General features: G+C 35.5%; 6 protein-coding genes across 10 annotated transcripts; 4 read left to right on the top strand and 2 right to left on the bottom strand.

Annotated features, from left to right (window-relative positions):
• The first annotated feature begins 18,367 nt into the window (after positions 1-18,367).
• On the top strand, positions 18,368-23,900 carry LOC113740196 (heparanase-like protein 2). Its single transcript, XM_027267726.2, has 10 exons — positions 18,368-18,536; positions 19,407-19,638; positions 19,763-19,799; positions 20,238-20,415; positions 20,540-20,688; positions 20,800-21,033; positions 21,649-21,838; positions 21,982-22,107; positions 22,357-22,453; positions 23,305-23,900. The coding sequence occupies exons 2-10, from the start codon at positions 19,429-19,431 to the stop codon at positions 23,689-23,691; spliced, it is 1,608 nt and encodes a 535-aa protein (XP_027123527.1). The 5' UTR covers positions 18,368-18,536; positions 19,407-19,428; the 3' UTR covers positions 23,692-23,900.
• A 3,458-nt stretch (positions 23,901-27,358) lies between these two features.
• LOC113739529 (cation/H(+) antiporter 4) lies at positions 27,359-30,567 on the top strand. Its single transcript, XM_027266750.2, has 3 exons — positions 27,359-27,675; positions 27,995-29,023; positions 29,350-30,567. Exons 1-3 carry the CDS (start codon positions 27,442-27,444, stop codon positions 30,454-30,456), a joined length of 2,370 nt encoding a protein of 789 aa, XP_027122551.1. The 5' UTR covers positions 27,359-27,441; the 3' UTR covers positions 30,457-30,567.
• A 5,702-nt stretch (positions 30,568-36,269) lies between these two features.
• Positions 36,270-41,704, bottom strand: LOC113739192 (uncharacterized). Its single transcript, XM_027266431.2, has 6 exons — positions 41,062-41,704; positions 40,777-40,938; positions 39,755-40,666; positions 39,569-39,662; positions 37,037-39,487; positions 36,270-36,948 (listed from the first exon to the last, which is right to left on the bottom strand). Exons 1-6 carry the CDS (start codon positions 41,702-41,704, stop codon positions 36,270-36,272), a joined length of 4,941 nt encoding a protein of 1,646 aa, XP_027122232.2.
• A 1,620-nt stretch (positions 41,705-43,324) lies between these two features.
• On the top strand, positions 43,325-47,629 carry LOC113738739 (pentatricopeptide repeat-containing protein At2g40240, mitochondrial-like). Of its 5 annotated transcripts, none has more exons than XM_072046244.1 (3): positions 43,325-44,067; positions 45,206-45,306; positions 46,265-47,629. In XM_072046244.1, the coding sequence occupies exon 3, from the start codon at positions 46,327-46,329 to the stop codon at positions 47,293-47,295; it is 969 nt and encodes a 322-aa protein (XP_071902345.1). In that variant the 5' UTR covers positions 43,325-44,067; positions 45,206-45,306; positions 46,265-46,326; the 3' UTR covers positions 47,296-47,629. The 5 variants fall into 5 exon arrangements, with proteins under 5 accessions (XP_071902345.1, XP_027121796.1, XP_027121790.1 ...); XM_027265995.2 differs by having other exon boundaries at positions 45,206-45,309; XM_027265989.2 differs by having other exon boundaries at positions 45,206-45,342.
• Positions 47,630-49,387: 1,758 nt separating this feature from the next.
• LOC113738662 (uncharacterized) lies at positions 49,388-53,053 on the top strand. Its single transcript, XM_027265904.2, has 2 exons — positions 49,388-49,777; positions 53,010-53,053. Coding segments are annotated over exons 1-2 (306 nt in total). The 5' UTR covers positions 49,388-49,472; the 3' UTR covers positions 53,011-53,053.
• A 1,497-nt stretch (positions 53,054-54,550) lies between these two features.
• Positions 54,551-59,710, bottom strand: LOC113738545 (SNAP25 homologous protein SNAP33). Its single transcript, XM_027265779.2, has 6 exons — positions 59,404-59,710; positions 57,796-58,378; positions 56,128-56,221; positions 55,822-55,952; positions 54,998-55,095; positions 54,551-54,884 (listed from the first exon to the last, which is right to left on the bottom strand). Exons 2-6 carry the CDS (start codon positions 58,279-58,281, stop codon positions 54,785-54,787), a joined length of 909 nt encoding a protein of 302 aa, XP_027121580.2. The 5' UTR covers positions 58,282-58,378; positions 59,404-59,710; the 3' UTR covers positions 54,551-54,784.
• Positions 59,711-71,346: the final 11,636 nt, after the last annotated feature.

Raw genomic sequence — 71,346 nt, 5'->3', positions numbered from 1 at the left:
CCACCTCTCTTCTCACTAGAATTAGTAATGACATTAAAGTCACCACAAACCACCCATACTCTTAACCGAGGGGTGTCGCGAAGCAATCCTTTCCAAAGCTTCTCTCTTTCACCAACTATGCATCAGTCATGCACAAAGAATAGCTAAACTTAGAGGGCATTTAAGGATGAAAGAACTAACCGATGCATGTTATGAACTTTTGCTAACAAGCTCACCCTGGAAGCTGTCCTTAAAAAATAGCCAAATCGACCCCATCGCATTACTCATGAAGCTACTAAAATTTAATCGGACACGGAAAGACTCCATTTTCTCCAAACACAATCGCGGCTTACAAATTGGTACAACTTGTACATTATGCAGCCTAATCAACTTCTTAAGTTTTCTAAAGTTTGGAACCTTTGAGATACCCCGTATATTCCAAAACAATCCATTAATCATTTGTATAATAGTTGAACTAAATTTTGAGAGTTAATTGACAATGATCTTTGCTGCCTGTCTGAGGGGAACTTTGCTCGGATCCCTCTTGATTTCGCACTTTTTGCAGTCTACAATCTCTCAATAATTCCCATAGCAGATGTGAAAACCTCTTTCTTTGGCCTTGCAAATCCCCGTGGTGACAAATTTCTAACACCTAAGTCTAGGACTTTCATTGCAATTCCCCCTTCGTCACTGGTATCTGTGACAACCCCACCTCCTTCTAAGATGTACCCAAGGATTTGGCGGACCGCCTATCCAACTCTCGCCAGAACTCACTATATTCATTATGTTAAATTCTCAAAATAACCATTCAAGCCTCCATATGAGCACTGAAGTTCTACAATTCAACCTTAATTACGAACCAAAAGTGAAACGTAAGATACACCATCAAATATCAATATACAACTATTTGTCAAAAATAGATGTGCAAGAGGATCATTACACACTAGTTCAAACTTATCTGCTCCAGATCTCCACTCCTATAAAGAAAACAAATCTAAGAGGATGATGTAGGAGCCTGGTGAGATTTTCAAACAAGTATTCAAGCAGTTAAATCACGGACATATTACATTTAACAACAAACATTCAAGGAAAACATTTGGTGCATTCAAGTAACAATAGCACACTCAATAAAAGGATATGTGCTCATTTGAAATCATTCATTCATTCATTCAGTCATTCAGTCATTCAGTTTCTATCCATTTCTTCCTTGTACCTCTGACATTTGAAAATGTCCATTTCTCCCTTATTCCTCCAACATTTGGAAACAAAAACTCCCACTGTGATTATTTCATTCAATCAGTCATTCATTTCAATCATTGCATAGCTTTCACTAGCCAGTACTCCACCCGATTTCGTGATCATACTCGAGTATTTCAAAATAGTGGCTTGGGGTTACCAACCTACCCGATCGAATTCGCTTCTAGCTCGAATAGGCTAATGATGAAGGGTAAGGGCCTAATTAATCCAATGGCTTACATTCATGTAAAGTAACATTCAATCATGTACTTGTTGAAAATTCATATTCACTTAGGTCAAGTGCGATCGTCCATTGAAAATTCATTTAACAATCATTGGAAAGCATTTAACATTCAAACAATCATTCACAAACATTCAACATAGTCATTTATTGCACAAACATGCAAGGAACACTCACCGATCAATTACAATCCTTTCACTTCGACCCTGGATTGTCCTCTTGGACACTTTCGAGTCTTATGGTTAGATAAAACATCAAGAGACTAGCAACACAATGCCAAAATACATAAGAAAATAGGAGTTTCAACATTTCACTTGGAAGACACTTCACTATGCAAGTTTAACCTCAATATACCTTCCAAACATATAAAAGTTTCTTATTTAAATCAAGGGGAAAAGCCATATACAAGAACACAATGTTTTAAGGATAGTATGGATCACAAGACATCGATTAAAGTCAACTTTTGAAGAAAATGAGACAAGACTTTCAAGGTACGAAGTTGGAAATTCCGATTAGACAACGATTTGATGAAAACTCATTTTCTTTCATTTAAAATTTTTGTTTTGGATCAAAACTAACACATATGCAAAGAATAAGATTGTAACAAGTGTCTCGAGTAAAATCATATACAAAAGAAAAGCAAAAATACCCTAAAGTTACACCTCAACTCTCACTCTCTCTCACTTGACCAACAAGGTGAAAAAATCCAGTAATATGTCTTCCAATTTTTCAAGTTAACCATTCAATATCCAACTCTAGTTTCATGGCAAAACCATTAACAATCACGATCATTTGTTATGGGGTTTATGGTCTCCATTTTAGGTTGAAAAAGCTATTAACTTTGGACATTTATATAGTTTCGAATAAACTACATCAAAACTAAAATTTTTGCATCTTCAAGTAGGAAATTTGCACACCAAGGTTAAAAATCATATATAAAAACTTAAAATTTCATATCAAAGCTAGAACATCTCTTATGAAAGCTGGAAATTCATCTTAAAGTTAGAAAACTTAATATCAAGGCTGAAAATTGAACATTAAAGCTGGAAATTACGAGCTACTCTAGCAAAATCATGAAATCTTCTATAAAAGTTATGCCTTTTCACCCTAAAGCAACATACATCAAGTAAACTCAAAACCTAGTAGAAACATCTAGTAGTTCATCAAGTAAATTTAGGAAATTATCATATATCAAGAAAACCTAGTAGTTTCTCAAGCACAACTAGTAGATCATCGTATAAACATCAAAAAAGTTAGGTTTTCTAGCAAAATTTACCTCTTAACCTCCAACCCCAAAGATGACAAGCAAATCAAGAGGGATGCAAGATTTTCTTCTTCCAAAACTTCACCAAAAGCTTCCCTTTAATCTTACCTCAAGATTAATCATAGTGGATTAGGGTTTATCTTCGAATTTCTCACAAATAAAGCAAGGAAATCAAGGTGAATTTTAATGTTTTTTCTCTCTTTTCTCTCCTCTATAATTTTGGCCAAAAGCAAGAAAAAATGAGAGAGTTTTAGTTCAATTGTGCAAGATAAAGACTAAGAATAGTCTTGGTCAAAGTTGCTTGGATCGTCAACAAGTGGCAAGGTAAGAATAGTCTTGGTCAAAGTTGCTTGGATCGTCGACAAGTGGCAAGGTAAGGTTCCATTCCTATCACATTGTCTCCCTTATGTTACTTATAGCCAATTCATCTTGTGTTTTTCTAATTCACTCTTAACACTTCTAATTACTTAATCCCTCTAGCACCACACCCGTTCTTGTCCACCAAATATAATGTGCACATTTTACTAATCAGTTACACTACCTTAATGTACTATGAAACATAACATGAACCATATTATAAAAAGGAAAAGATAAAAATCTTGATCAACCATTAAAATCAACATGAAATTAAGGCAAGTAAAGTAAAATAAAAGAAAATGTAACTTAACTTTTTTTTCAAAAATAAGAAAAAATATAAAAGAATTTTCAAGTCCTCACAGTATCCATCTCCTCACCATCACTTGACTGCTGAACAGCCACTTCCAGGTCCATTCTCTGCAATGTTTCATTCGGGAGAGACGACCCTCCATAATTTTGAGGCACTTCAGGAGCTATGGCCCCCTCTACTTGATTCACAATTTGCAATACATTGCCTTGTGACACCAATATGCCATAAAGATCCATATTTGGACTTGTCCCTGGCTATAGATCATTGCCCTCATGAACCTCAAGCATTGCTGCAATACTCGTAGACGCAGCACCCCTTTTGCTGTTGATCAGCCAGTTGCATTCTGCTTTCTGGAATAACCAAGGCATCTTCCCTACCCTCTAATGTCCCCTCAAGGTGTCTACATAGATCTTGTTTTTTCCTGCTGTGCTGGTTCTCTTGACTGGCCACCGCACCCTAATCCATGGGATCTTGATGGACAAACTGAAAAACTAGCCTTGCGCCCAAAATACCTCTTATTCCGCCATTCTTCTTCACCCCTTCAGACCCAGCCTGGTCTATCCCCCTCTCTTTCCCTGGACGATGGGCATCTCTATCCAAACGACACTCCTCTTGGGAATGGCTCAAGTGCTAGCAACACATGTAGTACTTTGGCAGATTTTTGGGGACAATCTGCTGTCAAAAACCCAATGATTCCCCAGTCATATCCACTCATACCCAATGAGGAAAGGCCAAAGGAGATCGATTTCCACACACACACTCGGGCCACACATGGCCTGATTAAGGATATGGTTGCCGCATCAACATACAATGGGCGAGTCATAACACTCACTATCAATTGCAAGCTATGCTTGTCAAAAAAAAATGAATAGGTAAGGGAGGCAATGAGATCCATACAGGAACAAGCGAGAATTTTCTATGAACATGGAAATCTGCAAACCAGTGAAATACCCTCATAGAGAACCTCCCAAGTTGCCATAAACCCCTTGTCCAGGAGTTCAAGAAATTTGCTTCGGTCGCAATACGCAAAAGAACATGTCGTGCATCTAGATGACCTACTGTGACAGAGTTCTTCAGGTCCAAAGTCAAGAAAAACTTGGGATTTCCTCCAATTTTGGCCTACCATGTGAAAACTTCCCCACCAGTGTAAGTTTGTACGAGTTTGCCAGTTTTTCAATGTTTTGTCTTGTGAAGAAAATCGCTAGCTCCCCCTTGTGTGCTGCCGGTTGCTTGATGTCAATTGGAGAGGGAGCACCGCTGGAGAAAAGGGATGCGATGGATTTTGTCGATGACGAGGGAGGTTGCCCCCCAGCCGGCGGCTAAAGGGCACCCATATCTTGCCCAAACCCCCAGCCACTTTACACTCCTAAACTTGCACCACTTTCTTACTTTACACTTTAAGTTTCAATTTGCATATTTTATACCTTAAACTCTCAATTTTGGACACTGTGCATCTTCTATTCTCAATTTTGTCCCATTTAAATCAAATCAATAATTACGTTCGAAAAATTAACGAGATAAAGAATGGTAAAAATTAATGACAATGCATCATTTTTTTCTATTTATGATTTCCTTTTTTTTACTACTTTCAATATATTATCATTGATTTATTTGATATAATTGCTAATAATGTTAGCAAAATTAACAAGATAAAAAATGACTCAAATTAATAACTATATATTGTTTTAATTTTGTTACAATACCTTGGCAGGTTTTTGCTATTTTCAGCGTATTGTTATTCATTGTTGGGTCATCTATGCTATTAATTTTTCTAAAATTATCATTGATTAGATTTAAATTAGACAAATTCAAGAGTTTAGAATGCAAAGTATTCAAAATTGAGAGTTTAGAACGCAAAGTGTCTAAAATTGAAATTAACATCATATAGTGACTGAACAAAGAAATTTAACATCAATTTGATATACACCAATTTTTTTAATATTTTAATTTATTATATAAAAGTAATTGTAGTTCCAAAAAAGTGAATAACTATCTAAATATCAGCATCTTTTCTTGTGCAAATTTTAAAAATAAAAATTATTTTTTGGTGCTTATCATTGAGTCAACATCTAATGTTGTTATTAAACTATTAAAGAAATTAAAAGTCAAGATCAAACTTGAGAGAAAATAGTCATGTAATTTTTCCTCTTCACATAAGCTTTCTATTTTTATTTGGTCAAAACATAAATTTTATCTCTCACATAAACCTTCTATTTTTGTTTGATCAACATAATATTGCTTCACATGCTCTTAATTCACATGCGTGCAAATTTCGATTACATGTCAAAATACATGCTCATAATTGATTTAGCTACCCAACTATAATTTTTGTTACATATTTTGATACTTTTAAAACTTTTGTCACAATTCTAGTAGCAAATGAGATTATGCTCTGGCCAAATGGAAAGACGAGATGATTGAGTATTTATGCACCCAAATAAGCAGAAACTACCCAAACCAGCCTATGCCATCTATTAGAGTATTTAGGAATGTAATGTGAAGTTTTTTTTGGCAAGGGGTCAAATCATTATTTTACAGAATCTAAAGGACGAAGCAGGAAATAGTGCAATTTTCGTAGATCAAATGAGATTATTGTTTCACCATCTATACACACTGTTCCTTATAAAATTGAAAGTACCTCATACCCTTTATATCCCTCATATTCAATCATGAGCAAGAAAAGAAAGAATCAGCACTGTGTTATTATGCACACATTAAATGCTACTTTGGCATAAGTTTCCCCAACTGATCTAATTTGGCAAACTGAATAGACGGGTTATAGCACTTGCTGGAAAACTACATTTCTTCATCCAAAAGATCACCAAACCTTCACTCCAAGAGTTTCTGGAACTATACAATTGCATGTATAAGACCTTATTGTCTATAAAAAACAATACTAAATGGCAACATCTTCTTGGCTTTCCCTCTCAACTTGCTTTGCTATTTTGTTAGTATTTATCAATGTACAAAGTTACAAATACCTGCAACTTCTCTTTCTATTGTTTCAATAATAGTAGTTCCACCTTTTAAGTTCTAACCCAACCACAACAACAGCGTAGGCACCGGCGAGTCTAGCAACTCGATATTCTCCTACAACATCATTATCACCTAAACTGGCTCCACCCTTGTGCCCTATCACACCACCACCTCAAATCTTACTAGCACAACCTCCACAAGATTTACCTATCCAAGGCCAACACTATCACCACCTTTGCCACTGCCACCAACAATATTTCAGCACTAGCATTTTCCACCTACAGTACCTCCACCACAAGTATCTCCTCCAGTCCAACCCTCACAGGCCTAACATTAGTAAGAGCACCACCAACCCCAACACTAACATTAACCTGTACCACGTCTAACACCCATGATCCCATCAACACCAGTGCAAGTCAACCTATTAAACCACTGGCCCCATCGTAATAGGACTAGTGCCTTCGCCTGCAGTAGCTCCACATAAGCACAATAGGAAGAGGCACAGGAGACATCATGCATACACACTAGAACTAGCACCACTGACACACCCAAGCCCTCTTGCTCCACCTATAGTCAAAGGTTCAGTGGAAACACTGCTGCTAGTATCATCACTCACTATTCAATTGGTAATGTGTCTGCTAACAAATGCTAGAAATGAAGGTCTATTTTGTATATTGAGTTAACATAGTACTTGAGCAATTATTAGTAATTCACAAGATAACATATTCTTATTTGTTTGATTTTCGAATTGAACATAATCGCTTCTCCAGCTTCAAAGGAATTAGTAGTCATCAACTATATTTATTCGAAATCATGTTGGAAAAGCTCCATTTTGTTGGCATACATGAGAAAAAAATATTGTAGAAGGATGCTCATGGTAAAAAATTTAAAGAAAGGGAATCTAGTATCATCATTATAGATCATACAGCCATAAAACATCCTGATTGCACAATGAAACTAGCATCAATGTTGCATTTGAATCTGTATCAATTCCCTCTTGAAAATCATACTCAACCACCAGTCCTAGATTGTCCCTTAATTTGTGATGTTGGAAACAACCTGAATACTGAAGAATAGCAATATGAGTCACGGACCAAAGAAATAAATATAAACATAAAAATAAAAGCTAAAGCAACAATTACTTCGCTTTCTCACATTAACTAATCCTGCTATAAGTGCGAGAGGGCCATATCCCAACACCAGTTAAGCCACATGCTATTGATAGATAACAAAAGACCATGACATTTGTTTTAAAGGAAATGGAGCAGGAGATAAAGATATTGAGACAAAAGATTGAAAATAATTTTTTGGTGACTTATATTAAGAAAGCAGGCCAAAATTGTTGGGATCAAAGTATGGTTCATTCTTTACTCTGAATTTTTACTCTAATTGTTCTTATACCTCTTACATATACCCTCTCCTATCAATCATTTTAGTGAAATGGCTGCAAAACTAACAAGGAATAGGCTTCAAATCGTGACTGCAAATCACTTTTCTTGAAATTTTATTCATCCACTATATTGTGCAAAAGATCAAGAACGAATATTCTCTAAGATAAGATGAAATTTGATTGTAAAACTCTATACTAAATTATTACAATCCCCCAAAGAACAAAGAAGAGAAGAGAAAAAAATTTTCTAGAGTTTGTAGGTCTTTTTTGTTTGCAGCCAAAAGACCACAAATTGATTTATATATAGAATTTCATATCTCTTAGATGGTTATTGAATAGTAGAAACTTGTTTGGAGATGCATCCCTTCAAATGGTAGTTGAATCATTTGAAACTCAAAAAGTTGCAAGCAAAATTATAGAAAGTTGCTAGGTGTGACCTTTGAAATTTTCAGTAATTTAAAATTTAAGTTGAAAATTTCTTTATGGATCATTGAAAAATTTTGATAATCTATGCATAAACAATAGTATTTTTTTTATTGAACTATCATCTTGGTGTTAATTGATTATAACTTGTTAATACTACCTGGTAGGCAAGTTTTGAACCAAGAGTATATGCAACAAGCAACATAAATTAACACACACAGATTTATTTCTCTTTAATTTGTTTATACAAGTGATACAATAGATTTTTGTATCCCTATCCTTTCATGAACGTGTTCAAAGTTAAGTTTAAAACTTTGTGGATGCCATCAATCCAACATTCATATAAGTAAGCTCTTAATGCCCCCGCTGCCCCTGCCATTTGTAGCATTTTACAAGACTTGTTGAGAATTCTAAATTCAACCTTCCAATTTCAAGCAGGAAAAATTACACTACAGCTTTTGGGATATTTTGTAGTGTTCAAACTAGAGGTGGCAATTTGGATTGAGATTTATTTATCCATCCATATAATCCATAATTAACTGAATTTGGATTATCCATTTATAATATTGGTTTTAAATGATTGACCAAAGTAGAATCATTAAATTAAATGGATTTATATGGATTATCTACAAAATTCATATATATCCATTTACTTAAAAACCATGTTTCTATCTTGTGCTATTGTGGCATGCATTTAAGGAAATGCTTTCATGATGAAATTTTCATCTAATGTTGAGAAACGAGAGGGACCACTCTTGTTGTTAGGCCAAGTGGGGTACCTGGTCTGACTGGCAAGGCACTTGGCTTCCCTTAAGCAACGTCTCGAGTTTAAGTCTTGTGAATGGAAAAACAGGTGCTGAGAGAGCTTGCACCTCTTATGGGGGGCAACCTGGCTCAACTTCGGATTAATCATGGCCCAAAGTGGCTACAGCATATCGAGGGATCTAACAAAAAAAAAAAAGTTACCAAAATATTTAAATGGATTATAAATGGATAATTGGTTTTTATTTAATCCATTTAGACCAATCCATTTAGATCCATTTATTAAATAGATCTAAATGGATTGGATAATTTTCATCCACTATCCATTAAGTCAAAACCAATTATGAACCATTTATCCATATTGTCACCTCTAGTTCAAACCACTATATCAATGTACTTTTGTTCATTGAATTTAAGACTAGTTGTTATAACTAGTGTTGAATTGAGGTTCCATTATTAGTGATTCTTGGATTGGATTTCAATCACATCCCTTTAGATGTTTTAATCATCACTTCCTTTGTTCTCTTGCATTATAAACTTTTCTCAACATGAAAAGAGTTAGCAAGATATTCAAGAGTGATCTATCCCTTTTTGTGTTAGAGATCTCTCTTGAAATCCTTCCAAGAGGGTAGTAGTTTATCAATTATGGAACTAACAATAATTGTTTCATCTATAAACTTATTATGTTGAGAAAAATGATTAAGCATATTTTCAAGTTCAGCAAATTGATTCATAACAGGTCTCTTGTCTACCATTTTACAGTTAAAGAAACTAGAGACAAGAAATTTCTTACTTGTTGTATCCTCCCTCATGTACCTTGCTTCTAACTTGTCCCAAGTTTATTGGCTGTTGTCACTGAATTATAGACATCAAAAAATCCATCACTCATTGCATTGAGAATGCGTCCCTTACAAATCTCACCATCTGTGTCCTATTTTTACTTATTGCGGATGCCATCCAATGTCTCTTCTTCATCATTTGTTGCAGGCCTTAGAGTAGTTAGAACATACACTGCTTTGAGGGCCACAAGAAGGAAATGCACTCGCTTTTTCCACTGAATAAAATTTCCACCATCAAAACGGTCTGGTTTAAAAATATCGGAAGCCAAATCTATTATGGTGCTTGCCATTTCAAGGGAGGAATGAAGCTTTAAGGTTGTTGGACAACAACAATAAGAATACTATGAAATGGCTACAAAACTAACAAGAAAAAGGATTCAAATCGTGATTGCAAATCACTTTCTTTAAGGCTTTATTCGCCCACTATATTGTGCAAAAAATTAAGGACAAATATCTTCTAAGATAAGATGAAGTTTGATTACAAAACTCTACACTAAATTATTACTACCCCAAAGAACAAAGAAAAGAAATGCAGAAATTTTTGTAGAATTTGTAAGTCTTTTTTGTCTGCAGCCAAAAGACCACAAATTGATCCATATATAAAATTTCATATTCCTTAAATAGTTATTGAATGGTAGAAACTTGTTTGGAAATGCATCCCTTCAAATGGCGGTTGAATCATTTGAAACTCGAAAAGTTGCAAGCAAAATTGCAGAAAGCTTCTAGATGAAACCTTTGAAATTGTCAATAATTGAAAATTTTTTTGACACTTGCTACTCATAGTTTTGATGTTCCACCATCCAAAGGTAAATCTTTGGGAATAATGATAGCTTTTTGTCCAATGATTCAACTAGATATGACATTTTAGAACATTAAGACCAATGTGTAGGATGCTTCGTTATCAAGTACTCCATTAGAGCATCACCTTGATAGGTATCATCACCATCATAGCTATCTTCACTACCATCTTTATCCTCAGTAGTAACATCTCAATCATCTCGATCATCTGATAATCACCACAGCAATTCCCATTGTTTGATGAATCATTACCAGAAAAGTAGTCGACCGCAACAAGTCTCTTGTGACTATTTACAACATATATAACCTCCCCTTGTGAAACTAAACATCAGTAACAGATACAAACTACTAGTAAAGATAATTTTAGGATTGTTTTCTTGACCTTATGGACTCAACCATGGGTGCTATTCCATGGATTGTAGCAATGACATAATCGTCTGGATCCAAACAAGGATCACAGGACAAGAGTACCTTATAAATCAAGTGTTTGAGGCAAACTGAAGCCTCAGCTGGACCCTCCTCAACCTGGTTATTGTCATAACCATCAAATTGAGGGATTTCTCCATCAACGGAACTCTCCTCATTCTCCTCATAAGGAGGATCAAAATGAGGGATTTCCATTATAGGAGGAAGTTGTATGGTCTTCCCAGAGAAGGGATTGATCAATGTGATGGCTAAATCTTTGAGGGATTTCCATTATAGGAGGAAGTTGTATGGTCTTCCCAGAGAAGAGATTGATCAATGTGATGGCTAAATCTTTTTTAGCAAAAGCTCACCAGCCGTAAGAGCAACCATAGCACTTTTTGCTAAATGAAATTGGTAACAGACAATGATATACCTCATTATCCTCAAAAACACTACGTAAATTACGATGTTGTTGACTTCCATATGCTGGGATCTTTTTCGTATCCTATCTGGAGAAGGATATCATCAGAAAATTTGACTTTAGGAAAGTCACTCAAATGTCTTGAAGTCATTTTGTGAATGTGTTAATGTCAAAGTCGGTTGGAAACATGATGGCGATATGCTAACTTAATCTCTTTTAAATTTTAAGCATTTTTTCTTTTCAGTGCACTCTTTTTGCTTTGTCATTTCCAATTAATATGTAGGTATGATTCAAATTGTAATTCTTGTTTATTTGTTATTTTTTGAGGAAAATTGTTATTATAATTTTTTTGCTATAGCAAATTGTTAATAACTTATATGTTGTAAGGAAATCACAAGGTGTTTAGGTGCTCATATCCCATAAAATAGAGGGGTACAACTACTAATTCCTAGTAATAATGCATATGAACAAAAGTTTGAGTTCCAAAGAAGTTTTGAGGAAACGATGATAAGTTATAGAAGAAAATAAAGTGAAAAAAAGAATTTTTTATAATATTATGTTCATGAAGATAGCAAAAAAAATGCACATCTAATGGTATTTCTTATATATATATATATATATATATATATATATATGATAATGTATTTTGATAGTTGTGAATATGCTAACCAAAAAAAGAAAAAAAAAAGCTAACAAGATAACATTGTTATAAGGTATCTTTTCTCCTCTTCCTAAATTATCCCTCCATAGTAGTTTTACTTCCCAAAATCTTCTAGAAAGACCACTAACAAATGCTAGGAAATTAAAAAAAAAAACAAAAGGGTAGAACTTATTAAAGAAATCTAAAAAATTTTAGAAAGTTTTGTTCTTGTAAGTTTTAAAATAGAAAATGATCAAAATTAGCTAAAACTACTCTTCAATAGATTATAAATTTTACTTTTTCACTATTAAATAAAGGCATGAAGGGCCATTCAACACCAAAACTCTAAGGTTTGGAACATCACTTTAGTCGAGGGGTGAGCAAACGGTGCATATTCGGTAATTCGGTTATATGAATTCGGTAAATTCGGTTATTAGACTTACAGAAATCTAAACCGCTTTCAAATTCGAATTGGAGATACTCGAATTCATTCAATTTTTTAATATTTAAATTCGGAAACGGTAATGAATTCGGGTTAACCGAATTCATTTAAAAAAAATTGTTGAATCCTTTAATTGCAGTTTCTGGCCTAATTAAAATAATAAGTATTATAGTTATACTAAATATAGTTATATATTATACCTATACTTATTAATTATTATATAATTCTAGTCATGTATAAAATAATAAGTATTATAATTATGTTATGTATTGTTGTATATTTGTTTTATTATAGTTATATAACAATTAACAAACATTAAAAATAATATATTGTACATTATTATATATTATTATTATCATAAGTACATGGCAATACCATATACTAACTATTATTAATAGTATTTATCTATATAATATAATAATATATTAGTAGTATATACTAATACTAAACCAATTCTTTATAAACGAATTCGAAATCGGTTATTACCAAATTCATAATCTCATTACGTATTTCATACCATATTAGAATTCGGTGAATTCGGTAAATACTGCTTTTGTACCAAATTACCAAATACCTTATTTTAAATTACCAAATTGAATATGAATTCGAGTATGAATTCGGTACGTACCGAATTTGCTCACCCCTACTTTAGTCATTAGATCAAGATCTCCTCGACTCTTAATAGATATAAACTTTAAAGGTCACAATTAAAATATAAACTTAACATCAAATCAGAATCAACATTTATACCAAATCAGTTATAATATGAACTCTTGTCACGTTACAATAACTAAAAAAAAAAATCTATTAGATTTCTATCGCATTATTCAATATTCAAATTAAAATTAAAAAAACCACGAACAAATTCCCATTTCAGTTGATTTTATTCAACGATTGACCAAATGAAAATAGTAATATAATAAACAACAAACTGCATGAACTTAGATCAATCTAATAATGATATTTATATGCAACGATTTGATTTGGACTAACCAATTTGTTTGTCCGTTTAGATTGGATCTAGTGGAATAATGATAAAGAAGGGAGAGGGGGAAAAGAGCTTACAAAAAACAGAATTCATAAAATGGGTTGGTTCGGATAGGTTAGGTATATGTAATTGAATGGCTTTAAATAAGTAAACTCCTGTAGATGTTTCAACAATTGATTCTTGAATTCGATTAAATCTAAGAAAGGAAAGAAGTATTAGATACCCTGTAAACTAGAGAAATTTAGAATAAAAAAATCAACATAAGCTGGACATAAAAGAGTGCAATTGTAGTTTGAACCCCAATCTTAACCCAAGCCTGGAATAAAAGATCAAGGAAAGAAGTATTAGATATCCTATAAACTAGAGAAATTTAGAATAAAAAAATCAACATATGCTAGACATCTTCAACTACAAGAGTACAATTGTAGTTTCAACCCTACTCTTAACCAAAGCCTGGAATAAAAGATGAAGAAAAGAAGTATTAGATACCCTGTAAACTAGAGAAATTTAGAATAAAAACAAAATCAACATAGTGTAGGATATTCTTCATCTTCACAGTCCTCAAAATTGAATATTGGGGATATTTTATTTGTTCTGGCCGAAACATTGAGGTTCAATTGGTTCCAATCCCCAAATTTTCAGTACTAAAAGTGCATTTTTTTCCCAAAGAGGATAAAAAATGATGGCTTTGAATATATAATACATTCCTGAGAAATCACTTAAACTAAAGGGCCCAAAATGTCTAGTTCCCTTTGGATGGTTGACTTATTGATGATGACTAGATTTTGGGAGCTTTTTTGAATTGATGATGCCTTTAGTACTAGGTATGAATTCTTTGAAAGACGATACTCTCTTCCTTTAGTAAATAATTTAATTAATCTTATTTGGTGCTAATGTTTTTACCAGCATTTGGTATTATTCCTTAAATTGATGTAGTTATGAATATAAATATATTGATATATGGAGAGGGAGTGTAAGTGAGATGTTTTTGATTCAAAACCTCCTGCTTACACCTATATATACACACACACATTTGTAACTTTGAAGATTTTGGATTCCAAATTATTAAGACAACTCTTAGTTCCCCTGATGCTATGCCATCACTGCCCAACAAAATGAACCTATTCAACAATGCCTCCTACTATACACAGGTTTCCCTTCCTACTATAGTGGATGTATACATAGGTTTTCCTTGAAAAAATGACTGATTTTGACCTTGCCACAATTGTAAACTGTAATTTCCAACGGTGACTTCCATAATTGCCAACATTTTATAGAAGTTAACATTGGCAATTACAGTTTACATGTTATGGCAATGTTGAAATGAGCCCTTGTTTCAAGGGAAACTTGTGTATGCATCTGTTATAATAGGGGAGCATTGTTGAAGAGGTTCGTTTTGCTGCGTAGTCACGGCATGGGAAAAAAATGAGAGATTCTCTCCTCCAGCTCTTCTAGATTTCTCAGTGACCAATGAGTTACATCAGGGAAATGCTATTGCTGTTTAAGGCGGTTATGGTACAATTTGGCACCTTCGCCGTTATCTGTCCATTAACAGCCTACGCTACATATCCATAACAAAGATTTCTTCTCTTTTTCCTTGTTCTATTTTTTTCTGTCCAAGGAATTCTTTTTTTGTATTTTATATTCTTCTTGATTTGCTTTACCATAGTAGGTAATCATTAGTTTTTTAGTTCTTCAAATTACTGCAACCACCTAAGTTTCTCATGAAAACCGCCTCCCCATCTTTTTCTAGGGCTACCAATTATGTTTCCGAGAGATATCGAAGGTGAAAGTGAATTTTTTTATGGTAATTTTATTATCATGTTTTTCTTTTTAAATTTGTATTTTTTTTTGTTTGTCTGATCTACCATACCCTTTTTTCGCTTTTTCTCCAGTTTGGATAGGAAATTGTTTGAGTAAGAAGCTTTTGCATTTGAATTTTACTTGACTTAAAATTTTTTTTTTCTAATTTTAAAATATTTTTTGATAGAATTGTTTTTGTTATGTCCTTGTGTGTCTCTTTATCTGGTTCAAAACCCTCAACTATGCCTTTGGTTTGACCACGACGATTGATAACATACGTGTTCGTGCTAATTTTGGCAGCCAACGAACTCGATGCTAATAGCGAATACGTTCACCTTAGTGGTTGTAGATTCCGAGTGTGCTTGTGTGAAGAAAAGAAACAAATAGAGCCAAATAGAGAATACGTTGATGAAACTTGACTCCTAGGTGATTGCTGTTCGTCAGCCTTAAGTAACCTCAAGAACTTAACATTTGTGCCAAAGTAGTTGGTAAAGAAAACATTGGAAATGAGAACTGATTTCTAGAGGAAAATTGATAAAAGTACTTCATCATAACCATAAAGATTGCTGAAAATTAAGAAGCTTGCTTGAGATGGGAAATAAGTTCATAACAACTAAACAATTTAAAGAACCTAACATGAAATTAACTAGGAACACGAAGTTGAATGATTCAAAGCAAAATAGAAATGAAAGGGGAATAGTTGCTATACAAAGAAATCCTAAAACTATCCTAAAGTTATCTATGAAAGTAAGAAGGAAGCTATTCTAAGTGGGAGCCTTTTCTTATATATATATTGAAATGGCGGGAGTAGGAATTACCCACTTCCTTACTTCTAGAAATTCATAACTCACACGTTGCTAGTTTTTAGGACCTTGATATGATGCATGTCTTCTAATACACAAGTTAGCATAATCAACTTCCTTTCTCCCTTTCATATCTGCACATATTAGCATATGTTCATGCTTACTAATAGGTGTATAAATATCGGATATCATGTCGATTATTGATCGGCCTCAAATGGATGCTGTCGATAAGTTCCTATCTGTCGATTATGGCATCAATATCAACCTATCTAAATATCGTATTACACTAAATAAGAGCACTCTTCGTCAATCTTCAATTGGTATACCAATAAATTCTTACCTACCGACAATTGATCAGTCCTTCTTGATGATAATTTCTTGGCTGTCGAATCATAAGTGGTGAATATTGCCCCAACAATATATCTGCAGCTTTGTCTACTGTCTAAGATTTGCCTTTTAGAATAAAAGCACCTTGTGAGATGCTAATGCATGAGTTCAAAAGAGGCTTAAGCCTATTAATCAAAACCTTCGAAATGATTTTATACAAAATAGTACATAAACTAATACATTTGAAATGAGTTAGATTTAGGGGAGTGTCAATTTTTGGAATGAGAATTACCAAAGTTTCATTAATGGCCTTAGACAAAAAAACTAGAATGCAAAAAACCTTGAATAATCTCCATCACATCTTTTTTAACCAAATTCCAAAATCTTTAGGAGTCAAACCATCCAAATATGGAGATTTGTTGAGATGTATGGAAAAGAGGGCTACCTTGACTTCTTGGAGAGGCTTTAATTGAAAATGAAAAATTTAGGCCCTAACCCTTTTTGCTAATTGGCTGTTATTCTACACCAATATAATACTCCTACTTAAATATCTGGGCCAATTAAGGACCTCTATTGCTGTGCCTCCACCCAAAAGCCATTGGACTTCTAATTTAACGTCCATAAAGGTGTATTTTTGGAAGTTCCCTTTCAAGCAGTAATAAATCTAGGTAAATCCAGTCAAAACGTGAGACCGTGCGAAGTGTGCAAATTCTGAGCAAATTTGAGACTTGCTCGTGATGGAGGAATCGGACAGCAAAATGCAAGCAAGCCAATTGTAAGTTTGAAGAATGAGAAGCAAGCAGATGTAATAAGTTCAAGTTCTTAAATGCTGAATATTCTATTGTTTAATTAATGTAATAATGGCTAGTGTTGATTTGTCGCACCTGTATTGTTACACTGTAACGCTAGAATCCAACCAAATTTGGTGGGGCTTGTACTGATTTATTGGTTGATAAAAGGGGTTCATGTGGTCCCTTGATTCATAAATTAAATTGGTCCTATTGGTCCCATATTTATCTAAAGGAAGACAGGGAGAATACATTACCATGTGGCTATAAATTAACAAATCATTATTGTCATTTTGTGAACAGTGAAAATACATGACTATATGTCTATAAATTAACAAATTATTATTCTCATTTTTTTAACAATAAAATAGGTGAAAATTTGGATATATTTAATCTCCACATATACTGCAGTGAGACGTATATTCAAGAGCAATTTTTTTTAGAAGAGAGTTAAATTGAGTGGTACGGATATAGGAATATAAGTGAGAGGTTCGAATTCGAGTCCTCCCACTTATACTTTAAAAAAAAAAAAAAAAGAGCAATTTTTCCAATTAAAAACATTACCTAATTTGATGGATCCACAAGTCCAATGGTCAGCCTCAACTGAAGTTATTACTAGCTCCAGCCGTCAAACCAAAGTAATAGCTATAATTGTCAAAAACATTAGAGAACATGAATTAAAAACTAAGACCAAAGACATCTGTCCTTTTCCTACTAAATCCCTTATTGTGGTCGCATTATTTTGTATATTTTCTTTAATTAGTCCAAATATATCTTGTGCAAACATAACATAACTGTCGGTCCGCTTCCCTTCCCAATTCCTTTCTTTTCATTTATTTTTTCTATTAATTTATGTTGATTTGCATTACCTTTTTTCCAAAGCATAACTTTCAACCTAAGATAGCCACGAGTTTTTTACCTCTGTCAGGCCACCACACAATATTGCTTACAGAAGAAATTTATTCTACCAAACCCCTGGAAGTAGAACTGGCCAGAAAGAAATGATAAGGATTTGAAAATGGAAATTCCAAGAAACACCTCTGAAGAAAGAAATGATAGATTTTGACCTCTGATGCTGACACCTCATAACTCATAAGAGCCAGATATAGCTGAGTTTTTCTGATTATCGAAAAATAAGTAGAGAAAATTGAATACGTTTCCGACCCATTTCAGCTGACACATTTCTCTTGTGATTAAGTGGGACAGTAGCATCCAAACCACATGAATAATGCCAGAAAAGTTCTGGTCTTCACTGGTGAAAAAGTACATTGCAACTTCTTGATTTACTCTGTCTAGGAGTTGAGCTTCAGCTTTCCTGTTGATGGTGGATTTGTGCTTCTTGAGGTGAGTTCTCATCCGGGTTCTGCTTAATTTGCTTAAATTTCAAGTGGGGCATGTTTGGGTCTTGGATCTTTTGATTTAATACAGTGAGGAAAGTCCAGAATTTTTGTTGTTTCTTGGATTTAAGTTGGCCTTATTTATTGCAAGAACTAAAGAATTGTATTGTCTTTATTGGTTTATTTCGGTTTCTTGTGATCTACTAGCTTTGCTTATAATCTTGGCTAAGGGTAAAAGTCTGAAAAACTAGCAACTGAATGGCAAACATCACAAACTTGTGTTAGATATGCAGACACAGTTAACCTCTCCTCTGTTTAAGCATATTCTGTGATACATGCTCTGTGTCTCTAAAATTTATACCTCATTTCAGCTTCTTGATTCGTGTTTATATATGGTAACTAGGCCTTAATGTTCTTCTGTAATCAACAAGTTATGTTCTTGAAGGTATAACGTTATTGGAAGGGACCTGTTCTTATCTTTCCTGAAAATGGTTATTTTGAGTCGGTTTTACATAGAAATTTTTTATCTTTTCTTGGATGCAACTTACCATGATAGAAGTGAAAACCATTTCTGTTACTTTCTTATGTTAAAGCTGTATCTTTGTTAGATCTATTTAATTGGTAACTTTTTCTATGACATGTTAATGTTCTGCAAGCTTTAATCAAATTCCCGGATTAGATACTGCAGCATTGCACACATCTTGTGCTGAACTATGTTATAGACAAAATGATAGTCTATTTATGACTAAGAACTTTGAAGGGCTACCAAGTTTCTTTTCTCATATTAATTTCTAAAAGTATTATTGAGATAACATGTTTGATAATATCATCTATTCAATTACGTGATTGTGTTTTTCTAATAATCAATTTTTCTCAGGTGAAGCTATTTTAGTGTACTAATGGGTTGGAGGACATCTGGTGTAATCTTTCTGGTATTTCTCCCCTCAATTTTGGCCCAAAATATAGGAAGTGCAGTCCTGCTCATTGATTCAACAGCAAAATTTGCTGAGACAGATACTAATTACATATGTGCCACCATTGATTGGTGGCCTAAAGAGAAATGCAACTATAACCAGTGCCCATGGGGATCTTCATCTCTTCTAAATCTGGTAACGATTTCAACTTCTACAGATTATTGATATCTTTAACCTCCGCAGCACACAAATCGGGTGTAATTACTATTTACAAAAGACAGTTTGTGTCTGTTTACTGAAAGTGTTTTTGTCTTTTCAGGACTTGTCTCATCCTTTTCTCTCCAACGCCATTCAAGGTTGTCTTTCTCTGCTATAAGCTTGGTCATCTCCATTTTTTGTTCTTGTTAGATTGATAGTAGTTTTTCAAATTTTGATCAGAAAGCAAAATAGACCACTAATCTCTTCTTTTATCAAGATTTGGACTTTAATTAGTCAGTCCCAAAATAGCCCATCAAATGAGCATGAACTTTAAGCCCTGTACATTTTGAGCATTGGTTGGCGAAGATACTGTCAAATGCCTTCCATTTGATTTCTGTTGGAAAATTAGTTTCAAAAGTTCGTAGATGTGTCAGAATTGTACCAATAGATGTCTGATATGCTATTTTATACTTCAAATTGTCAAGTGACAAACTTCACATTGAGGATAGTTTGCTAGATTGGCTGTCTTTTGATTTTTTCCATGATACTTCAAAAGCATTTGGTGATTGCTAAATTATCGATTGGTGTTTTAACAGCTTTCAAGAATTTAAGGTTGAGACTTGGAGGTTCTTTGCAAGACCAAGTTCATTATGATGTTGGAAACATTTCTTGCACACCATTTGTCAAACAGAAGGATGGATTGTTTGGATTTTCAAAGGGTTGCTTACATATGAAAAGGTGGGATGAGTTGAATAGCTTTTTCAAAAAGACAGGGTAAGATCTCATCTACAACTACATTTAGGTGTATGGCGGAAATTACTGAATTTCATTCTCATTATAAATGTATCCAACTATTTCAGAAATTCATCAAGTTCCTATTGGCATTATGTTGTTACAGAGCACTTGTGACCTTTGGCGTCAATGCACTCTATGGGAGGCACAAGAATAGAAGGGGTGTTTGGCAAGGGGAATGGGATTCTAGCAATGCCCATGATTTTATTAAATACACAATCTCTAAGGGTTACCATATAGATTCATGGGAATTTGGTATTCATTTCGATGACTACCTTTTCTTCATCTAATTGTATACTTAATTGTGTTTACTATATTCTAAACAAATAATAAACCTTATTGTTTCCTTATGTTTTGTTGTCGCAGGTAATGAGTTGAGTGGGAAGGGAGTTGGCGCCAGTGTTGATGCTGAACAGTATGGGAAAGATGTTGCTAATCTGAATTCTATCATCATTGAAGAGTACAAGAGTTTCCATCCTAGACCTTTTGTCTTAGCACCAGGGGGTTTCTTTGATAAGGACTGGTATTCTAGGCTCCTTCTAGTTTCAGGTCCTCAAGTTGTTGATGTCCTGACCCATCACATCTATAACCTGGGTGCAGGTAGGCAAGCATCATGAACATAGTGTAGAAATGATGATGATTTGACTGATATGATCTTAGTGTTAGCTTTCTCTGTTTTGTGGCACAAAAAGCTTAAGACATGTTTGCTAATTTTTTTTGTTGTAACAATTGCGATGACCATGATAACGAGCAGGGTGCTCATGGTCTGACAAGTTTGAGTTTGTTTCACTGGAATTGAGGAAAAGGAGAAAGACTAAGAAATAATATAAACATTATGATCATTATTTTCATAAGTTTGGATTTTTCCAGATTTCAAAGTGTGGAATATCCTAAAAACTTTCCAGTGAAACAAAGATTTCAATGCACTCAAGTCATTTTTTCTCTTTTGTTTAGCTTCTTAGTTTCCAATTATGGAAGAAACTTAGAAAGAAATGTTTATAGAGATTCCTTTTCAAATGATGATAAAAAAGTTGAGTGGCATAATTGAAATACATAGAGTACATTGAAGCCTTTGGCTTTCTAATTAGAAGTGTTTGTTTTCTGTGCTTTAAATACTGAAAAAAGATCAACTAACTCTCAAGTACTACTTTATGATTGCATCATTATTTAACGGTTCCATGATACTGTGGGCCTTAAACTTCTTTTCTGTTTCAGGAGTTGACCACAATCTTATTAATAAAATCCTGAACCCACACTACTTGAGTAAGATAGAGGCCACTTTTGGCAATCTTAGCAGAATCATCCAGACCGATGGTCCTTGGGCTTCTGCTTGGGTTGGTGAAGCTGGGGGAGCTTTTAACAATGGTGGTCGTCATGTTTCTGATACTTTCGTTAACAGCTTCTGGTATTCTTTCTTTTGCCACATCCTTGTTCTGTGACAGAGGCTAGTAAATTTTTTTCTTACATTTAAGATGCTTCCAGTAAATGTAGTATGATTCTGAAGCGTATGGATTTCCATCAACATTTTTGCCTACCTTTTTTATGCAGGTATTTGGATCAGCTCGGTTTGGCTGCTAAGTTTGACACTAAAGTGTATTGTAGGCAAACCTTAATTGGTGGAAACTATGCTCTCCTCGACACAACTACATATGTTCCAAATCCAGATTATTACAGGCAAGGACAATTACTTTTTCAAAAGCCAACAACTTAGTTAAGAACTGAATAACTTTAATGCAACTGATACTTTTGGTATTTGAATTGCTAACGTAAGATGGATCCATTTCGTGTTGATTGTTTTGTCCGCCTATTGCATATGTTGTGGGCTTCTATAAGGACCGGACTAATTTTTCAATTTTTTCTCGTTGCCCTTTAATTTCTTTTCTGCTAAGACTTCTTGTGCTGTATGTGGTTGGGTCTTTGCAGTGCATTGCTCTGGCATCAGCTTATGGGAAGTGGAGTTCTTTCTATTGACAGCAATGAACCATACTTGCGCTCTTATGCTCACTGTTCAAAACAAAAAGTAAGTTATGATTATTCATGAACTTGATAGGTGGGAGCATTCTTACGTCTTAAAGTGGATCTAGATCACTGATAAAGTTAAGCTGTCCATATTTCTGATTGTTGTTTTTGAGATGTAGTTGTCCTTCTGCATTCTCAAAGGTTGCTTTTCCTTATTTTTGTTAAGTAGAAATCATACCTTTTATCCGATTTTACGGAAATTTTATATCTTTGTATTGCCTTGCTTAATGAGCTTCAACCAAATATGGTGTTTGATGAGCATGCTATCAGTTATACGTGAAAAATAAGCTGCTACGATGCAATAGGTTGAAAAGTTCTTTCATATGAAGTTGCTGTATTCCTTGGAGAAACTTTTCTTCAATTAAGCTAGTGGTTTGGTTGGGAAATCTAGTTTCAGCTATAGTGTCTTGTTGGCATGCGTACATTTCTAGCTGTAGATGGAGTCAATGCTTGGCGTCCGATGTAGGCATCCACTGTTGTTATCTCCTTCCCTCTCTGCCCACAAATTATCAGAAAGATTTGCTTCAAAGTCATTTTCATTAAGTTTCTACTAGCAGAAAGAAAGTTCTTTCCTGGATTGCTATAAAATCCTTACACAAATGTGCTTGCTTGTTTTGAGCTGCTTCATTTGTGTACCTGATTCTGCAATCCCCCCTGGCTAGTACCCCGTGAACTTCAAGAGCTATGGTCAACCAATTTGTATTTCTGAATCCTAATGACACTGGTTGCCTCTACAAATTATGTACTAACAACATTGGTCGTATTCATTTGGGGGTATTACTTCTGGTGACATCATTTTGAAAATTAATTGAACTTGTTCTCCTAACTAGCAATGCTTTTCTTTTGTTGCAGAAAGGAGTAACTTTACTCCTGATCAATTTAAGCAATGAAACTGCATTCAGTGTCGATGTTGAATCTGTCACACATACAGACTTGCCTGTAGAAGAAAAAAGCAAGAAAAAGTCTTTTCTGCATAATCTTAAGAAGACTGTTTCCTGGGTTGGAAGTAAAGCAGCAGATGAAGATCTGTTCCGAGAAGAATACCACTTAACTCCCAAAGATGGAGATATTCAAAGCAAAACCATGCTGCTAAATGGAAAACCATTAAAACTTACTGATGGAGGAGGCATTCCAACTCTTGCTCCAGAATTTGTGGATCTAAATTCTCCTGTATTCATTGACCCTTTGTCCATCAAGTTCATCGTATTGCCCAATTTTGGTGCTCCAGGCTGTAGGTGAAGCTTCTTTACTCCCCAGCAACTGTTGGTGCAAGTCTTGCTGTATTTTTATGCTAGGAGAATCATTTTGGTTTATAGTGTATATGTGTTCTTGAAGCAGTTGTAGTGAATAAACCTGCAAATGTATATCAGGTGATCACTAGTGAAAGTAATGCAAATGTTTGCGAGAAAAAAGGCGACTACCTCTATGAATTTACCCTTTTCATCGAATGAATCCATGTCTGGTGCTGTGTTAATATGCTAGAGAATTGGAAATAGCCTGATGCTGGTTTCTATTCCTTGTGTTTCTCACTAATAGGTTGAGGGGACATCTTATTTGAGATTTGTTTGGTACATTCTACCAGTGATAATTTTTTGCATAAACAAGTCTAGAACAAGTTTCAAGAAACTCTAGGACAACTGAAAAGTGAATCCTCAGTTGACATTGAAAATGTCGATACAATTTAGTACCCGAACTTTCAACTTGTACGCAATGGACTCATGAGCCCCCCTTAATTGCATGGATGTATACATTGCTTGCAGAGGGTAACGCGCAACATAAACTAAAATAGTATAGAAAGCTTCCTACAAATGATTATAATAGGAATGTAAGTTAACCGAACTACTTGACCAAAGCTCACAAATGGCTTGATCTATTTGACTCAATCTCGTGAGCAGCTTGATTTACTTGATTCAAGCTCGGTGTTGATTAAATTTGAATCGAGTTTGAACTACTTAAAAATTTTTATGAGTCGAGTTCGAATATTATATTTTTAAATTCATAGTCTAGGTGAGCCTAATAGTGCGTGTGTGTATGTATATGCATATTTTAAATTTTTTATATTTATTATTGTGAAATGTCAATTGTATCCTTTCTTTAAATTATATGTAAAATATTAATTTTATTAGGTGAGCTCGATTAGACTCGAATAAGTTCAATTAAACTTGATTAAGTTTGATTTAACTCGAATTTGAGTAAGATAAATTGAAGTTGAACTCTTCTAAAAGCTCTACAAACTCAAACTCGAGTCAAGTTTGAACTTGACTGCTAAAAGGTTGACCAACTTGATCCCAGTTATTTTAACCCGAGTCAAGATCGAGTAGTACACTACTCAAACTTGGATCGATTTGAATACACCATTTGAAGCATGTTAAAGTTTTTCATAATTAACAATTAAATAAAAGGGGGTTATGAGATTATTTTACATACATTGGATTTAGCTCTAGAATTTTAAATTTAAGCTAAAACCCCTATATATAGTATCCCAAAAAAGATTTTTTTGTATTTAAGGTTATCATAAAGAAGGACAAAGAAAAAAAAAAGGGATACTTTCAGGAACCTCCCCTAAGGTTCTTGACAATTTCACTACCCTCCCCCAAAGTTTTTAAAATATCACTTACCTCATTTATCAGTCAATTGTAGGCCTATCAACGGTCCGGGTCTAGACCCAAACCCGAACCCGGACCGGATCCGTGAAATTATTGCTAGTACAGGTAGGGATTTAATTCCGTTACCTAGACTCGGATCCGAATCCGTTTTGTCAAACAAAAAAGGGGGTCGGATACGGAGTATAGTATTCCGGCCCGTATTAGACTGGAATTCGGATATAAATGGATTAATAATTTAAAATATATATATTTATCAATACAATTTGATTCGGGTGATGTATTTGAGTAAAGTCAATTTGATTTCTTTTCTTATTTATTTTTTTTTTGTATTAGTCAGAAATTAGTTTACAAATATATTTTTTCTCATTTTTATTAGAAATTATAAGTTTTGATAAATTTTTTCGGGTAGACCCGACCCGAATCCGAGACCCGTTGGATCCGAATCCGGAACATAGAGTAAAAGACCTGTCGGTAAATGGGTCGGATCCGGGTCCGATATGTTATGCCGGGTCTGGGTCCGGAATAATGAATTTCGGCCCGGACCCGGCCCATTGACAGGCCTAGTCAATTGGGGTCCTATGCTTACCTCATTGATGGTCAAATGACTTTATTACCCTTGCAACCTTGGAAATTTTACATAGTTATATGGAGAAACAATTGAGCCACTTGTATTGCCATAATTTGGAATGTAAAAAACTTGAAAATCTTGAATAAATTTCATAATGATAACCGTTAACATTTAATATTTTTTTCTAAATTTTAGTAGTTCTTGTAATTTCTTCCCCTTCAAAAAGATTAAAATTCTTATTGAGATATTATTATTTCATAAATTTTTCATAAGAATAACAAGATGAATACAAAAATACATAAAAAAGATAAATTGTTAATATATGTTTACAATTAGGTTTTATTAAGTTATGGATAAAGTGTAACTACACATAGTCTATTCTTTCCTTCTTTTTCAAAATATTTGTTTTTTTCTTTTCTTTGTATATGTGATCCCAACAAGATTGTTAAAATGATTTTCTCCACTTTGATTTACTTATTTTTCCGTTAAAGCCATTTCTTTTCTATTCATGCAAACATTGCTTGAGAGTTGTTATTTTTTTGTTATAAATATTGAAAATTTCTTAGTAATCATGTGATATATTGGACCTTGTAAGTGAAAGAAATAATTCACAAAAAATATTTTAGCATAGTTTATATATATTTTTTTAATTTATCGTGGCATTTTTTCTTGAAGAGACCATACTTTGTCTTATCCAATTCTTGTTCAAAATCTTCTAAACTCCACTAGTAAGAATTTAGGAATTCTACGTGTAAATACTGATTCAAAATTAATAAAATTTCCTCTCCAATTCTTTAATTTTGCGAGCCATTGTTACTGAATTCTACTAGGTTCATGCTAGTGTTGTAATTTGCCTCACTTGCACTTTCTAACTATAGTTTTTATTTTCTATTCTTAACTAATATTCCCTTTTGATTCTAAGTCAACCAACTAGTAATAAGTTAAGGGGCACTTTTGGTATGAAATATTCTTCTCACTCTTGAAATCATTTTTTTATTATTAATTGTTTTGAATTGAGCTAATTTGTTACAATAAAATTAGTTTTAAGGGAGTTTAGTGATATTTTTAAAACTTTAGGAGAGGGCAGTAAAACTATCAGAAACATCAGGAGAGGTTTTTGAAATTATCCCAAAAAAAAAAAATAAACGAATTGGAGTGGTGGATTTCGCAACGGATCTACTGTTCCATACCCTGTGCCACTTTATGTCTCATTTTTTATTATATTGCTATTTCTCCTTCATAAACATCATGTTTTAATTCTTTTTTGCTTCCTTAAGATCCAATAACTATTAATTAAGTAAAAAATAAATACAACAGCTTCAAAAAAGTAATATATAATAGAAAATTAAAAAATATAGCAGAAAATTCATAAAAGATCTCATTTTTTATGTTTTTTGATTTTTTGAGTTTGTTAAATTTGTGTATTATTCAATTAATAGTTATTAGATCTTAAGGAAGCAAAAAAGAGTTAAAACATGATGTTTATGAAGGAGAAATAGCAATATAATAAAAAATAGGACAGAAAATGGCACAGGGTGTGGGACAGAAGATCCGTTGCGGGTGGATTTGGTGTAGCTAAAAAGAGCACTGTCAGCATTCTCCTATTGGTCTATATGAGAGCCAACAATTTCAAATTGTTGGGACCTCCGTCCTTTGCTGCATATCCATGTTGCAGCTCCACCCTCCCTCTTCGTAGGTGGTCAGCATTCTCTACCTCTCCCCTCTCCTCCCCTTCTCTCCTCCGTAGCACCACCGTCCCCTTTCAAAGGCGGAGGTGGAGGTGGTGGTGCCAGTCGGCAGCAACACCACACAAAAATGTCGATCGTTATTCCCAAAGCTACAAATTATACCTGGCCTCTTTTTGTGTGTGTAAGGGACCCCCCAAAGGTCAATTCGAATGGCTTCTTTTACCACTACAAACGCAGCAACCCTTTCATATATTCCTTGCCCATTTTGGAGCTGCAAATTCTTCTCATATTTATGCTAACTCACCTCTTGCATTATGCCCTCAAGCGTCTTGGAATTCCCAAGATTGTCTCTGAAATTGGAGTATGTGCATTGCCTTTTACATAATTTTTTAAGATTTCCCGAATTGCATCATTTTCCAGGTCTCCTGCCAAATTATTGCTGTTTGATCATGGGATTTTCTTGTGTTCATTCTCTAAATTTCTTGGACTAATATTGCTATGAATGCATTGTTGTGGTTGAGATTTTTGTTTGGGACTTTGGGCTCATTTTGTTTAGGCAACCTTTTCTCATAGATCTTTTAGCTGACATGTTATGGAAGCAGATATGAGATGACATTAGATTCTGTTTGTGGGGAAAAACATACACTAACTGAACGTGATCTGTTATTTTTGTGGCATAGGCTGGCCTAATCCTTGGAAGTACATTTCTGGGGAGAGATGAAAGATTCCAGAAGTTTTTGTTTCCCGCCAAAAGCCAAGGAACTCTGGGTGCATTTACGTCGTTCGGTTACTTACTTTTCCAGTTTATGAGCGGAGTGAAAATGGACACTGGCATGATTAGAAAAACAGGACCAAAAGCGCTAGCAATTGGGGTTCTAAATTTAGTCGTGCCCTTAGTAGCTGGTGGAATCACTATGTTAGCGAATAGAAGCTATAATCCTAATAGTGCTTACATAGAGGATCAGATTAGAAGACAACGTAACCGCTATGGAATCTTGGTAGCTCACTCCGTGACAGCATTTCCAGTTATTGCTCTCCTTCTTAAGGATCTCAAAATTCTCAACACAGAGCTTGGCCGATTAGCAATGTCTTCTGGTCTCATCACTCACTTACTTCAAGTGGCAATTACATCAGTCAACACAATATGGTTTTCCAATCTTAAAAATAAGCAGGACTATAATCAAACTCTAGATTCATTCCTTTGCATGGCTCTTGTCATCTTGATTATCTTTATCATCCGGCCAGCCCTTCTGTGGGTAGTCCAACAGACACCTAAAGGCAGGCCTGTAAATGATTTGTACATCTTCTTGGTTATCCTTCTTTGCTTTGTCTCTGGTGTTTTCTCTTATTATCTGGATGTAGGAGTGCTGTTTGGGCCTTTCATTGTTGGATTGGCTATACCTGAGGGGCCGCCTTTAGGATCTGCTTTGGTCGACAAGCTTGATACCTTTTCTTCAGGTGTGCTTTTGCCTACATTCATCACTCTGGTAACCCTGAGAACAAGTCTATCCGCACTGGCAATAAACAAATCCAGTATCATGGTGTCCATCGTACTCATGGTCGTCCCTTTCGCATCAAAGATTATAGTATGCTCCCTGGTTGCAAGATATTGCAAAATGCCCTTGAATGATTCAATAGCACTCGGTCTAATCATGAGCATAAAAGGGGTTGTGGATTTGGCTACGTACAGTTTCATAAGGGACCAAGGGGTAAGTTGGTTCCTTTTCTTTTTTATCAAATGAACAAGCAGGGTGTAAGATATCAGAATAGGAGACTTAGAAAGGTAATGTTGGCTTCAAATCCAGCATCCAATCCTGTTTTTGATATTACCTCATAAGGGACTTGTGTTGCACACCCGTCACAACACAAACATAAGTATGACAGATGTTATAACGCCACAAATAAACTCTTGAAATTTAGAAAAACAAGTTATCAGAAGGCAGCTTGAAAGTACAAATATCAAATCTAATTCCACCTTGTGCTTGTAACGATTACAGTCACTGATGATTTTTCCTGTATAAATTATGTCATGCAGATTATCGATCAAACGACCTTTGCTTTGTTGGTTATTTCAACAGCAGCCATAGCCATGTTTGTTCCTTCTATGGTACAATTGCTTTATGATCCTAGCAGAAAATATGCAAGCTACCAGAAAAGGAACATCATGCACTCAAGACATGGAGGTAAGCTACCAATACTTGCATGCATTCACTCATCAGACAACATTGTGGCTACCATAAAGCTACTTGATGCCTCTACTCCCACGGTAGAAAACCCCATTGTGGTCCATGCCCTTCACTTAATTGAGCTACGTGGTCGAGCCTCGCCAATCTTCATATCCCACCAAGTTCACAAGAGAACAGATATTTCTTACTCTGAAAATGTCATACATGCTTTTAAGCAGTTTGAGAGAAACAACTGGGGATCCGTGGCTGTCCAAGCCTTCACGGCAATCTCTCCACGCAACCTAATGCACGAGGATATATGCACGCTTGCCCTTGATGCCCTTGCTTCCCTGATTATAGTCCCTTTCCACCGAAAATGGGGCATTGATGGATCAGTTGAATCTGAAGATCAATGTTTAAGGATGGTAAATCGCAATGTTCTCGACAGGGCTCCTTGCTCAGTAGGAATTCTCGTTGACAGAGGACATCTTGGACGTTCTGGCTCAATGACATTATCCGAGAAAGCATACTTTGTCGCTGTGATCTTTCTTGGAGGAAAGGATGATCAGGAAGCACTGACACTGGCAAAGCGTATGACCAGGAATGAGAATGTTAACCTCACAGTTATGCGATACATCTCTAAGGGTCGTGACGGTTCCGACATGGAGGATGACATGAATGATATGAAGGTGCTGTATGATTTTAAGCAAAACAGAGTTGGTCAAGGCAATGTTACTTACATTGAAAAGGTAGTAAATGATTGCCCTGAATTGGTACAGCTAGTCCGATCCATGGCTGATCAATATGATCTTATTCTAGTGGGAAGAAGGTATAATAAAGAGTCTACATTAACAAGAGGACTTGAGGAATGGAGTGAAGTTCCAGAGATGGGAGTCATTGGTGACTTGCTAGCTTCAAGTGATGTCAGACGCAGGGCTTCTGTTCTTGTTGTGCAACAGCAATTGACAACATACTAGCGCAGATGTTTCTGATTTCTTCGCTTTATGTTTCTGGGATAATTGTTTCTTGTTTTTCCTGTGAGGTGAAATAATGGGGGTTGAGAGGGGAAGGTAATAGTATCATAATACAAAGATAAATTTGTGAATGTTTCTGAAAAGTTCATTGAGCATGAATTTACTCTAATAGCGTATACACTATCCTATCCGTGTATATAAAATTTATTTATTTTAATATCATACAAAGATATATTTGTGAATGTTTCTGAAAAGTTTATTAAACATGAATTTTAATAGATTTTTGAGATTTTCTAATTCTTTTCTATGTCTCGCATAAGATTACCAAAGATATCATGTATTTGCGATTAGATTATTCATTATTGCACTCAGACAATATCCTCTGTCAGCACCAATTTGTTTGAATTCATTGAACAATTTCTCTTTTGTGTTATTTCGTTCTCAATTTCCATTTCTTTTTCTTCTTTACTATTGATGCTACTATTTTTTTTTCCAATGCAACTATATGTTTTTTGCACTTTTACTCTCCTTTGAATACGTGAATGAATTCCTTTATTTGCTTAATTTAATTTCCCTAGCATTAGTATAACATATGTATTTGATTGTTTTTCTAGGGAAATTTGATTGATTATGAGCTCTTGGTATGTTGATGCATGATATTAAAATAATTAAAATGTTCACAACTGTCAAGCACTGTGAACCAAATTTGTTTCTCTATTAAAAAAAATAAAATTGCACAACTACCGAAAAACTCTTTTTTTTTTTTTTCTAAAAGAACTACCGAGCATTGAAAACCAAAACTGCATTTCTCTCATCTTTCTAAGAAGTTACTGTTTAAACATTAGAGAAGTCAATATTTTCATTGACTATGATATGGGCGATAGCATATCATTTGACATTATTATTATTATTATTATTATTTTTTTTTGTTGACGGAGTGGGTATCCGGGTCAAGTCCGTAAAGGCGGCCCGACTAATCCCACTTTGGCTCGGCTAGGGCTGCAAACGAGCCGAGCCGAGTCGACCTTTGAGCTAATCGAGCCGAGCCTTAGCTAAATTTTATCAAGCTCGAGCTCGACGAGCTGGCAATTTTCGAGCTCAAGCTCGACTCGAATCAAGTCGAGCCGAGCTCGAGCTCGAAAAAAATAAAATTTTTTTTTATTTTTAAAAAAATTAAATAAAATAATATTTTTTCTGAATAAATAATAAAATATTAAGGATATATCCGTAATTTCACTATGAAAATAAAAAATAAAAAAAATAAATATATAATATACATAATTTTATTATTAAATAAAAATAAAATAAAAAATATATATATATATTCAAGCTCGCGAGCCGGCTCGCGAGCTAACGAGCTTAATATTCTGAGCTCGAGTTCGAGTTCGAGCTCGAGTTTGACTCGAGCTGGCTCGAGCTCGATTAATGTCGAGCTTGACTCGAGCGGCTCGCGAGCGGCTCGATTCGTTTGCAGCCTTAGGCTCGGCCCAGCGTCCCAACCAGACCTAGCATGTTAGATGCTAGGAGAAGCCGATGTTGCTGCGGAGGTTCGACCCCAGGACCTGACGGTCCCGAAGAAGAGACGCCAACCACCAGCCCATTCACGTGGGGGCTTGACATTATTATTTATAGTCTTAGTCATTCATGCCATAATAAAACTTATAAATTTCATATGATATCGACAGTTCTTAAACTATCACATATCTTTCATCATCACTTAAAGTTTTTGTCACAATTCTAGACATGGTTGGCTAAGATGCAAAGAACTCAAGAGGCAAAAAAAATAAATAAACAAACAAATAAACAAAGAGGATGTGAAATTGGTAAACCAGATAAGATAATGATGAAGATAAACAAGAAACCTACGCTATTTATAAGAAACAACATACAAGCTCAGTACATATTTGAATATCAATGCAACAACCTCTACACATAATTAAACACCCTCTGCTTCATTTCTTCATCTTCCACTCATTGAAATAGATAATTAAAACCGGCACAAAATCGAAAACGATGTCTTCCAACTCGCTTAAAATTTCTAAACTCGTTTTCTATTGCCTTGGTGAATTCAATTGGCATGCCCGTGAATTCAAACACCAGCGCATAATTAAACACCCTCTGCTTCATTTCTTCATCTTCCATTCATTGAAATAGAAAATTACTAGCACAATCTTTCATCATCACTTAGTAGTACTCAGTGTAAAGTGATCAAAAGGTAAATTTGTCAATTATATTTGATTTTGACTTTTTCGTATTGATTATTAATTTTAATGAAAAGACTAACGGTGATATTTTAACTCAAATCATGAGGGAATTATGTATAAGTTTTTAAATTATAAAAAATTGTATGATAAAGTACCAAACTACAGCAGAATAAATGGTACTTTACTTAGTATATTAATGTTTCGACTAAACATGTCGAGTACATCATGACAGAGCAACTTTCCACATTTCACTGGTTCCACAAAAATGTTATACCTAGAGTTATAGAGATCACAGACAATGAGTTTTATGTGAAAAATTATGTTAGCACTCCTTAAAAAATTTCTAACACTCCATCCTCCCTTTAAAAACATAAAGGGAGGATAGAGTGCTAGAGACTTTTTAAAGAGTGTTAATAATATCTTCCATTTTATACTAAAAAAAAACTATTCAAAGATGGCTATAATCTTTATAAATGTATCAAATAAAAAGTTCTGATTAGATTATGCTCAAAAAATTCAGTAAACGCGAGTATTAAAAATATTTTAGCCAACTTTATGGCTTCTAAAATCTCAAATAAACATCAATTCAATCAGTTATTTATATGACAAAGAAAAGGCCTTGTTGTCTAGTTTCAAACTAAGCAAAATCGGATTTTTCTACATGTTATTCTTCTGATATCTGCGCAAGTAGCCTGCAAGTTTATATCTCACAAGTTTTGAAAATCTTAGCCGTTAGGTTCATGAATTTCTAGGCTTGCAAACTTACCCGAATTCACACCAAATATGCTCTATATCATGTAAGTTCAATGGTTAGCATAAAGCCCTCAATTTTTCACCAACTTATGACGAGTACAAACAACAGTTTCCTTGCCAAATAATTTTGAGCCATGAACATGACAAGAACATCAATCAAAACCAATGAAATCACCGCAAAAAAAAAATTTTTTGTTTTGAACTACGAATAGTGCAGACATAATCCTAGGGTATTCGTATACTTTAAGCTGGGGAAAAGAGACATTGTTTCAAATATAACTTGGATCTTACTTGATTATGGACCAAGGTGCTGCAATGGTGAGTCCTTTTTTTGCCTCAAGTATATGATGTTTTCCTACTAATTTTTTATTATTTTTTTCTAACAAGAAATGAGTGAAATTTAAAATGCAAAAAAAGGGCAGGAGGATTAGAACCCAAGATCTCTTATTCCTGGACCTCAACCTAACTTACTTATTGAAATATATAGTTACAAAAAGAGGATAAGCACTTCAATAAGTATAATAGTTGCTTCAATAAGAACTTATTGAGATAGCATTACCCAGGATGACAAGAGTAATAGTTGCCTTTTTTTTTTTTATTCTTTTTGCTGCAAAAGTCTGAGTATTACAATATGCCTCCATTGCCACTATCTCATGCCTACAGATTCCTCAATCTTTCACCAAGCCTCAATTCAAATTCGGCCTAGTTTAGTCTCATCTAAATTGCACGAGATTTGTTTCCTTGATTGCAACAAAATCCTGACAAATGTCTTTGTTTCTCTTAGGCTGCTTTAATAGGCTGGCAAACTGCCTAATCTTGCCTTGCTAGTCAGATATATGAGCTACTACTTGGTAGTGTTAGTTTGCAAGGAAAAGTGTGAGAAAATGAAGAAAAGTTAGTTATTTTTTCTTTCATGCATGTTTGGTTGGCAGAAATGTTTTTTTTTTCTTTGCATTTTCTGCACTTTCTTGCAATTTGTGTCCTGAAGAATGTGTAAGATTTTGAAGAAAAAGATTGATTACTCACAAAGTTTAATAACTACTATTAATTGTCATTAACTTCCTATATTCTCTAAATATTTTCCTTAGTAACCAAATGTATATGGAACACTCATTTTCATTTTCCTTTACCTCAATTTCTTTCACTTCACTTTCCCAAACAACTTTCCTTCTATTCAATCGGGGGTAAGCTTCTTGAATATATATAAGGATGAGTACTCTTTCTTTATTCATCCAGAATCCTTGTAATTTACAGGATATATTAGTTGAAATAATTGTTTTTTTTTGTCAACTTTCTTGCAAATCTTGTGGTTTACCAGGCTAATAAATTGATGTATTTATGATTATGCATGGATATATAAGTATGTTTTAAATAAAATGAGCAGTACCTTCTTGAACCAAAAACATAAATATGATAAAGTACAGTGTGGTTTTAATTAATTTTTTGTTATGACTATTTGTTTCAAAAAATGTACATTGGTTGACTAATTAAGGGTCATGAACATTTTATTTTTTCCCTCTAAACTCTCACTTTATTATTAACTTTCATGGATATCAAACATTAAACTAAGAACAGTAATTTTTTTTTATCAAATTACACAAAATTTTATCTCGTTCGTTATAATATGAAAGAGAAATGAATATGTATGATTGGTTGATATGAATATAGTATCAGTAAGTATCCAAAAAAAAAAAGTACTAGTAATTTTAAAACTTTAGAGTGCCCGAAATGCAGGCGTGAATTAGAGGCATTGAAAAGGGATAATTTCGGAGACCTAACTTGAGATTTGTCATAATGTCACTCAACTCTTCTAAAATTTTAAAATTACATTTACTTCCTTTTCAACTTAACAAGACCAAATGCCCCTATCAAAGGTCACAAAATGACAATATTATCCTTGCTATTTTAATAGCTATTTAACCAAAAAGCCCAAACAAAAAAAGACTTTTTAAACCAAAAATTGTAGATTAAAAATAACTAAGTTGTTATCTAATATTGATCTATATTTCTTTGTATCGAGGTGGTGGTGAGATAGCAAAAGACGTGAATAAATTAAATCTAGTTAAAGTCAATTGCTTGGAAAGATTTTAGCAAGTAATTAACATCTTGAAAAATTTTGTTGAACATGTATAAAGAAGTCAAGGAATTTTTTTAGGAAATATCTTTTAATACATTATGTAATTTAAATTATATTGAAAATTCAAATAATCTCTTCATACGTGTGATTTTTTATTTTTAATTTAAATCCTACTTTATTGGAAAATTTTTTATAAATAAGTTAGAATTAGAAAATTAATCAAAAAATGATCTAATGATCCATTATATCTAGGAATATCCTATGTTTTTTCTTTTATTTTTTTTAAAAAAATCATTTGTTACCCTAGGTAATAGTTGTTGTATATTTGCAAAATTACTCATTATTGCATTTATAATGGCTTATATTTCATCTTTTTAATTTTTAATCTTATTTTATTTTTAATTGTTATTTTTTCAACTTCATAAGTAGGATAACATAAAGGTAGTATTGTAACAAAAAGTTAATCGCTCTTGCATTTCCTCCAAAGGAGCTAAAATGTTACAAAAAAATATCAATTCCGGGGAGGTAGGTAAGATTTTAAAAATTTGAGGCGTGCTAAGTGATATTATGGTAAATGTTAGAGGAGGCTTCTGAAACTCGATGTTTTAAAACTCGGATCGGATCGGCCGGTCCGATCGGTCGAATCGAGAACCAGTCAAGTGTTCGATCCAAGTTATGTTAAAAAACCGAGTAAGTAGAAATTCGGTCAAATTCAGTCAAAAACCAAGTTTGACTGGGAAAAAATCGGATTTTCCGATTCAATCAACCATTAAAAAAAAAATTCAAACATTTCGAGTTTTGCAATCTACTTTTGTGTCATCAAATGTTCCAGGAACAAGAAGAACTTTAACTTTGGCAGCGGTTTTAGCTCTGGACAGAGCAACATACAGCTGGCCATGAGAAAAAACTGGTTCCCGTAGATAGATGCCGACGTAGTCAAGAGTTTGGCCCTGCGATTTATTGATAGTTAAAGCGAAGCAAAGGCGGACAGGAAATTGTGTTCTTATGAATGGAATCCCATTCTTGTCATTGTCGGGCGTTTGAAGAGGTATCCTTGGAACGAAAACTCTTTTTCCTCGATGATGGCCAAAAACAATTTCAGCAGAAATTGTGTGCTGGCCAAGTTCCCTACATATTAACCTTGTGCCATTGCAAAGGCCTTCAGCTGGATTTAGATTTCTTAGAAGCATCAGTGGACAGTTTTCCTTCAACAGCAACTTATGAGGAGGAAGACCTTTAGGATTTTGAGAATTGAGGAAGTCTTCGTAGTCACCTTGGTGCCGCTGATCAACAGTCTTGTCGGAGCTAATATAAGTGTGAAGGCTTCCAGGAAATCTCCTAATCATTATTTCATTGAGTTCATCAACTGAGCTATTTTTAGGCGCAAGGATGCACCTATTTATTAGGTTATAAGGATCTTGCGAATAGGTGTTCAAATCTGGAAAGACACTTTCTAGTAACCTGCGTAAAAGAAGCTGCATTGATAATGGGAAGCAGGAGGAATAGTTGCTAAACAAAAACTAAATTTGATTGTATGTACCCATCTAACCTGTCTAAGGATTTCTCTTTATCGTAATAAGGAATAACTATATCTGATGATAAAGTTATTTCGCCCTCATCATCAATAGGTTCTCTTCCTTCTCCTACTCTTAGAAGGAATCGTGAAAATTCAGGATCAAACATAGCTCGCATATTTTGTACGAGTCGGATTTTATGCAGTTTAGGCCACAGAGGAGACATGGGAAAGGTCGACTGGACGAGAACTTGTTTAGTTGCTTGTTCAATCACAGGAAGAGTCTGTCGAAAATCTCCTCCAAAAACTATTACCTTTCCTCCAAAAGGTAAATCTGAGTCCATTAAATCCTTCAGCAATTCGTCGAAGGCTTCAATTGTGTCCCGTTTAGCCATTGAAGCCTCATCCCACAAAATAAGCTTAGATTCTGAAATGAGTTTTGCAGCAGAACTTTGTTTACTAAGCTGGCAACTCTTACCTTTCTGGAAATCAAGTGGTATCTTGAATCTTGAGTGAGCTGTCCTTCCACCAGGAAGGATTGATGCTGCAATTCCAGATGTTGCCACTGCAATTGCAATATGGTTCTGTGATCGTAAGGTCGCGAGAAACGACCGATACAGGAACGTTTTACCGGTGCCGCCGGGGCCATCAACAAAAAAAGCCTGGCCTTCTAAGGAAAAACATGCTGCTAGGATTAGATCATAGGCATGTTTCTGCTCAGGATTTAGCATCTGAGGCAAAAGCAGATCCTCAGGTGTCACTGCTAAGCTTTTCTCACTTTCAATCTCCTTTGTTAATCGTTCAGTATAATTGCATGTAAAATCGTCAGAGACAAAGTGAAAATCAGTAATGTTTTTCCCCATTTGTTCAAGTGAACTGTTAATAGCTTGCAAAACTTTCTGTCTAATTTCAGCTGAAGAAAAGCCATGGAGTGGTTGCTGGTGATGATAGTCAGCAGAAAGGTCATGTTCAAATTTTTCCCAAAGCGATTTAGGATTTGTTGGAGAACAGTACACAAGGAGAGTGGCAAACAACAGCCTCAATGAAGATGGCATTTGAAATGCCATCGCTTCCTGAAGTGTCTCCTCTATATAAGCATCGGATTGTAGAAGGCCAAGAGCTAAAGCAGCTTCTCTAAAAGAACCTAATTTCTGTGCATTAACAGTCAAAAGGTCTTCAAAAGAGGTCGGGCCAGCAATGTGCGTTAATAGCAACCGCAAATAATATCTTTCTCCTTCCTTTGGACTAACAGTGACCATGCGACCAATCACCTTTCGACGCTTTCTTTCAGTCCACTCTTTATATTTATCAGACCAAACAAAATGCTCAGGAAAATTTCTGTACAAGCATTTCAGATTCTGTGCTCTAGGATTGGTTTTGTTCATGCGAAAAAACTGAGTTAACATAGTCTTTGAAAAGTCAATTTTACTCAGCAATTGCAGCAAGTCAGAGTTCTTGTCAAAGGAAATGAATTGCTGATCTGGAAGGTGAATCTGAAGGGTGTAAACTGCAGGGGTCATTTCGCTCAGCTTAAATTCATAAATGCGCCAAAAAGCTTCTGGAGGTGAAACCCATCTACCTTTCTGGAAGTCTTTTATTTCATCAATAGCATCCGCTGATGCACAGGAAATAATCTTAAAGCTCACTTGATCGTGTCCTTTGAAAACATACTTATACAAGTACTTCACGAGCTTAAGAGTAGAACAAATTTCGACATTGATGTGGCAATCAAATAAAGCAAGCAGGTAAGGGTTGTAAGGCACAACCCACCTATTATCAAGAGTAAATCTACGAACCTTCACTCTTTTGCCATTATCTCTTCTCCTATAACACGGATAGGTATCCTCACCATGAGTTGTCTGAGAACAAAAGCTCTTTGGATAGCGATTTTTGCAGGTCCCATCTCTCATACAAGGACAAGATGTATCCATGGCTCCGCAAGGACCATGGATCATATGTTTCACAACAAGAGAATACAAGTGAGGATATCTATCTTTGTCGGGCAACTCAGCACAAACAACTTTGTCGTATGACTCTGGATTAAGCAGCTTATGACCAAGTTTTAAGATCAATAATAAATGGGCATGAGGAAAGCCGCGTTTCTGAAACTCAATCACGTAAACACATGCTGAAACCTCGCCGAAGATCTGCTTATTCAGAATTTCTGCTTTAAGCATTTCAAACTTGGCTCTAAAAACTCTAGCGAGAAGGTCTGGCCGATCCTGAGGTTTTTCATGGTATTTCAAATTTTCCTGAATTTCTTTCCATGCTGGATTACACGTCATTGTAAGAAAAATGTCTGGTTTTCCATATTTCTGTACGAGTGCCATCGCATCTAGGTAACGACGCCTCATATCCCTCGGACCACCTATAAAGGAAGCTGGAAGAATGACCTTACGACCAACCTTAGAAGCAGCAGTGTGGCCAACAGAAACACTGTCAAGAACCCCTTGCAGAATTTCGGAACGTATATTGTTTTGCCGATGCCTATGAAAGTCAAGCCTACATGTTTCAATCTTGACATAAGCATCAACTGAAAACTACTGTAGCAGCCTAAGAGTGTGTAACAGCATTGACTCATCATCGTCCCTTATTTGGAACCTATAACAGTAGTACTCCCTAGCAGATACAGTACTTTCCTCTGTTTTTCCTTGGTCAGCAGCTATAAAGAAGGGAAAAGATGCTGTACATGGTTAAATAATGTAACGCAATGGGCAGGTTCAGCAGTTTATAAGAAGAGAGAAATGTGCTCGCCTCTTTGTTCTAAATCGATTAACTCCGATGAGGAGTTAACTGAAGTTGGATCAATGTTAATATCATTCTCACAAGCGTCCCCTCCTCTTTTCCTCTTGCAAAGCCTTTTAATCCCATGGTGCCAGCCACACTCACCACGAGGGAAAAGGAGAGGGTACTGTAAAGGGTCGTAACAGCCATAGTAATGTTGAATCCTATGGCTACCAGCCGAGCGAGAATAAACCTGAATATGAGCGCGCCTATCGGACGACTGATCTTCACTTTCAGTCCATATAGCTGCTACTTGCGAGGCTGAGGGAAGGTTATATACTCGCTGGTCAAGTGAAGGATAACAATTAAGGATAATGTTCAGGTTGTCAAGGTGTGGAACATCCCTAAGGCCTTTAAAGAACCGAGCATAAGGATTGTCAGAAAGTACGCGCATAAGCAGTCTTAAAGTGCTTTCGCGTAGTTTATCTGAGTTACCAAGCCTCTTTGTTAATTCCTCAGCAGTGTCAAAAAAATATAATTGGATTCCAGATGGTCGATCACCTAAGTGAACGAGACCATCAAGAAAGTGGTAAACCTGACCTTGAACACGGAAGGTATAGACACCTTTTGTGTTTTTTGTTAATTCAGAGTCATACTTTGCAGCAAAAGATGTGAAGCCAAGGTTGTTGTTATAAGTGCGAACAATGGTTCTAAAGTGAGCACTCTCTTCATCGTTGCCAATGAATAAGCGTTTCAAATCGTAAGGCATTGGAGGAGCAACGATAGAGATCTCTCCTCCTGAGCAGCAAAAGGAAGGAGGTTCCAAATGGAACCTTTTCGCTCCACAATGCTGACAATCAGGAACACGAGGCAGAACCAGAGATGCATTGGGAATATTGGCAAGACGAGACATGGTTGAATGTGCACGAGCTTGTTTTTTCGCTGCAGTTTTATTGCACGCACAAACGAGTTTATTAATTATGACTGGTGAGCTGGATAAATCAGGATGGAAGGCAACAAACGGTTAAAGAGGATCAGGAGCAAATCCAAACCTGAGCTGGGGTTGTTTACAGATGCAGGGGCGGTGCGTTTTTTGTAACGGGAGCGAACAATAGATGGATCAGAAGAAGGAGCTACTTTTCTGGTTTTTTTCTTCAAGTGACCAGATGTTGGCTCACACCTGGACACCTCCTCTGTGTGAGCAGGAAAGTTGGCTGCGAATTGCACAAGCGAATAAGGTAGGCAAAAGAGTGCCAATTCCCTTAAAGGAACACCGGCAAACAAAGGAAGAAGGCTTCCGGAAGGCCAGGATATAAAGTTGGTTATTCAATATTTACAGTCTGGCCGAAACAGACCAGGAGGTTTGCAAACACAGCGTATATCGTAAGGCAAGACAGTACCTTCGCAAGGTTGTTCTAAAGGAGAATCTGGGATTCCAGCAGGGAAAGAATGACTCGCAGGAGCATTTTCTTTTGGAATCGACTGTTCAGAGTTCTTAAGAGATGAATTCAAAGGAAATAAGCCTAGCATAACTTCAGGATGTGAAAGGTTAACAGGTTGTTCATTTTCAGGCGGAAGGGAGAATACGTGCTTATGTTTCTCTCTACCTGGGTCATCACTGAGTTGTGGTCCAAAGGAGGGGATAGGATGACCAGTAAATGAACCAGGGGACTGACACGACATGAAATCTAATCCCTCTCTAATCGCAAAGTCATCATCAGCTGGAAACACAACATGTGTATTCCCCAACGGCTGAGAATGAGCAGCCGTAGGATCCTCACTACGACATGGCATATGATGAGCATTTGGGAATGACACACCAGTTTCAACATATCCTAATGGGACCCTGCGAACACGAGGAGCTGGAGCTTTTCCAGCTTTCTTGGAGGCCCGAGCCTGCCTTCGAGAGCGCAGAAGCTCTGCTTTCTTCAGAGGTGGCATTTCTGCATATTTTTTGCGGCGCACAGCATTCCTATCCATCTGATTGGTGCACACTTGAGTAGGCGAAAAGAAAGCCAAACGTACGCGTCTAATACACGACTACAGCGGTAACTAAATAAGTAAGAAGTAGGGCAAAGCTCTACCAAGATTGACGCATAAAAACAGAGGAAGAAAAGCTAAAGTGCAGCTCTCACACAGGAGAACGAAACTCAGCAGACATAAAAAAAGAAAGATAAGTGCAGTCCTTATACAGAACCATGGAATCCAGTAAGTATAATTATTTAAAAGGAAAAGAGCGAAGCAAAGTTAAAGCACAGGCCTCAGACAGGAGCATGGAACAGAGCACACAAGGAAAAGCAGATAAAAGTTCGAGCCAAGCTGGTAACATTTAAAAGTGAAGCAATAAAACCACGGGGCAAATGATTATTGGACAGGAGCAAGGTAAAAGCACATACGGAAGGGAGGATAAGTAATGTCACCTTAACCTTAAGCCTCTATCAGCCAACAGCAAAGCAAAGCAACAAAGAAGAGGACAGAACCTGCTTCAGCACCTAACAAACCAACAAGAGGAAAAAAGGGTAAGAAGATACAATTCCAAAGAGTAAAATGCGGTAGAACAAGCATTTCTTGCAGGCAATTCTGAAAGCTCTTAATAAGTTGGGTGGCAGGTTTATTTTTTGCAAGCATTTTTTAAGGGGGGGGGAAGATAACCTCTTAATAAGTATCTCTGAAACAGTTATCCTTATAAGCATTCCTCACAAAATAGTTCCCTCCTGTAAGAGAGGGAGGGGTACACTCCAGAATGGTGTCTGAAAATATATAGGGTATAATATAAGGAATGCTTACTAAGAACTCCAAAAAAGGTAGAAGGCGGGGAAGGATAATTTGTAGGCAGTAAGAGTAGTAGGACAAAACGTGAAGAAAGCACAGCAATGCAAGAATTGTTCACAGGGGGGACACGGGAAAAGCAGGGGAAAAGGATCCGGCAAGGAAAATAACAAATTTAAATAGGATAAATGAGGGAAAAGGGAAGAAGCAAAATGAGATGAAAAGCAAACCAAAAAGGCAATTAAACAGTAACAACTGAAGAGAGAATAAAATTTAGCCGCTAAAAAAAACAAATAACCACAACAGTGCACACAACGGTCTCAGAAGGAGCTAAAATCAAACAATAACAACAGAATTAAACCTTATGCAAGAAGGCAGCAAGACAGTAGCTCTCAGAAAGGCTGGGAAAAGTGGGGGAAAGAAAGAAGACAATAGTTGAGAATGAAGAAGCAAGCAGCTGAAGGGCAAGGAAAAGGGAGCAATGGAAATGAGGCACAATTACCGCGGTGCATGATGACGAAAGCTGGAAAAGGCGAAATTTGGAGGTTAGAAACCCCTGCATACATCGGACTAACAAAGAGCTTCCAGTCTTGTCAATCATCATCATCATCATCAAAGAAGAAAAGAGGGAAATGTGCTTTTTCGGCAGCCCTATAGAGCAGAGCTGTAGTTTCTTTTCTCACCAAAGCGCAAAGAGAAGGAAGAAACTTAGTCAGATGCAACGGTGAATCTGATTTTAAAAGAAGGGCAGTATCGTCAAAGCACACCAACCACATTGAGCCCATCACCAAACAGCTATCATCATCAATCAAACCATCACCAGCCGCCAATCTCACTAAGCTGGCAACGTTTATCGTCAAAACCGGAGGTCCTTCTGCTTCTCTCTCGGACAAAAGCAAGACAAGAAGAATTGCACTTCCCAGCAAGAGCACACAAGCCCCACGCGATTGACGGCCAAATCTCAGCCAAAAAACTGAAGGTCCTTCTTCTTCTCTCTCGGACAAACAAAAGCAAGAGAAGAAGAATTACATTTCCCAAGATGACTCAGCTGGCAATCTGCCGACCAGAGAAAAGAAAAGAAAAAAAAGAAATGATGGCCATGCTACAGAGAAATGTTTCTTCTTAAAAACCGAAGGTCCAGCTTTCTTCTCGTCGGACAACAGCAAGAATGGCACTTCTCCTTCCAGCGAAAGCACGCGAGTTCCACGTGATTGACGACCAAATTTCAGCCAATAAAAACGAGCCACGTCAGCACAAAACCACCACACTTGACAACCTCATTCGCGCTTTTACTATATAGGTAGACAAGAGCACTGCTGTAGCCTGTAAATGGCCCCACACTAAAGGCGTTGCCTGGGAGGCGCAGCAATACCACGCCTTCAAGCAACAGCTGCTAAGTCTCCGACTTAAAATTGGAGCTCAAGTCCTCAATTATAGCCCCAAATCAAATGGGGGATTTGGGTTCATTTTTTCAAACCCTAAGTCCTAATTTCTAAAACCCTAAAAATCCCTTCAATTTTTATTCGCCAAAAATAGAAGAAAAAAATGGAAAGAATATACGAAAACCTTGCAGGGTAAGTTCCATGCTGTTGAATCCTTTTTGTATTTGGGTTCTGTTTAAATTTCATTTTCATATTGTTCAGTGTTAAGGCATTTTCTTTGTTTTTATTGTTTGGGATTGTTTTAATCGCCAATTAAGAACAGCTTGTATGAGTTTTAGTTATGAGAATTTATGGTTCAAATTTCGTTGCATTTTCTACAATTCAAGGTCGATTCTTGTCAATTGTCTTAAATGCTGATGAATCGTTATTATTGAAGCCACGTGAATTACTTATCAGATTTAGCAACAAAAAAAAAAAAAATATATATATATATATATATATATATATCATCGAAGGTAGTTTTTGGGTTGGGAAGATTTTTTTTTTTTTTGGATTTTTTTTCCTCAAATGTCCCAGTTGTTATTTCGTTGAATGAAATATTTGAGTTGAGAAAATCAATTTGAACTTCTTCCTCTTAATGACAGACATTTCGTCCTAAACTTGAACTCGGATTTTTTTCAGTTTTCTTGTGGTTTTTAGCTGATTGATATCCGAAATGTTTTGGGTGAAATGCAGATAGTTCTCTTGGCTGTAGGCATTCCCTACTTCTCATCCACATAAGCATGTGACTTTTTAGGCACAAATTGATTTTATTTTCAAATTTCGCACCAGCTGTTACTGGAAAACTTACTTGTATAGTGAATCTGATTCTTGAGACCTTTTTTGTCTTTTGTGTCTCTCTTCACTCAGTTAAGTTTTGTTCTATAGAGGTTTTCTTGAATCCCATATGGTTGAGATGTAGACCAAGGAGATGACTGAACATGTGATTTGATCGTGTTGAATGCTGTAGTTCAACTCTAAGGTTTCAGTCAGATTACTGATGAATGCAAAGATTTGAATTATGTGTCTTGTCTTGCGATTCAGGATCACTGATGATCTATAATATTCTTTCCACTTGATACTGGTTATGCATATTTCATTTGGCATACTTCTTCTTTTCATATTCTGCTTTAGCTGTGATTGCTATCAGTTTTGGTTCTCTGCATGATAGGCATATTGTCCTAAACTTGATGTTGGTTTTGTTAGTTGCCCTGTGTTTTTGGAGTCCTCCAGTAGCTGATTCCTCTGTAAATTTTTCAGGGTGACAATTCTGTTGTTCTCTTTGTTGTAGGCATAATTAATCTTGTAATCTTGAACACAAGACAGCTAAAAGAATGGGTGTAAAGGAGGACATATGATACAGCTACACTTGTTCAGTGAATGTGATTCTTGGTGGTAACCTCTTTATCGTCGCATGTCTTTGACTTAGTTAAGTGAGGCTCTCTCAGAGGTTTCTTGAATTGTTTGTGGTTGAGGTGCAGAGAGGGGACATGACGACACATATTTTTTTTACCCTTTCTGGTTGAATGGTCTAGTTCGATTGTTATCATACTTTATTAATTTGTTTTCTGTCAAATTGCTTGGCAATGCAAAGACATGAAATCTGTGTCGTTTCTTGTTATTAGTTCTAATGGTGTTATTTTCTTCTTGTTTGTTATATACATGTGTTGTAATCTGGTTGATTCGTGAGTACTTCAACTTTTGCATATTACATACTGATTAATGTCTTAATATTGGTTATAATGTTCCTTTTACTTGGTACTGCTTGTGCCTGCTTTATTTGGTATTCTTCTTCCCTTTCCAATCTTCTGTTTTGGCTGTGATTGCTATCACTTGGAGGCGCCATTTGCTCTTTTTTTTTCACTTTTCTTTTGGGGTGGGGGGTGGGGGGGAGTTCGGACCTATTGGTCCTCTTTTGCTGTTTGTTCTTCTATTTGGTGTACACACTTCTAGAAAGTATTCACGTAACCCTCATTTATGCTTCTGGATATGCATTACTGCATCAATGTGCTATGCCTCTATTAAGGGTTAGATTATTAATTTCTTTTATTAGTCTATGCTGCTTGACTCATACCACTTACCATGGATCCATTGTTCCTTAGTTTTTGTTTTTGGCCTAGTATGTTGCCATGGTAGCCCTGTTGAAGCATAACTGTCTCAAATATATATAGTTTTTATTTTAAGCTTTAACACAATTGCAGAATGAGTTGATTTCTAAATTCTTGCTCTGTGACGATATTTAGTACTTCTATGTTATATTCTACTGTCGTTATCATGTACATTGTTTAGCATAATGACTTACTTCTAACCTTTTCATGTCTTGGGGTTTTGCTTGTTCTCTTCCTCACAGGAATCCAATGGCTGATCCCTTTCACTGCTAGCACTTGAAAAACTTCTGTTACTCCCCAAAACATGCAAGTTGTTCACAAACTCGGCCAGAAATCACTTATATTAACACCAATTGTTTGCAACACTACTCGTTATGTCAGCACCCAAAACTTAGTTACAGATTCACCCAGCTCTGCCAACTATGACTACCTCATCAACAAGGCAGGACGTGACCGAGACTTTGGTACTGTGCAACATCTCCTAATGAAGCGCACCAGGGATGGTTGCTTCTATACCAACAACACTTTCAAGTTCATATCCACAGACCTCTCTGTGCTTGATGACCTGTTAAAAATTCTTGCTGGTCTCAGCCATGGGTTCCCCAAGAAGAGTGCACATGACTGCCTCGTTAACCAACTCTCAAAGTTGCATCGCACAACCAAAGCACTGCACGTGGCAGAGATTATGGTACAGAACAAGTATGGTGCAAATGCCTGTACATTTCATCCCATACTGAATGAACTGACCAAGAAAAAGAATATGGATGAAGCATGGCGTGTGATGCAGGTGATGAGAGAGTATGGAATTAAGCCTGATCTGACTGCTTATAATTATTTGCTGACTGCTCATTGTTATGGTGGGGATCTGACTTCAGCTGCTTACCTGCTGACAAAAATGGAGGAGGATAAAATGGGAGCAGATAGTAGAACTTATGATGCACTTGTATTGGGAGCATGTAGAGCTGGGAGAATAGATGGGGCTTTGATGGTGTTGAGGAGGATGCTGGATTATGGAGTGCCAGCATTATACAGCACGCATGCTCACGTTATCAATGCAATGCTTAGGAATGGCTGTTATGCAGAGACAGTGGAGTTTGTAATGAGCTATGCTGGCAAAGATCAAGGGTTGGATTATGAGAATTTTGGAATTCTGGCTAGCCGTTTGATTAAGTTGGATAGATTGGACGAGGCTAAGTTTGTTCTGAAGGAGATGAAGAGAAGGGGTATAAATTTGGGGGAGAAATTGAAGGATTTTTGTCTTTGCTGTAACTAGAATAGCAATACAAAGTTCTTTTATAGTTGCACTGGAAATCAAATAGAGCATCATGAAGGCACCTTTGATCCTCAAGCAGTCACAACAATTTTTTTTTTTTTTATGCCTGTTTTGCACTACTTGTGAAGTGCAATATTGTTATTACAGGACTAGCATAGGATCTCATACACAAAGTCTGCTTATAAAGTGGACATAGGAGCTCATTCTCAATCTCAGGGATAGGGAAAAATGAAGCAGTCTTGAGCATTAGGTTGGGTATCACAATACCCTCAAATTGTGTACGCGAATGTGGAAATCATATTTGTAACACCATGGTAGATAATTTCCTCGTAGATGTTCAAATCTTTTTCTATTATAAGTAACAACATTTATGGCCTTTTAATTAAAAAAAAAAAAAGGTCATGTACATATTTCATTTCTAAAATACATATGGCTGACCTTTCGTTTATTTCAAGAATTGTGCAGGAGTGCTTATTTGCTTAAATTCAGCAATGATCTTTGCCTACTTGGAGCATTTGACAAGTACAATTACTCTAGCTAGAGAGTTAAACAAACAAAAAATATCATAAGATTCAAAGTAAATCTGAAACCACCATTGAAAAAGCAAAGAATGAGAAAACTTGCTATAAACCTCCAAAGTGCCTGGTGTCGGGTATAGGGTACAAAAAAAAAAAAAATTAAATTATGTTTTGAAGAATTTTTTTAAGGAAAAATCGTTCAAAACATTCATTATCTTTCATTTCATCAAATGAATTTTTTGTATCTTTCACTTTTAAAATAGTAATTTTACTTCCCTTACAAAATTAAGTTGGTAAAATTTGATCACAATTTAAATTTTCAACTAAAACATTCCTTATATTTCATTTCATCAAATGAATTTTTTGTATCTTTCACTTTTAAAATAGTAATTTTACTTCCCTTACAAAATTAAGTTGGTAAAATTTGATCACAATTTAAATTTTCAACTACTTTTTTACCCCTCATATAACCCACACATGATCATTTTTTTGGGGCAAAAAAGTTAGATTCCATTTATAGTTAAATAAATGACATTATATATATATATATATATATATATATTCATTTTTATCCCTAAAAAAAATAGAATTTGATTGACATCATATTCATTTTTTCCCTAAAAAAGTGGGATCTTTCCCAATTTATATTTAATTTTGCGCTAAACAAGTAGAGTGCAACTTTTTGTATATAAAAAAATGACTATATGTGAGTTATATAGTGATTTCAGGTTAAAATGTGTTTGGACAGGAGATTATTTGCCCAAATATATTTGCTTACATCACCGTTACAATTTCCAATACACCTTTTTATTTTCCCAATTACCTTTTTATCTCACATATATCACATCACAAAAAGTGCTACAGTAAAAATATCTCAAATAATTTACAATCCAAACACATATATGGTCAAAAAATTACGTTAGAATCAAAATTTACTCACTTGAATTTATAAAGGACGTAAAATTAACATTTCAAAGGTGAATAATAAAAAAAATTATTTAACGAGATGTAAGAAATATTTTAAACAATTCTCTCTCCCTCTCTTTCTCTCTCTCTTTAAATTAGTTATTTAACTTCAAACAAAATAACTCTTTACTAAAAGATAGTTTGTAACAAACTCTGTTTAATTTGATGCAAATCATTACTTCACCCCAAAAAAATAAGATTTGGAAAATGGTAAACCTTTTAAACTATTCATTTGGTGGAGTAAACTTTTAAATTATGTTTATAGAATAAAATGAAATAAATGTAAATATTGAATTAATTTTTTTAATTTCTTTTAATTCTTCTACGAAAAATTTTTTTTGCAGTCTCTCGAGTGTTTCCACACGAGATGATGTGCAAAATCTTTTTTTTTTTTTGACACCATTTAGTAATAATTGGGAAGTCAAGATTGTAATCAAATTTAAAAAGGATTCTTATGCCTAGAGTTGAATCACCCATTTTTTTCCCCTTGATAAAACAAAGTCCAAAACAAAAAACCAAAAAAAAAAGGGATTTTCTTAGTTGGAAAATTAAAAAGAGAAAAAAAAAACAATTCCAGACACATATAATTAAGTAAATAATAATAAAAAAAATTTTCCAGACCATTAATCACAGGGCACAGCTCTCTCTCTCTCTCTATCTCTCTCTATCTTTTGGAATTTCGGTTCGTAGAAAATGGCGGCGACGCCTTCAAGAGGCGAGGTGCTTTCGCTTTTCCGGTCACTGTTACGGACGGCGCGTGGCTTTTCCGACTACAACATCCGAGAGTACACCAAGCGCCGAACCGTCGACGGTTTTCGCCACAACAAGGACATCTCCGACCCATCGTCAATCTGCGCGGCCTTCGCCGACGGCAAGTCCCAGCTAGAAGTCGCCAAAAGACAGGCCGTAGTCTATTCCCTCTACGCCCCTAAACTTAAAAGCATCATGGAACTCAACCACTCTGCTTTACCAGAAAAATTGCCTCAAATTTTGTCATAGTAAGTCCAGAATTGTTCAGCTTTTTCTTTTCTTTATTTTATGACAGTTTTAAGTTTTCGTTGAATAATTTGAATTGGGTCTTCGGTTTAGTGTTCCATTAATTCGGAATTTTGTGTTCTTCCTTTCCCCCTTTTTTGTTGGGGAAATGAAGAAACTTGATAATAGTTTAGGGATTAAGTTTGCTTTGTAGTTGTTGATTAAGGATTAATTTCTGGTGAATTGCGGATTTGAGTACGTTTTGATAGGTATTTTTCAAGTCAGATATACACCTTGGGAGTTGGGACAATATATTGTTTCAGGCTTGCATTTAGTTCAGCAATATACATGTTTTTGAATAAGCATTAAGCCGATCAAAGTTGTTTTTAGATTTAGTTTTGAGCAAAATCATTGCTGTGTTCTTATGTTAAGTGATCGACAAAATGGGGAAATTGTTTCCTTCTGTTGTGTTCTATATTAGCTAGTTATGAGCTGTTATTATTTGGAGAAAAGTATTCTGGTTTTGTCCTACGACATAGATGTACATTGGCTTAGTAATAGAATTGTGGGCTAGTGTGTTAAGTTCATTATTTATCCATTTTAGTAAGGGCTGTTACACTATTTCTCCAACCAATCTGCTAAAAAGGTAAATATTTTGCATTTTGTCTAGTTTTTGATGATTATAAACCCTAGTAAAATGTGAAATAGTGATTTTCACTTGTAGCGGCTAGATTACCTAGTCATAGTCTTTACATATTTTACCACCTCTTGCTTGAGGAAGAGCAGGACGAATTCTGTGTAAGGAAGTTCTCTTGTAGGACTTGCATGATTTGGCAAATCTCATTTTTCTGAAATGTCTTTCTTTCTTTATTGTTCATTTTTCTTTTCTTTTTTGAACAGAATGGCCATCTTTGTTCACTAGAGTTTTGTTGTATAGTGAATTAACTAGCTCCTGAGAGTAGTCAAATTTACAGTGTACTTCATGATGAAGAATTTGTTGCAACTATCTACCATACTTGGTCAGTTAAAACACTAATTGCAAACTAGTGATGTACAAAGACTTTGATGCAGGAAAAGTTAAAAAGAAAGAATAGAGCTAGCTGTAGAAAAAGCGGTTGCTAAGAGCTAGAATGTGTTAATGGTATTCTGTTCTCTTCATTTTCCTTTTTGCTTTTAATTTTTTAAGGCAAATATCTTTGTTTGCTAATGTATTGGTGACCTTTAGATTTTCTTCATGTTAGATTTGGCTCGTGGCATGCTTTTGCTATCTGTATTGTGGCATCTAAGAACTTTCTTATTGAAGAAGAATAGAGGACGAATGTCTAGGTAATTGCAGTATAGAAGATTTTGATCCTAATGGGATGTCAAATGGCTAGGTTGACGGAGGGACCTCTACCGAGGGAGAGGGGAGCGCAGTAGAAGAGCTTGAGGTCAGGGTTTGTATTGCATGCTGTTCTGTCATTTGTGAAATGTTCTTCAGGTTAGCTTTTAGAAAAGTAGGGTGGAATTTGTATTAAGAAGATGCAGATCAAAGAGCTAGTGCTGTACAGTAAATCACAGACACATTTGATGGTTAGTGCAGTTTTGCCTAATCCACTTGAGTGTTACATCTTTATGTTGTCTTGTGGCAATGCTAATTGGACATAATAAAGGTGATTGATGACCTCAGAGCTACTTTAGGAAGACCTCTAAAGGCTGTTAAGCTTGAGATATAGTAGTAATTGACCTAACTAAATTTGAACCGGTCATTTGAGGTAGTAGTAGATCCAGCTTTAGTTGTTGGTGTCTAGACAAGGGCATGTAACCTTCAACCATTTTGATGCAAAGGTTTCAAAGCTTTTTGGTTGAGTTTTAGAAGTCAGAATTTGGATGTCATTGTTTTATAAATTTTAGGAATAACATATCGCAACTTTGGCCATCAAGATGCCTGAACCACTCTCTTTACCTGTTACTTTTAATTTTTTTTTCTTTTTCTTCTCCGTCTTCCTCCTTTCTTCATGCAGAAACACAACTCCCTTTATAATAGTTGCAATGACCACACGTCACATGGCCTGCTCTCCCTCTCTCTCCCCCACGCCCACCCCCCTCCCCCCCCCCCCCCCCCCCCCCCCCAAAAAAAAAAACCAAAAAAAAAAAAGGCACAGATGTGCCTCTATCTCTTCTCAATCCCTATAACCAATCATCTGTCACTTCGTCGCTCTTCGCCCTCCTACGCTGGTGAGCCCCTCAAGCCTAGATTTTACTGAGAATCTCAAATTTCTTTGGCTTGTTAAATTTCTGAGTCTGTTACGTGTTCTTTTTCTTTTTTGTTAATGGAGCGGCATGATCCTATGTTGATTGACGGCCATTGGGTGCATGGACCACTCTGCAAGGCCCAATCTCTAGGTAGCCCAACATGCGCTTTGCCGGTGGCTGCAAGAAGTTTTAGTGTGAATAGAATCTTAGACCTCATGCGCCTGTTGAGATTAGTCTGCTATGTGCACCAATTAGTTGTGATCGTGGCAATTGGTTCCTCTATTTGTGTCTGTGCTTGATTTAATTTAGAAAAGGGGAAGGGGGAGGCAGTGGTTGTGGGTAATCCAATTGCTTGGTTGGGTGTTTCATCATATAAAAGCATGCAGCTGAAAGATTGAGCTGCAATAATTAAAAGAGTAAGGAACTCCTATCTTTTAATGTTCATTGATGATCCTTCCTTTTAATCCTGTTTCACATTCTCTCGTACATCAAATTGTTGAAACAAGCTGATTTCGATAGTTTATCCCCATGACAGTGCTAGTTGAACTTACTGATGCCAACAACGATCTTCATCTTTGTTCACTGATGCAGATCCGATACTTCACCTGTTTCATCTGGATTTTTCGCTTATTGATTTTGAATTTGTAATATTCTGAGTGGCTTCTTCCTAGTATTAAATGAGGTTTCAGCCCTAATTCTTGCTTCTTGTAAAAGAAAACAATGAATAAGAAGAGAGGAACAATGGGAAAATGAAGAAGGAAGATCATGTCGCAAAGGGTGTGTTTTTCATTTATGTTTTTTGAGTTTTTAATGTTCACCCTCAATTCTAACAGAAGTAACGGTTCCTTTAACTCCAAATTTACAAGTGAGGGGGAGGATTGGGTGTGATATGGTAGTTCTGCAAGGGGCTGAAAGATCCATTGGCCTACTTGTTTGATGGATTTTGTAGTTTCTTTCCCTTTGTTTATTATTTGTGCTTGGTGAATACTGTATTAACCTGCCTTTGAAATGATGTTGCAGGATTCTTGTGACGAAGAAGCCAATGAAAGAAGGAAAAATGGAAATTATTGAAGATATGTGTATCTGAGTACACACTTGATGTATTCCACCATTTTTTTCTTCTGTTTTATGGTCCTAGAAGAAGAACAAGAGCTCGTTCGCTCTAGTAGATAAACAGAATAAGACATTTAGCATCTGTTGTATCATCCAAAGATGCCTTCGATTGTCTTCCCGGGTGTAGTGCGGGCTTTTTAGCTCTGTTAAGGTTGATCTGGTACTTTGGCAGGTACTACCCACTTATTCTGCAGTTCAATTGTGGCGTCACTGTTACTAATGAGTTGATCATTATCACACACTTCAAATTTTTGGAAGGAAAAAACGACACTAATCGTCCGTCACATTACTTGACATTTATCGATGTTAACTTTTAATCCTTCATATACAAAATAAAATATTTTAGTTCCTCACAAATTCAAAATGGACCTGTTTTCTATCAGTAAATGTAATTTTAGCCATATTTTCTTTGGAAATAATCACGTCCAGACAAAATTTCAGAAATTCAAGGAGCAAATTTAAAAATTGATCACATTTTTTCTTTCTCTTTCTCTATATTAGTCTACAACTCCTTCCAACTATTCTACAACTAATTTTTTTCTTCATAAAATGACAGAAATACTCAAGAAGTTTAAAAAAACCTGTATAGTTCAAAAATTTGTCAAACAAAACCTAATGGAAAAAAAAAAACTAACCCTGATCACAAAAAATCTCATGGAATTTATAATGTGCCTATGAATTTTCTTGACCTAAACAAACCCATTTTGGAGAGATACAATTTAGTGATCAAAAATTCAAAATGGATAGAAATGACAAGTTTGGGAAATGGAAAACTCCCCACATTTACAAATCTTTTTCATCTTTTCTCATTTTCTACCCAAAATCTTCTTTTCTTATCTTCTTCCCCAAAATCTCAAAAGGAAGAGGAGGAGGAGAGGTTTTGGGGAAGGGTTGGTGGCAGTAGAGAGGGGAAAGGGAGGGTACAATGGTGGAGGAAGTTGGAGAAAAGGGATCGAAGAGAAGTGTAGGCTTGATTGAGGAAGTGAAATTAGTGGTTGCGGGGTTTCTGAATCGAGGAAATTGGAAGAAATTCTATAGGATCCTTTAGTATTCTTTTCTTTTTTCTTTTTATCAAACTGAAAATTGATATTTGCATAGTTACTTGTGCAAACATGGATTAAAATTATACAGCCGTTTAGATTTAGAACAGGTGATGCGTCCGTGACTTTTTGTATTGAAAATATGGTTGTATATGTGTTCAATGACCCACAAAAAATGTAACTTTTGAATTGGTAAAGGACTAAAATGCTTCATTTTGTTTGTTAGGGATAAAATTTAACATTAATTAAATACGAGGAACTATTGGTGTTGTTTTCCTTTTTGGAACAGTGAAAGTGCTTTGCTAGGAGGTAAACATTACGCACTGAATTTGGAATTTGACCTCAGAGAAATTGTTAACAAACAAGCAAAATATAACGGGTGTGAGAAATTTATATTGGATCAGCACAGAAAAGAAACATGTCCTGGTTCATTCGCAGCAGGTTAAGAGATTCAGGAACGATCAATCAATTTTTTTTGCTTTATCTGTTACAGGTTGCAAAGGGAAATGCATGGTATTAGACAGAATTCAATGAATGGGTAGAAGTGCAGGTATAATTTGCAAATGGTCCAAAAGTGTGGATTAAAATGGACAGTTCAGGCTTCATGCCAATGTTGACTGCATGTCCTGTGGGCTCTGTTTCCTACTTTCCCAGCAACCGGCGACCGCGCTGAGCGGCACCCTTGACTCTGAAGTTAAGCTCCTCCACATCAGTCTCAAGATGTTCCAAGCCCTTGTTCTGCCTGCAATGTTCAAGATAGAGAATGGAAAATCAAAAGATGATTAGAGACTGCATTAGCGAGTAGGCAGCATATTAGCAACTAAGAAAGAGAGAGAGAGAGTGTGTGTGTGTAACCTTTCAAGCTCTGATCCCATGTCAACAGCCATTTCCTTTAGTTCCCCTAAGATATTACTCAAGTCTGACAGCGCATCATCCTGCTTGACCTTTTCTACCTGAGATATACAACATGCGAAATCAGTTCAATATTGTAACATAGCTCCTTTCCAAAATGTATGGCAGTCATCAATTAGATAAATGAAAAAAAAAAAAAAAAAAAGAAACAGGCAATCTATATCATACAATTGAATTAACACAGGGCAATTGAAATCAAATCATACAAATCAACCACCAAAAGACAGGTGCTTTAAGGAGTAAGACGGTGAACAGAGAATGCTCGTGAACTTATTACTTGAGAGAGAATCCAAGAGTGCAAGCGTTTGAATAAAAACAATATCAACCATCAAAGTGCTAGAGTAATAAATATCAACACATACAACATAAACTTTATCTAAATCTCTCATCACACTATATATGTGCTGGCAGTGTGAATCAAATCATAAATGCAGAAGCAAATTTACCAAGAAAAGACCCTTATAAGCAAACAAGTATGGCAGCACTGTGACCTATACCAGACCTTGCAGTCACTGACAAGAAGAAAAGACCATCTTTTAATCCTGTCATTATCATAAACAACTAACTAGTTTTTTAACTTAGATCACAGCTCTAAAGATGTGGCGCAAATAACAATAACGAATTTTCTGTGCAAACTACTATTGCTACTTCCTGTGGCTCAGCATTTGTGGTCATTCAATCAAACATTTCTTGAACACTGATTCTTTGAAAATCAACCTCTAGTTTGGCACTCATTTAATGGTATCCTCGATCAGGTAGTAGCATACCTCAACTTTCTGCAATGCAGTTGTTGGTTCAGCAGGTGGAGCTCGTGAATTTGACCTTCCTTGCGGTGCTGAAGTCAATCCTAATTTCTCCCTCTGCTCTAGATGGCTACCCTTTCTATAAACTGGATCATCTGCAAAATAAACAGAAAATTAATATAACAGACATGTTCAACCACCTGACCTCACCTCCAACTCTGTTTATCAATTTACTTACAAAAGCCATCATCTTCCCTTCAACAATTAAGTTTTTGAGCATGCAAAATGAAAATGAGACAATGATGAAAAAGAAAACATAGGATAATTAACCTCTTGTTATTATGGGCCCTGTTATCGGACGAGTCTTTTTAGGCTTCCAAGTCTTTGAAAACATGCCTCCTAGACTTCCCAAAAGCTTTTCACCCTGAGATTGTACATCAAACAACTTCAGCCTCTAGGATAATCATGCATATACACAAGGATATGGAACCACGGGACAAAAACAGGCAATAAAAACAAAAAATGGAAACCAAATGAGGAGATAAGCATGACTTAGGGGCCAATAAAATGGACACAGGGATTCCACAGCAAATGATCAACACAAATCTCAACTATGCTTGCAGTGTTCTATAGTTTTTCCTAGCTGATAAATTCCTACTCACACATATTTGCAATTGGAAAAGAGTATTGCGTGCAAATACTGGAAATGGAAGATTTGCAGCATCATGTTAAAAAAGACAAGGCAATCTAACATAATGGATTAAGTTGGAAACCTTCTACAAAATAAACAGGATGTTCATAAAATCCCCTATATTCCTTGAGAATTAGAACTCGAAGGAATAATTTACAAGACAAAAGGAATGTTACTTGGCATTGAACAAGATTGCATCAAACTTAAAGTGGATAAAAAAGGTAATATGTCAAAAAAAGTTTAGGCATGCTTCCAACTTAAGTCCATAAGACCGAAACTTTCCATTGAAAATAGCAGCTTCATATGTATTATGCAACAAGCAAAAAAATAAATAACAATAATAATAAAAAAATAAATAATAAAAATAGTGAAACACTCGGTGGAATTCAATGCAATAGGAGAGCAACATCCCACCATAAAGCAAAGGGCATGGTAAAAGAACAATAAAAATGCTGATAAATTATGTTTAAATCAACATTACAATAAAATCTATCTTGAAACAGTGCCTAAATAAAGTGTGATAAATATTCCATGACAAGTCTCAGTTCTTCTGCATACTTAGGTTTAAACATCTAATAGAAATTGTCCTTCAGAATAGCACTCATTGCATCTAGTTCATTACATCAAATGGTGATGAGTGAAAGATCAAATGACAAAATTGTAATCTATCCATCAATTAGCAAAGCATAGAAATAGTCTTAGCACTCGAAAGGCTAGTTATATGTTATTGCACCATTCTTCGTAGTTAAAGGTAATGATATTTATTTAACTATTGCAATCATGAGAAAAAATGTAAAATTTCCACTGGTCTCTCCTATATACCTAATCTTAAAAGGGGGAAAGGAAGACAAAAAGAAGGCCAATCTAAAATATTAGCTGAAAAAAGAAGGAAAACTTACACGTAATGCAGTGGAATCCCTATCTACACCAAGACTTGGAACAAAGTCAAAAGTAAACCCTAATTAATCAACTTCAAGACATTGCACTGATAAGCCATCGGTAACAAAATGCTTATGAACAATGAATTACTAATTAGTGGTCCTAATCTACTGACACCATTCTTCAATAAAGTCAGCCACTTCTTTCTTAATCTAGCATTCTCATCAATTCCCTAAAGGGAATGCGAGAGGGAAAGGTTCAGATTTCTGATCTCCATATACATAATCAGAGCTTAAACATTTGAAATCAATCAGCCAGGAAGAGTCATGAAGGTGGCCAACAGGATGCATAAACAAAACTTTCTTCTAAAATCAGACAAATAAACCGCGAAGCTTGGGGTTAGAATTAGTTAATTCAGTAAACCATACCCTGCTAAGATCATGGTCAATGTCTGCAGCAGCATGATGCGTCCTTGTTATTTGTTCACCCTGATGATGCAAGGTCACCAATGTTTTAGTAGCATCCTCTCTCATTTCCTCAGCAATCTTCAGGCAACCATTCACCGCCTTTGTTGTCTCTTCAGCTCTATAAACAGAATAGTTCTCCAACTCTTGAACAGTTTGGTTCTCTAATCCTCCTGAGTCACGGAAATCATTTTTGTATTTATTTCTAGCAGAATGATTGGAGATATATGATGACGATGAAGTCCCTTTGACCTCTTCATCATCAAATGGGTTGGTACTCGTGTTTTGGGTAACTAGTGAAGGCTCTGAAGAAGTCCTCCTGGAGGTTGTTAGGGCTTGCTTGTTATCTGACTCACCATCAGAATCAAAAGGATTTGAGCCAGAAATTCTAGAGTCAACTGAGGTATGTCTAGCGTTCCTATGCAGTGGAGATTTCTTGTGACCAAACATCTTGAAAAACTAGCTATGCAAATTCAGATACGGCAATACAGAGAGTTAGATTCTGAAGCAGTATCCCTGAACAATATTTGCAAAATGCAAAGTGAGCCTGAAAAGAAGATAAACTTGTTAGAGCTGGCAACACCAATGTAGGAGTTAACCTGAGCAACTAGAAATTAAACCAACACAGTTTAAAAAAACATCTCAATCATCAAGATAGAAACTAAAAACAAATGATAGAAAGAGCATCAAGAATAGATAACAGAAAAAAGCTAGGAAGAAGCTAAACAGATAATTAACTTAAAGGACGGAAAAGTTCTTGAACCGAGGAACTACTTCCCTTTATCAGCAACACTCAAGCGTAGCATCCTTTGAAAAATCTTTCATAACAAGGCCCAAAAAAAAAAATCAAATATGCAGAAATCACTCATCAAAAAGCAGCACGAGCCATGTCTACAGAGATAATTAGTAATTTGGAAAAACAAATAAATCCTGATCCTTTAAGCTTGTATGTCAATTAAGAGAATAATGCGATCTTGACAATGAAATTTCTACATACAGAAAAAAGAAAAACAGCGTCTATAGAGTTCTCGAAACATTCTCAACCATTCATTCCTTCTATAACAGCAGGGTATGAAAAATAAGCCTTGATCTCTTTCCCAACTTTCTTTCCGGTTTCTCTCAGCAACCACACATTCCATATTCAAAGCAATCAAACACGAAGTTAAACCACCGAATCAGCCCCCCCCCCCCAACCGTCCTAACCTCCTCTCCGCCCCAACCCCACCACCCTCTTCACTTAAAATTTTTTTAAAAAAAAGTACCCCCGTCCAAACAAAAATAACAAACAAAGTAGAACCACCATATACATTTATACTCCTAATTCATGAAGAAGAAGAAGAAATCAAGAAAATTTAGGACGTGGGCTACACAGAAGTCAACCTATACAAGTACATGAACCAATGAAACCATGACAAAAAGAGTTACGAAAACAAGAACATAGACTTGAATAAACCAACACAGACATCAGAAATGTTGTAGACAAAGTCAAGTAAAGAGATTTGAGGGTATATCCCGGAAAAAAGCAAACCTAGAACAAGAACAGAAAGAAAAGGAGGAGAGAGTGGGAAGTACCTGAGATTGAATCAAGAGATCAAGACGTGAAAACGGACAATCTTGGACTTTTCACAAGGCACAGGAAAAGCCCTTTCTTGGCTTTCAAGAACCTGTTTTGACAGCAAAAATGGAGATAAAAGCAGGAGATGTTGGTGGGCTTTTGTAGTTAACCAAAATATTGAAGTGGGCAGCAATTTATATACGAATTGATCAGTTGGGTTGGAGGATTTCTGTTGGTTTGAATGGATCTTTGGGAAGAAGGAAGGTAGGAAGAAAATGGGAGAAGTTGGAACAGGAACTGGTATGACTTCTCCTTGTCTACGAGACTACAACACGGCTCCTATTTTTGAATCTTTTATTTCCTTTTTTTTGTGTTTTTTTGTTATTTTTTAACCTGAATATCCTATCTCATGAAATATTTAAATTTTTGAATTTATTGTGGAAATCTACTGAAACAAATATTACTAATATTAGTACTTTTATAAGCTCTTTTAATGGGAAGAAATAAGTAGTTCAACCATTTTTTTTAAAAAAACAAAATAGTTCAATTTTTGACATTATAGATTTCTATTGCTTTATCTATTTACCTATTTTTCAAGTTTTAGTTTCTTATATTTTCTTTATTTTTTATAAAAAATTTCTCTTATTCTGTTTCTTCTCAAGGAACAATTGATCTTTCCTTTAACTTAAGGTGAAAATTTACGTTTTCTTTGTAATTTTTTTTTGTTTATTTGGCTATTTTTTCGAAATGGAAGGGATTTTGTTAAGGAAAGAGAAAAGAAGGGGCAAAAAAAAAAAAAAAAAGTAGAAGAAGAAAAAAGAATGGGAGAAAAAGAGGAGCGCGTGAGGATGGATGGATAGAGAGTCGACTTTGAATTCTCAGCCAAATATTTGACCGTTTCTTTTTGATTCGACTTTGGGGTGCTGAGACTGACAGCTGATGTGGATAACTGCCTTTTGTGCTTTTCTTTGTTCCTTTGCAGCCCAATATTTTGAATTAATTTCACTTTGTACTATTTAACCATACCTTAATTTTTATTTTGCTCATTAAATTAAAAATTGAGATACTTTAAACTATTAAAACTGTCCTATTTAAGTGCAATTATTAAAGGAATCTCCAGAACTAAAGAAATACTAGTCATTTGATTAGTATATGGCTGCACGTCAAAGGGCATAGAGGGAAAATTAAATTAAGCAATAACAAATAGAAATCCAAAATTAGAGGAAAAAAAGGATTTTGGAGAAATCAGGAGTACAATTTACTAATTTAGGGAATAAAGTGTCACATGAGTATAATGATTTAAGTGTCCCAATTTAGAATTTGTGAACCCAAGTGGGAATCTGAACATTTTTGAAAGTTGCAAAATGAAATTAATCTTGGTATTTTTGTTGACACAAAAATTGATATTTATGAAAAGGGCTGTCCAATTTTCTGGCCATAAACAGACAGGTTGTTAGCTCTAAGGGGGGAGGGTTGGGTTGGGTGGTACGGGGGGAGGGAGTGTAAGCAAGAGGTCTCGGGTTCGAGTCCTCCTGCTTACAAAAAAAAAAAAAAAAAAAAAAGAAGGTTGTTAGCTCTAAGCCGATGTCTAATATCCAGTTATATGTTATACAAATTACAAGTAATTGAGCAACAAAAACTTTTGACACGTTAAGGGAAACTATTTGATATTTATATTTAAGGATCAAAATACAGCTGATTTTTAATTCAATAAGGCAAATTGAAACAGTCAATTTCCAAATTCAACCCCTTTAGTAATATCTTATCTTATGACCATTCTCTACTTTCTTTTTCTTTCATCTGTATTTAAAGCGGATAAAGACAACAAAATTTAACTAACAAATAAATAACACAAGCGGAACTAAGTAATGAGACAAGTTGATAATAAGACTCACAGCATACTTAGGAATTAATTCCAACTAACACAACCACACCAATCACTAGTTTTATTAATTTGAGGAAACCATCAACTACTTCTAATCACATTTTCTTATTAAGAGGAATAAATTGATATGCATTATACAACCTCCATATTATTGTACCACCATGGGAAATGTTAAAAGTAGTGGTACCACTTGTTTGGACTCTGATTTTTTGGAGAAAAATTTTTATATTTTTCGTAAATATTTCTTACACGCAATTTTCGACCGCTTTTATATCACATTCTACAAAAAGTGCTACAGTAATTTTTCTAAAAAAATTCTCCAAAAACTGCAATCCAAACGGTCATATGATTGAGAAGATGGTAGGATTGTTAGTAACAATTGACTTGTATTATATTTATATGCATGCGCATTTGGCATTTCGTGATAAAAAAAAAAAATAGCAAGCTGTGAGATGGATTCGTCATTGGAGGAAGTCAACTCATGTATAATTTTAGAAATTTACGTGACTAAGTACTTACTTATTGGCTCACAAAAGAAAAAAAAAAAGTCCTTAGTTATTGAAAAAGGAAACTAGTTGATATTCTCATAGAATTTATTCTGGAGGATCAATGAAAATTTGTACGAAAATACTTAACACTTGTCAACCCTTGAGTGTATATTCAATGCTCCTGCAATGAAACTTCTCAGGAAATTCACTGGTTTTCTTAACTTTGAAGGTTCATATCGGGTAACAAATGGGGATAGGGAGTTGGTAGACGAGGTGAGGTTATTAAACTTAAACGTTTGATGCAACAAGGCTGCCAAGTAAAAGCTTGTAAACAAATTGGTTAAGTAAACGAAGTCAAAAAATAAATAAATAAATAACGGAACCGAGTAAATGAAGTCACTTTTCTCACTTGTCAATGGGTGGGTTATTTTGTGGAGTTTTTATAGAAAAATATATAATATAGCGACACGACATATATGAGATACAAAAGTAATTAAAAAATAGGTAAAGAAAATATGTTTAAATTTTTATTTCTCCGGATATTGATAATCCAAACCTACCTAACGTTGTAGAATCTTCATCTAATAGAAAGGTCATCATGTTCAGGTTGCTTTATTTTTTAACTGGCAAAGTCGAAGGAAATCCAAGTTGAGAAGTACTTGATACGTTGGAATTCAACACGCAAGAATTTGACCAAAAATAGTTGACAACAAGGTTAGAACTAACCCACCCATTTTTCCCATGACAACAAGGTTAGAGCTATCCCCACATTTTTCCCATGCCAATAATACTTCTGAAAGTGTAGAACCAAAAAATATTATATATTTATAGGAGTAGGGAGATTAATTTAATATATCAAAAAAGTATATGAGGGAAGGTAATTTACATACATAAGAATATGTGCGGAAGAAAAGGAATAATATCAAGAATAATATATTGATCGCACATCAAAACTATTAAATTTCAAATAAATTGACAAGGCTATTAAATTTCACTCCTCTCAACTAACTATATTAATATATCAGATGACTTGGTAAACAAGTCTAACAATCATAAGAAACTTTATAATAAAATACTAATTTTTAAATAATAAAACTGCCACGATTTGGCTCTAATAAAATTACTAAAACCCTAATTTGAATAAAACACCGATAAATAGTAATACAAAAATTTTCATTTTCTGAACCTTAATTTAATATGCCAACATTGTCTCTCGTAAATCAATCTTTCTCTTTGATCAGGTTCACCACGATCATTATCAATAATCCCCTTTGCAAATTCTGCTAACCTTAGTTTAAATTCTTCATCTTCAAAAGTTTTTGTTGCTTCGACCACGTAGAGTTTTTAAGGAGTCGAATCGAGCCGAAGACTTGGTGTTTAAATTATATGCATATTTTATACGAATAAGACTCGAGTTTGATTCAAATATTAATGAACTATAAGTATTACTCGAATTCAATTCATTTATTTGTATAAATATTTGAACTTGAGTCTCGGCTCATTGCTTGAGCTCGAATTTGAATTTGGAGATGATTTAATTATATTTTTAATAGATAATACATTATTTACAATAATTTTAATTGTATTTCTTGGTTTAAAAAAATAAATAATACTAATTTATATATAATTACTTTTTAAGTAACATATAATATATATATTTAGTAATATTAAAGGTATTTATATTTATATTTATTCATTTTATAATTGTATATGTGTTCATGAACTATCCGAATAGTTTGCGAATAGGTTCATGTTCTGCTCGAGCATCAAACGAGCATAATATTGTGTTTGAATTTGATTCATTTATTAAACGATTGAATTTTTTTCAAATTCGAACGAGTTGAACACAGACATATTCGCGAACAATTGGATTTGTTAAAAACTCTAATTCCATGCACCTAGACAATTTCATCTTACCATTCAATTTGTTTTGACTTGCTAAAATAATCCACTTATCTAGATAGACTATTTTTGTAGCACAATTTGATTTTATTCAATGACAACTCACTTTGTGATATCATAATTTAACTGATAGGATTCTTCTCCGATATTTGTCTTCACAATCATATTGTAGACACCAAATTTTTGGTTTCGAACTTTATTTATTTAATTAGTTTAATTTTAGATTTATTTGTTTGTTTCAATTTTAGGTTTATTTTAGTTGATTCCTGTTTCGTGTCTCTTATTTTATTTTAATTAGTTTACGAGCATTTATTTTATCTACTAATTTAATTTAAAAAAAATTAAAAAAATTAATCAAAAAAAAGACTCATGCGCACGTGCTAGGCACGCTCGCTACTTCTTCTTAATATCATATTAGCAGAAAACAAAGCCGCAAGTTTACAGCTGCATTTTTTTTTTCAGCTATTCTCTTTGTTTGTTTTAGCTCCCTTCGATCATGTTAGTACTGTTACACATGGCTTTCATCGACAAGCCAAAAAGCAATTTAGAAGTTGAGGCCAATCCGATGGCTGAGAGAGAAACGGTGACCTGAAGCTGTTTATGAACCATCGAGATGAGATTTTAGGGTTGGAGTCTGATATAAAAAGGGAGCTAAGGGTCTAGAGGGAGGAAAAAAAAAAGAGGAACTGACGGCTTGCATAAGGAAAAACAGAGGGAGAGAAAGAAACCAGAGAGTGAGAGGGGGAGAGTTTTCTTGGACGACTAAGGTTGGCGGTTGAAGCAAAAGAAAGCCGAGAGTAAACCGAAAGAACTGAGGGTAAGGCCGAGAGATTCTAAGCAAAAAGGAAAAGGAGAAGTAGAGAGTGAGGGAGAAAACCAGCGCCTCCATCATCGGTTTCCATCATCATTGAAAGGCGAAGCTGTCTGCTGAAGATCTTTCCAATCCGCTTCCATTTGTTGCTGTCCAGGTATATTACTTCTTCTCTATCTGTTTAATGGCGACATTGTAGCCTTGCCATGCCCATGATTTTGATGTTCTCAGCACAGTCTATAATGAACCCATTAGGTCTTTGTTGGATGTTTATAGTTGTTCCCGCATGTTTGACAAGCAAAAATTAGGAAGAATGACATGATCAAGATGGAACCTTTCGCTTGTTACAACCATATTCAGTAATGTTTTTGTAGTTTTCTTTCCTTTCGGCTGCTGAGGTAGTGGTTGTGTGATATTGGTTTACTATTTGATTGAAAGGTTATAGTTTTCTCCAATTTGGTGAACGAAAGGCTATATCTTGGGTCTTTATTTGCATAACTTGAGCCTGTTAAGATCCTTAGAGCCGTATTGAGGGGTTGTTGCAGCAGTGTGGAATTTCTTTTGGGTTGCTGGAGTTTGAAGTATTTTGACGTTCTTGCTATTGCTTATTGTTTGAATGTGATTTCATGAACATTTTTGCTATCAAAGCTGTTGTTTTCATGTAGGAAATTAAAAGGATGAATGGCTGTAATACAGTGAATCCATTGTAGAAGTAGATTGTCTGCATTAAAAGAAAAAGAAAAAAAAAATTCAGTTGCCTTAAATGAAGTCTCGGCTGAGTTTATGTTCATGTCCAGATGATCAATTGCTGTCTTTTCTCTATTTTTAGGTCAGTTACTGCATCACTTAATGGGTTAAGGTTTGATTTGCTTCATGGGAATACGTTTCAGTCGAGTAAAAGTGGCATGAACATATGTTGTGGTTGATTTTTCTTGCTGCATTTTGTTGTTCTCGGTTGGGATGGTTAGGGGATAGGCAGTCAATGCTTAAGCTATGTTAAGATTTATGCTTGAAGATGTGCGTGAGTTTGAGTCATGAATGATGAATTTTGTGCGATGTTCTCGGCATTCCATCCATGTGAGTATCAAGCTGTAAAAAAAATTGCAGCAGGGTAAAGGTTGCCGCACCTACTTTGCTGTTTTCCTTGTCCGTAACCATGCACTAGGCTTTAGCCTCTTCTAATCTGTTAGTTAGTCTTGTGTAGAAAGGGGGGAGTGGAAGTGTGATGTTGAGTTTGCATGTTTGGATCTAAAAAAAAAAAAAAAAAAACACTTGAATCATGTTTGAATGCTTGCTGGAAAAATAGACAATCAGGTTACCGAACCATCTTTGCATGAATGTTTTGTCCAGATTTTTTTGTATCAGTTCTTTTACTGTTTCTTGCTTGTTTGGAGTTTGAAGTTATGTAGTCTGTTGCTTAGCTTAAGGTTGTGATGTTGGGTTGAAAAATATCTGATCAAAGCCGTGTATTTGAATAAAAAATCTGGTCTGCATGATGAAATGGAAAGAAAAGCCGCGGCTGGAAAAAATTTGCAGAATGCTTTTCGGCTGGAAAAAATGAGTTCCTCGTAGCTTGCATGCATGAAATTTTTTTGAAAATTACATTTCAACCTCACATGTTTCCCCTTATGCTACTAAAGGCCCAATTAAGTTCTAATTTCTTGCAAATAGGTCCTAGTGTAATTGCAATTTGAGCCATTACTTGACTTTTTTATTACTTATGGACCTTTGAAATTCCAAAAATGTTTAATTGGATTTGAGTGATTGGTTAATTTTTGCAATTGGGTCCTTGGTAGTTTTTCTATTTTAGAAATTTGATCAATAATTTACTTTCTTGGAAATTATGCATTATGTGTTTTTCATTTAAGTTGCGATTGACAGGGATTTGGTAATTTTGTTTATACTTTACTATTAATTGGTGCCTTGACCCCTTTATTGTTTTGAAGCCATTTTTCCTTCATTTGCTTACCATTGCGAGGGAGGTACACTCTATCATTTATTTTTGATTTTATTTTGACCCTACGTGCGTATATGTGTCTTATGTGTGCAATTGCATGACTTTAAGTGTTTATTTCATTTTTACTTTATTTCATTAGTTGCTCAATTTTTGCTTTAATTTTAGTTCAATTTTATCATTTGGGAGGCACTTGAATGCCAAGTTGTAATAGTTAGGTTTATTTCATCTATTTTTCCTTCTTATTTCCCCTTTTAGATTGTAGTAGGCTTTCCCCCTAAAAATGCAATAGTTAGGGCCTTAATGGCCTTGTGTGATTTGCATGCTTACGTGCTACGTGTTATTTGCTTTCTTAGGGTCTTGCATCTAGATACCATACTTATGTGTTATGTGCTATATGTGATTTATGTGTTTATTTGCTTTATTAGCCTTTACATGATTTATTTGATTTATAATGAATGAATGCGTCACCGTGGCTAGTCCAACGCTGGTCATGGTTTTTCCCCTCGAGCTCTCGCAAGTCCAATGCTTGTAAGAGAATTCTAGAAAAGGGGCTAGTCCAATGCTAGACCCAATAGGCCGTCCCCTCTCGTTGGTACATATTTGCATGTCTCACTACATTTCATACATTTTTCTTAGTTTTTTAGCATGTGGCATGCTTCTCCAATCCTTTCCCCTTCATCTTAGGTTTTTGCATTCTCATGTTAGTTATACGGTACATTTGCTTGAGAGTCCCCTTTCAGTAAGGGAAACGAGCGAGTGTGGCTACAAAATAGCCTTAGTACGCTAGTTCTTCCTTCTAAGCAAAGGAAAAATTAAAATCGTGAAGTTAGGAGTCATTCCCGTACTCGATTTGATGCATTCCTCTAGGTTCATACACTCTCATTTTATCATATCACTTCCTCACTTTCTTTATCCACATTCTCTCATTACTTATATTTTTCTCAATCCACATGTCATGTTCGCACATTTTTCTTCTTTTCCTATCACTTATTTATTTTTTTACCTCACAAATTGCACCCAATTGCACTTATATATTTACTACTATTATACCATATTTTCATCCACTTGCACACAAACACCTTTATTTTCTCAATTGGCACACATGCACTTTTCTTACATTTGCACACTTGCACTTACATTTGTATTTTTATTCTTCTTACATTTTCACACTTGCACTCATATTTGGGTCTTCATTTGCATTACCCGTGACATCTATGAGAGTTTTCCTTATTGGTCATCACAACTCATGTGATTGGGACCAAAAAGTCTCATAAGAGACATTTTAGATTTAGGATTGCATTTTTTTTATATCCATTAGTCACATCCAACATGCAACACATATTTTGAGTAGAAGAATTAGGAAAAGAAGGACTAAGTCACGCAACTAGTTTTGGCTAGGGTAAGGGAGTGCCTTAGGCTTTGCCTTTGCCTTCTCCCTTATCAAATGTGACCCCCGATCCCTTTTTTTTGGTTACGTAGACCTAAAAAATTCTTTAAAAAGGGTTTGTTTACTTTTCTTTAAAAAAAAAATCACTTTTTGGGTGACTTGGTACACCCTAACTCTATACCAAGTGGCGACTCCTTTTCTATCTAAAACCCTTTATTTGGCCAAACCCTCGCATTTCACAATCCCACGGCCTTTTATTTTCACTTTCACACACGTTCACATACATATCCCACACACTACTTTCACACCTCAAAAAGTGGGGCGCGACAGCTTGGCGACTCCACTGGGGACCTCATAAGTGGGTCCAAGTATTTGATTTAGCCATTCTTTTCCGTTTTCTACCCTTGTTATGTGTAGCATTTGGATATTAGGGTTGTATTTTCCATTTTAGGACCTTTTGCCTCGCGCGCGTATCAAACTACTCTCTCACTCATGTATGTATGATTGGTTGCTTGGATGTATGTTTTACTTGTTTTATCTCGTACTTTGCATTGCATTTGAGGGGGGTGTGTCACCTTTAGAGTCTCGCGTTGGGTCTCAATCCTTTCCCTCAAAATAGGGAACACTTCATACGTGCACGTTTATTTACTGTTATCCCATTTTATTTTATTTTCGTGGGCTCTTTCCCACACTGCCTTGTAGGATTAGGAATGGTTTCTCTAGGTATGTGGATGGTGTGCTCTGCGCCCATAGCAGTACCTAGGGGATCGCTCGAGCCACCGACCGAGGGTCTTGGGATTGATGACCCATTCCCTTAGGTCTAAAGGTTTGAGAACCTTTTTAAACCTTATCGAGTCTAGTTGCATTAGTGAGCCCCAACCTCATGCATCCATGTTAGAGTTTTCCTAGATTAGAGTCAGTCTCACCCTTTTTAAGCACATTAGACACGAGGGAAGGGGTTCCACCCCTTTTACATGCTTTTATTTTATTTTTTTTCTTAATTGCTCCCAATATATTATGTGTACTATCAATTGCACTAACCATTTTTTTTGTTTTCTTAACTTACATTTATGTGCCTTAGCAATAAGAGGCCTTTTTGGCACTCTTTTAGTGACTTACCCACTAGATAACTCACATGTTTAAATTTCAGTTATTACACTTAATTTTCAATAAGTACATTTCATTTTTAGACCTTTTCCCCCCGATGCATTATTTATGTCCTTTAGGCCATATTGGTCACATATTTACATCGTTTTAATAAATGGCATCATGCATTAAACGTTAGAAGGAACGTCATTTAGGCAATTCCATGTTAGGGATAAACCAACCTTATAATCCCATGGGTATTTAACCCTATTCTTGGGATCTGCACGTTTACCCTTTTTGCAAAATAACCTAAGGGGTAAAATCCCAAGGTAACGGTATCTAAGTGAATTCCCCATCCAGATGACGCAGTGTCGAATGCTCAACCAAGTCCCCCGAGAGTTGAATCAGTGGAAGAATAATCTATCTAATGAGATTGGAGGGATATTCCAATATGTGGTGCATCTACCAAGCCTTGTCGACATAATACCCAACGTGTCTGCTATTCAGGCATTGATCAATTATTGGGATCCGGATGCCTCAGTTTTCCGGTTTGGAATGTGCGAACTCACCCCAACCCTAGAAGAGTTAGAGGGATTGTTGCAAGTACCGGGAAAAGGCAGTCCTATGATATACCCGAGCGGGGGAACGAGAGAGCAGTTTTGCAAATTTTTGGGATTGAGGAACAATAGCTTAGACCAACACCCCGACGCTAGATCTTGTCCACTGAGGTTTTTATATGACCGGTTTGGGGAAAAGGAGTCTTTTGAGCACCATTAGATCGATTTCTTTATAACAAGGGGGCAATTGGGAAGAGAAGCGTGTGCAAGCTTTTGGTTTGATTTTGATCAACTTATTGCTATTCCCTCAAAAACATGGAAAGGTGACATTTGCAACAATCAACATGATTCAAAGTTTTTTTTAGGAATTCGTGGAACGACACCAACTTTGATACCCATTGTCATAGCGGACATCTTCTCAGCCCTTACCAATTGCCAAAGGAAAGGGGATTTCTTCTATGCTTCAAATTTAATATTTCAAATGTGGATCATGAAACATTTGGCGAAGAGATCACTTAACCCTTTGGATTCTTGTCTCTTAGTTGAGAATTGGATTGATTCACATCGAGAGAGATTAAGCCGCTACTACCGCGTGATGTCGTCAAGTCAGTTTATTGAGAAGTTCAACAATTTGATACCAGAAAAAGTGCAGTGGATTCTAGATTGGACCAAGGTTAGGGACCCAACTTTTAGGACCACTCAACATGACTTCATCCCTCTAGTTGGAGTTAATGGTCTAGTCGCCTATATTCCACAAAGGGTTATGAGACAGTTTGGATACCCGCAAAGCATTCCTATGGTACAGGGGGTTGAAGATCTCAGATTGGGTACGGTGACCGAGAGTCAAAGTATGGTATTAGAGGGTTGGAGAAATTTGCAAGGTCTTGAGAATTTGCAATTGGAATTGGTAAACAAGATTGCACCTGCAGTTATGCCTGGGTACAATGAATGGATCAAACAAAGGGTGGAACATGATAGGGCAAGGCAACAATCAGCATCAGCCAGTCCCGAAGAACAAATGGAGAAGCTAAGGAAAGAATTAGAGGAATCTCAAGCCCAACTTATAATGGCCAACAGAGTTTTAGAAGATATCCAAATGCAATTGAGGAGGGAGAAGAAAAAGAATGAGAAATTAGAGGAAGCCATAGACGCCCTTGATAGGATTAGGGAAGGAGCTCGTAAACTCAGTTTAGGGAGCTCTAGAGAGTCACAAAGTACAAGTCTCTTGAGACATAGGGATTTTGTAAACATGGTTACTAAGACCATTGACGAGGTTGTAAAGAAAGATTGAACTCTTCCACATTTTATGAGAAGCTTTCCATTTCAAAGTTCTAAATTCACTTACAAGTTTGGAAATGGAATTTTACCCCGAAGGCTTGCATCATACTAGGCCTACCCTTGGCACAAAAAGGGTCCCCCCATAGGACATGCATCTGAATTGTTTGAATAATTACTAACTCATGTCTTTTTCTTTTTCTCTTTTGAATAAGTTGCAGAAATCTAGTAACGATTGGTTTATCTAAAGATGTCTTTTGCATCCTCAGGTAAAGTTTCAAAATAGCTTCTCGGAAAAATCTCATTATTACACGATCCCGAAGTAAAGCCCAAAGGAATCGTGTAGACATGAGTACTCAGCCAGAATCGTCTGATAAGACCGCTGCAACTACCCAGCCAGAAGCCACAAGTCCCGGGGTTCAGTTGACTGAATTACTTACTAAATTTGGGGAAATGGCGTCTGAAATGGCCACCCAAAAGAAGTTGATCGACGAGCTCATTAGTAGCGGAGTGCAACCCGAGCCTGTGCCCGTCAAACAACTGGAATCCGAACCATTTGTCATTCCTCCAATTCAAACCACTTTTGAGGGAGTTTTCAACCCGCAATATACT

Source organism: Coffea arabica, chromosome 4c (genome assembly GCF_036785885.1).
Source record: "Coffea arabica cultivar ET-39 chromosome 4c, Coffea Arabica ET-39 HiFi, whole genome shotgun sequence".
Taxonomy (NCBI): Eukaryota; Viridiplantae; Streptophyta; class Magnoliopsida; order Gentianales; family Rubiaceae; genus Coffea; species Coffea arabica.
This window is presented reverse-complemented; position numbering and strand designations above follow the sequence as displayed.

Excerpts from the sequence above, each read along its gene's own strand:
- LOC113740196 (XM_027267726.2), top strand. The coding sequence starts at position 19,429 with ATGGGTTGGAGGACATCTGGTGTAATCTTTCTGGTATTTCTCCCCTCA. Across the intron at positions 19,639-19,762 it reads CTTCATCTCTTCTAAATCTG|GACTTGTCTCATCCTTTTCT; the intron begins GTAACGATTTCA and ends TTGTCTTTTCAG. Across the intron at positions 21,034-21,648 it reads CATCTATAACCTGGGTGCAG|GAGTTGACCACAATCTTATT; the intron begins GTAGGCAAGCAT and ends TTTCTGTTTCAG.
- LOC113739529 (XM_027266750.2), top strand. The coding sequence starts at position 27,442 with ATGTCGATCGTTATTCCCAAAGCTACAAATTATACCTGGCCTCTTTTT. Across the intron at positions 27,676-27,994 it reads AGATTGTCTCTGAAATTGGA|GCTGGCCTAATCCTTGGAAG; the intron begins GTATGTGCATTG and ends TTTGTGGCATAG. Across the intron at positions 29,024-29,349 it reads GTTTCATAAGGGACCAAGGG|ATTATCGATCAAACGACCTT; the intron begins GTAAGTTGGTTC and ends TATGTCATGCAG.
- LOC113739192 (XM_027266431.2), bottom strand. The coding sequence starts at position 41,704 with ATGGATAGGAATGCTGTGCGCCGCAAAAAATATGCAGAAATGCCACCT. Across the intron at positions 40,667-40,776 it reads TGTAAACAACCCCAGCTCAG|CGAAAAAACAAGCTCGTGCA; the intron begins GTTTGGATTTGC and ends ATAAAACTGCAG. Across the intron at positions 36,949-37,036 it reads AAAGAGAAATCCTTAGACAG|GTTACTAGAAAGTGTCTTTC; the intron begins GTTAGATGGGTA and ends TCTTTTACGCAG.
- LOC113738739 (XM_027265990.2), top strand. The coding sequence starts at position 46,327 with ATGCAAGTTGTTCACAAACTCGGCCAGAAATCACTTATATTAACACCA.
- LOC113738662 (XM_027265904.2), top strand. The coding sequence starts at position 49,473 with ATGGCGGCGACGCCTTCAAGAGGCGAGGTGCTTTCGCTTTTCCGGTCA.
- LOC113738545 (XM_027265779.2), bottom strand. The coding sequence starts at position 58,281 with ATGTTTGGTCACAAGAAATCTCCACTGCATAGGAACGCTAGACATACC. Across the intron at positions 55,953-56,127 it reads AGGGCCCATAATAACAAGAG|ATGATCCAGTTTATAGAAAG; the intron begins GTTAATTATCCT and ends TTTATTTTGCAG. Across the intron at positions 54,885-54,997 it reads ATGGGATCAGAGCTTGAAAG|GCAGAACAAGGGCTTGGAAC; the intron begins GTTACACACACA and ends TGAACATTGCAG.